We start from the raw sequence: 72,089 nt of genomic DNA on the forward strand, positions 1-72,089 counted from the left end.
TTCATTACACTGAACCAGTCTGGCAACTTTAAATCTGTGCTCAGTGGCAGATCCAGTGCTGATTCAAACTCTGTCTGGTGTTTCCCGTGGTAGGCACGTTGTTTTACACTGTGATGTCGCTGAATATACTGAGTGTGCACATATGAGATGCATCTATAGGTGGTGAAGGCATCTGTTGGTAAGGGTTTGGTGAACAAAAAAAAATGGTGCCCCAACAAAATGTAAGGTTCAATACTGGGAGCCCTACAGGCAAGATGTGCATGGCAGAGCTGGGACTTAAACCTCTGCCCATAGTCAGGCTACAGACAGTTGCTATTATTTTAAAAGTACACACTGTTCTGTGCGAAATCTGGAAGTGACAAATCCTCAATGAAGTCCTTACTGAAAGTAGAATAAGCTTCTCCTTAGTTCTCCAGGAAAATGTATCTGTATTTTTAATCACCTCCACTTCAACTGTCTGCAAAACAACACAGGAGGTATCCTCTGCCTCGAGGGCCAAGAGATGGAATTTCTAGCACACTAAGGATGTGAGATAGTCCCAAAGCTGCTGGAAATATCTAGCCAAGAGTTCATCAGCAAAAGGGCCCAAGGTGCCAAACTGGCACATCTGTGGTAAGGAAGGGCAGCTTGGCACCTCAGCTGGACACTGTCTCAGCCAAATGCTTTAGCTCCTGTCCAGCATCTCTTCATTCCCCTGCCCTTAACAGCTGCAGGGTAATCTGTGCCTAATTCCAGAGTGTTCTGAAGATGCCAAGTGTTGTGTTCAAATGACCTGCATCCATTCTTTATCCTTAAGTCAAGCATTTTCTGTCAGATGGCTCAAGGTTTCAGAAACGCTGACAGGAAATGCTGGAGGAAGGGATGGTTTGGGTTGAACATGCTGAACCTGGTGCTGATGGATTGGTTGGAAGATTACAGCTAGTGCACATCCTGTGTCAGACCTGAGTTTGAATTCAGACCCATATATGACTTTAAAAGTGTAATTTTTTTCTCCCCAGTTCCCATTATTATCTTTCATTTTTTTTTCTAGTTTTGTTCAGTATTTGGAAAAGAGCTTTTCAGGGAAGGCTTCCTTCCAACTCTGCATGCATAATCTGCATTTTTGTTCATTCCATCTATGCTTATACTATATATCATCATAGAAGAGCTGGTAATTAAAAACACAATTAATTTCTTGCTAACTGAATATTTTCTGAGTAATTCACAAACCTGGATGATTACCAACAGCAGGCAAATATTTAGACCTGTTAGCCAGCATCTAAAAGCATCAGAAATAATCATCTGGATTTGCACAACTTCTGATCCATCTGTATAACACAATATACACCACTGACTTCTGTCAGAGAGGGCAAGAAGGCTTGATCCTAAGGAGGGAGGGTCACGTATTTAGGAGATGGTATCTGGTCTTTCCTTTCATTGCTTCTTTTGTGGGGTGGAATTCTGTCTAAACTTGCTTTTGAGGAGCTGCATGTGATACTCAGCAAAGGCCCTCCCTGCACCATTGCCAGGGGGAGGCAAATGAGTAATAACACTTCAGTCTTTCTACTGAGAGGGCATCTTAGGGTAAAAGGGCAGCTGAGAGGGCAGCTGGGTAAAAATGAGGCAAGGTGTGGATGCTCACCACCTGGAGATTAGACTCCAGGCTCGAAGAAGGGCCTGTTTGGGCAGAGCTGAATCAAAGAGAAGCGATGTGAGGAGTGTGGGAAATTTGGAAATGAACTGCTAAGCCTGGAAGAAGCCAGCCAAGAGCTGTCAAAAAGTAGGGAAAGCCTGCCTGGACTGTCTCCAAAGAGATTTGAAACTAAGAGGAGCAAAGCCATCTCAGTACATCGCTGGAATGAACTTGAGGCATGGCAGCATGCCCAGGTTAGAGATGGCATCAGGACTCTGTTACAATCCATCTGCAATAAATTGAATGTTCAGTCTAATGCAAGAACATGATGTGTCCTTCTCCAGAAGGAATCACTGTCCTTCACCCAGAGATCTGCATTGCACAGTGGATGCTGTAAAAAGCTCCAGTGTACCAAAGCAGGGGTTTCCCATGGGGCAGTACAGGCCAATGCCATATGCCTAGTCCCAGTTACACCTTTTCTGAAAGAAAGACATTTCTAGGTGATAGCAGATGTCTTTACTTGTATTATCTCCTGTGAAACTAAAAGAAATATTGTGTCTTGTTTGGTGATTTTTGTAGATAACCTTTTCTATTACCTCTACGTTTCACTTAGCCCACAAGAACGAGGTCTCGTTTCATCTTTTGCCAAGAACAAGATAGGAGAAAATACTTCCCTACCTCTTAGCTTTTCTCTCATCTTGATCACTCAAGCCCTTGTCACCTTGACAAATAATTGTCAGTCTCACAAACTGTAGAGGACAGCATAGCCTCCTGGGGAGGCCAGCAAGTGAAGTTTTTCCCATTGGTTGAATAGAATATCATCCACCTATATGTTGGACTTTGCCAGGGTAAAGTCAATAAAGAAGCAGCTTATTATGAAATCCTATTTCATTTTGCTTATGGTAAACACTTGAACCATTCAAAGAGAATGTGATATTAGAAAATTATACTCTGCTGCATGGCAGCTTCAAATAAGTCTCAAACAGCACTGATAAAATCAGGAAATCTTGTTTGCTTACACTGTTTCAAAATAAGTTACTGAATTTTTCTTTACCCTCTAGGTAACGTGAAATTTCAATCATACTACAGTGCTTGGAATCTAATATTTGGCTCTTTCACATCACTCATTACCTCACTGAGTCCCACATGCCAGTTTTTTAAAAGATTTTCTTTTAAGCCGTCCAAGGACAAATATGTCTTTAGCAACCTTTAATGACTTAAAATATCCCAGAGAGAAAACACTTGCTGTGCTGCTGGCTCTAGTAGCTGCACTGCTTCCCACAAGACATTAAAAACCAGGAACTTATGATGGCTGTGATGACAACAAGCTTTCATAAATTCTCCTTACTGTAACTGTGACTTGCTTTGTCTCTTCCCTTTTGTTTTTTGTTCCTCAAGTGGCTGCAGCCTTTGTTACCCAAGTGTTGTGCAGAGATTTGGGGTTATTTTGAGATTTGGCCAGGAGGTCTGAGTAGATAATTAGCCTGAGGGACTAATGCTAATTGCCCAGCCTCACTGGAAATCACAGAGGTAGATAGGGCCAGCAACCTGTCAGAGTATTTAAGGACAGCCCTCAAAAGCCTGGGAAGGAGAGAGTCCAGTAGGAAGAGGAGGAGTTGTAGGGCAGGCAAAGGCCTGTGTTGGCTGTAGATAGAGAGTGCCTGTGTTCTCTCCTGACATACAGGTGACTTACCTGATAAGGCTGTGTGTTCTTTAAAGACAAGTAATACAGGTACAGTATGTAATGTGGGAAAGTGGGTGGTGGTTGAAGAAATAGCTTCTTGGGGTAGGAACATCTGTTCTCTGCTTCCCATTCACAGAGGTGTGATTCTCCCACACTCTAGCTTTTGCAAGGCAGGGCCAAACCAGAGGATGCAAATCCCTGGTACAGGTGCATCTATTTATTCTTTCCTGCTCATCCTTACTTGCCTAAGTTCTGAGCCCCTTATCCCCCTTCCCATCTTCTCTTTCCCTTAATCTCTATTCCCATAAGAATATTTCAGGTATAATTTTTTAATTGCTTGCACTTATACCAAACTACTGAGAAATTTCAAGTTATGTTTCCCAAAGGGATAAAAATCAACCAATGACTGTACATAATGCAGAATGTGTTGAATACGCACAGTACTTCTGATGGTTGGAGGACTCCAGCCCTGGCAGGCTTGGAGCTGTTACAGGTGTGTTTAATCCACAGGCTGGTACTGCTCTGGCCCAAACTGATCCATGCACACACAGATGAGCAATTTCCTCCTGGAGAAATGTCCATGCATTTCTACAGGAGGATGATGGCAAATGGTAAATGATCAGTGACAAAAAAAAAAATTGGTCAGCTCAGATGTAAACCTGGTTATTAAAAAATCTAGTTCAGTTTTTTTTTTTCTTTAGCCAAGCCTAGGGTTTGATCTGATGATATCTACATATGGTTCAAGTTCAACAACTGAGTTACAGTCAAATGGGCTACCTAGAAAATCTTGAATTGGTCTTTCCTTATAGCAACGTATGTCCAAACGTATCTTTGCTCTTAAGTCATTTGTCCTCCTTACACAATGCCAATTTTCAGATGATCTAAGTCGTATTTAGAAGTAAAAACGCTTAGAAGTTTCATAGTGAGGGTTGGAGGGGGGGATTTGTTATTTTCTTTTTCAACTTTTTTAACTCCAATCCTAGACAAACAACAGCAAACAAAAGTAATCTCTCTTTTCTGTACTGATCAAAATGTTTTTCAGATGTAGGCAAGAATTGTTTGCCTTTCTTCACAGAGCAGTGCAAGCGGAGTCAGCTGAAAACACAGTGTTAGCCAAAATGACCCAGTAAGCAGTAAAATGCAGTACAGAACATAGCTGGCCAGTTTCTCAGTTGACATAGCTGTGAAAGATCTTTGAAATACTTAGTGGCAAAAGAGAAAATTACATTGAAATAGCATGTTCAACAGTATTCAGTTTAAATTTAACTTTCTGAAAGGTGTATTGAAATCACCAGCTTGGAATTTGGCTCACCTAATTTTACATTCTGAAATGCTTGTCCTGCACTCAGTGCTGGGAATAGCTTTACTGCTGAGACCATCGCTGCCACTTCTCCATCCACTTTATTGGCCAATGTTCAAGTTTTATTTCTTTAGTTAAATTTTATGGTTAAACATTATGTATGGGCACACATCATTTGATCAGTTATAGCCATAGAGTTTAGCCAATTTATGGCGGAATAGCCCACTCCTGTCAGGGAAGGCATGGAATTCACTGAATTAATATAAATTCCTTGAGGCAGTAGCTGCATCTGAGCAGCATTAAGGGGAACGAATCCTGTTATACTATGATAGTTCAGAGTCCTACAAGTATTGCCCTTTTTAGCATGGTAAAATCCACATATGATGCATTTTAAGGTAAATGGAATCTCTTTTTTTGGTGGATAGATGATGGGAATTATTGATGTGTCTGTCTAATGTGCTTTCCTCTTGGCAGACAGCCTAGTCTTCAGAGGATAACTGAGAGCTCTCATATGCTGTTAGTGTTTTTTGCAAGGGTTCTCAACTCGCATACAAACAGACCAACTCTTGCTCTGCAAGCTGTAAGTAATGGACTTGATCTCAGTGGATGGTGCTCACATCCAGCCAGGAGAGAACTGGGTCCACTTTCTGTAAACCCACTGCATAGTGAAGTAAGATCCAGTCCAAGGAGCCATATTTCACTGGCACAAACTGCCTGCAGTCTTCCAGGACTGGCTTCTCCATAAGGCACCTTTCCCTCTCAGGTATATAGTTTTCTGTGCCTATTCTTGAAATACAAAATAAGCATTCTTACATCCACGTCAAACAGTGAATCTCTGATGATGATGTTGCACCGATGTGAGGCACTGAGGGCTAAGCAGCCACTGTACTTTCAGAGCCCATAGTATTTTGCCTAGTGCTCTCAAGCCAAGCAAATGCTGTAGACTCCTCTTCTTGCATCTTTTTTTGACGGGTTTTAAGAGGATATATAATGTGTCAATGGTATGCCAACATCTAGCAACTGTTTCATGTAGATGTGGCCATTGAATACACTCTAGATAAGCAAAACTGTATTAAAATAAACTCCTAAAGAACAAAAACTACAAGTAGAAACAAGGACAAACTTCTGGACATCCTTACCAGTATTCAGGTCATCAAAGGATATTCTCACTGCCCACATGCTGTGTATGGGCAGCAGGGACTGCCAGCACTTACTGCCTAGCTTCCCTTCTTCAGATCTTGCAAACATGCAAGGCATTATGAGTGAGGTTGTTCAGTCTGTCAATAACGTGGTGAGTTTGCAAGTTACTTCCTCCGTGTGTGCATTTGTGTTCTGGGATATTTTGGGAGGATGACTGTGTTTTTCATTTTACCTTTTGCCTTCACATGTGTAGATTATGACTGCTGAGTCTTGACTGCATCAGCTCCTGTAGCCACATTTTACTATATCTGCATGCTATACTTGGGTTTGGTTTATTTTGCAATATTAGGGATGTTTCTTCTTCCATGGTCTCTTGCAGCCTATCTATCTCTATACTCATCCTGCTTCTTACTATAACTGTCAGCTGAGTAGGGGCTTACTGTGCCTGTTGCAGTTCCTGCATGATGCAACATATGGCTTTTCTGTGGAAACTCGGTTTGTGTCCTTCCATTTTAACATAAATTCTTTCAGCTCAGTTCTTTCAATTCAGTCAGTGGTCATACACTCATGATTTCCTCAACCAAAAGACGTCCATTTTCACTCTGGCTGATGCACACTTGTGACCAGTTGAGATGGTGGGATTGGCACTTTTCTCTGGCAAACCTTATATTTCTGAAAAATTCCCTGTGCTAGTATCCGTTTCTTCTGTGTCATTAATCACACCGCTCTTCTATTTAATGTGATCAGCCCACAAGGCATTTGGGGATATGTCGGTGCTTTCATTTTTTGCCTTTTACATTGTTGCTATTGCTGTGTGTGCCAATACTCTTCTTGCCCTATCCATCTTCAGATTTTTCCCCTGGGTGTAGATAATGACATGAAGCTCTCTCTTCATGACACATGCAGGTCTACTGCTTGCTCATATCAGACTGGCCATGTGATGGAGGTGGACCACCTGCCATAGAAATGGCATATTTTTGTTATGGAGTAGGGCCAGGTCTGCCACACAGGAATAACCTCATGTTTCTCCATTGTTTCCCTGGTGCTTCTTTCCCCATCTCCTTTTCCAAGCATTTTCTGTGGGGGTTTTTGCTTTTAAGTTACACCTATAATCATACACTGTTCATACACCAAGCCTAATATAGCCTTTCAACTTTAGCAGACTCCTCTATTTTCTCTTTTTCCATTTTCTTTTTTTTAATTATTTTATTTTCCTTTGTTTTGTTTTGGGTTTTCTTTTCCTAGCTGCAGCAGTCCCTGCCTGAGTCACTGCTTTCCAGTGCTGAACCTAAGAAAACTGATGTGGCTAGTGAGTCCTTCCTTCAAGGACAGGATTTCATTAAACACTCCAGTTCTGGCTGAAGCTTCTAAAACCAATACTAGTAAGATTTTTCACCTTTTTGTAAGGACTTAGTTTTTCTAGAAGATAGCACAGTCCTCTTCAAAATGTATTTTTTCCCTACTTAGGCAGCCTTTGAAGGCTCCTTCGAAGGCTTTTACAACATTTTAACTTGGAAACCACATAGAAAAAAATGAAATGCTCAAGGAGTACTAGATTTAGATGAGTTCAAGTGAGCACTTAGAAATAATTCTTGGATGCTGCACTGCATCCCACTGTCACTGATTCTGTACTATAAGTACTCTTGAGGGAGCACAAATTTTGTTTAAAGACCAGATGCAGGTAAGAGAACAAGACAGACAAGGGCTGTGAGAGATTGTTTGATTTGGTTTCTCCCTGGTATAAAACTATGTTTCTTTGACAGATTTTTGCCTTTCAATGCTGTCTTCTTCCTGTAACATCTCATCCCCAGCCACTTTTGCATTTGTGTGGGCTTATTGAGGCTTTGATTCAGCTCACACTGCTGAGAGCAGGTGTTGAGAGTGTGGCCGTGGGTGCTGCCTTCCTCAGTGCTGAGATTTCTGCACATAGTCCTCCACTCTGTCTGTAAGAAAAATGCCAAAGCCTAAAACAGAGGGAGGGCAAAGCACTTAAATTGGTGTGATAAGCAGTTATACGAAGGTGAAACTTCAAAGGGCTTTAACCTTAATCTTGGCCTTAGTTCAGTAATGTTCCAGGAAAGTGGTGCATTATTGGGTGTGGTGTGTTGGTTTTATGTTTTTTTGTCGTCAACAGAAAAGGTGTCATGTAAACTGTCTCAGTCAAATTACACATCTTTTGATACTTGGAAGCTGTATTGCCATTATTTTTTATATGTTTACTTATGCTGTTGTCTCTCTTTTCCTGCTCATCCCATTACAGTAAAAAAAAAAAAAGTACATTTTATGGAGTTTTTCTACTGTGTGTTAATATTCTTCCTTTTATTCTGTTTGGCCTTTCTCCTTCTTCATAGACAGTGAATCCTCCCCCTCAATTCCCAGTTAACTAGTTCATTAACTAGTATAGTATTTTGTTGGTTTAGACTCTCTCCTATCATCTTTCATGGCAGCTAATCTCAGTTCAGAGGCTTAATCTCATGTGTGGGTGTAGTGTGAGATGGTTTGAGAGTTGTTTTGAAGTTGTCTGGGGAATTCACTGACCATTTTCTCTACAGCCTCCAGTACCATTTCTGAGCTCAGCAAGACTATGCTTGCAGAAACAGCAGCACTTCATTTTCTGTGGGGGGAGGGAACTCAGAAACTCCTTATTCTGCAAATTATAGTTAATGGTCTAGTATAAAAGTTAAGTAAAACCATAGTTAATATCTCATGTACACATTAAATTTTAAGGGAAATATTCTCCATTCATTTAATGTGTGATTACTCCTCTTTGACATTAATTGGAATTCTGTGTAAAGGCTGAAGACAGTCCATCAGTGGTAATGTAAATTGAAACAAATCTCTGATACAATACAGCTTTTAAAGAAAGAGTCATTCAAGCAACACTGCTGCAGGATCCAACTATTCTCTGTCATTAACAACTAAAGGGTTCTCTGGACTGTTAATAATTCTGTAGTGGGATGGTATAATCTACGACTGCTACAAGAGGGCATTAAATAAACATTATCAGCTAATAATTTGCTGTAGCAAATATTTCAAAGTGGCTACATAAGATGGACTGAGCTCTGCTGCAGATCCACAGCCCACCACAATGAACTGAGAAGGGTAGCTTCAATGTAGTTCACAGTACCTATAAAAAATGACTGGAAAATTGATAAGAAAGATGTTAGTTTCCTGACTTGTACATCTTAGTCAGCTGAGCTGGAGATAAATTACAAGAACAGCCAGATCTGACTGCTTCCTTATGCAACTGGGAAAAAAAAAAAAATCCCTCTTTCTGTTGACAGACAGCTCGGTGCTCTGTCACTGCAGTTCGGCTGGAAAAGGCAGGAACATGGGATACTGAAGCACAGCTCGCTTTCCCCGCTGCGCTGGGATGGCTCACTGAACCGCTGCTGCTGCACCTCACCCAGCCACACGCCGGGGCCCCGCCGCTCCCCTGATGCGAGTCCTGCCTGTGGGGCTGCGTAGCCGCGGCACAGACAGAAGCTTCTCTCACGGTAAGGCTTTCCAAAATCTATCTTTAGAGAAAAAAGAAACATTTATAACGTATTCTATTCTATCCATCTAAGTCCTTCCTTTACAATGGCACCTAAAGGGGTTATTGCCTTTAAGCAATTTTCCTAAACGGGACCACTGCCCTGATTTCATTCCCTGTGCAGCCACACCAGCTGTGGCGCCAGCACCAGAGAGAAGAAGAGCATGGAGTAAGAAGGGCACAGGGGATGCATAAGTTGGCATTACTGCTGAGAGAAATAGTCATTTATCTCAGTTTTGATAACACTTTCCTCCTTGAAAGTATTCTTTCCAAACTCACTTCCTCTGTAGGACCTCAAGTGCCAGTTGTCCTTTGTTATGCCATATGTTTAAAACAGTGGAAAAACAGCCATATACACACTCAAAAGGAGAAATACAGCAAGTGGCACTTCTGATATGCCTTTTTGTTCTGTTTCAGTTCAGTTCTCTTAATGATAAGTCTTCACTTTCCTTCTACCTGATGAAATGCACTCCTAGAAATTAGCTCCACTTTCTTGAGCACACACGTGCACAGATCAGGATTTATTTAGACTAAACATTTTTTTTCCTTTTTAAATGGAAATAATTGCTAATTAGCTTGATCTAATTAATGGTAATGAATGCAAGTTTACACCTTCCCTAAAAATTTATTCCAGGAAACAAACAGTTGTTTCTAGTCTCTGTTTGTTCTAGGACAAGCCAGGACGAAGAACAAGCATTTATGTCTGGAAAGAAATTATTGCAAGAGGGTTAGATTTGCATTTGTCATCATGTGCTAACTATTTCATGTTAAATAACAGCCAAGTAAATAAACGAAGAAGACAACCAAAGCATCTGGCCTAGGCAGATGCTTTTCGCTGAAAGATGAGAAGCACGTTTGAAACAGAATGTTTCCACATGGTGGAAAGCCTCAGTCAAATAGTATGAGAAGGTGGTGGGATAGGAGGGGGAGTGTGGTATGCTGTACTTTGAAGTGTTTACTGCAATCAGACTGGGACTTATTTTGACTCTTGCAAGGTTTGGTTTACTGTACAGAAATGAGAAATCGAGTATTTTTAGTTTGTTTTAAAAAAGAAAAAAGCAAACCTAGTTCTGCTATTAGAATATAGCATGGTTTGAGGTTTCTACAATACAATTTAATAAGATTGCTGCGGCATTCAGTACCTCAGTTAATAGTAAGGCTGTGGTGCAGAGCTAGATTTTCCAGTCTAGGATAAATAAACTTTTTATTTTTAGTTGTTGTGGAATAGCATTGAGGAGTAGAAGCAGAGGGATCTGAATGCACTTCTGCCACTTACCTGCTATGCAGGTAAGCATAACTGATAAATCCATAAATAGATGAAGAAATTTATTTTTATTTTTAAATACTAATGATATCTGATAGGCCAAGTTAATTCTCTTAACTACATGAAAATGTGGAGAGGAGAAGGGAAGGGGTGCTTTGCAGCAGGACTATGAAGATCAGCCATGGTACTGCTGATGTGAAGATCAGAGGAAATAAATCTGGGGCAAGTAAAGAGAAGCCCTGGTAAAAAAAAAAAAAAAAAGAATCAGGCATTGGAAGGCAAGCATTCTGTATTGCTCTATGGATTCTGAAGATAAGTACAAAGGAGGAAATGGGGGAATATTTTTTGGTTTTGTCTGGGTTTTAAGGAGAGCAGCTACGACTCTACACTTTTTTCTCCACTTTAAATTCTCACATCCCTTTCCTGCTTCCAAAATGGCATCTCATTTCCACTCGAAAGTTTACCCCTTAGCTGTGCTTCAAAGATGCTGTGGTTAGTCTCATATCATAAATTATGTCACTGAATTGATCCAATTTACCAGACTGGTTCCACAATAATATACAAGTTTCTGAGAAAAAGCATGAAAACCTTTGTGAAGGGCAATGTGTGCATGCTATGTGTTAAATTACAAACCCTCAGCACATATAACTTAAGAGTTCTGGGAACTGGTGTGTTTAAGTCCTGGAATGTCCCCTGGAGAGGGAGGGAGAGCATCACTACCTGGATATGTGTCAGAGCCCTCCAAATCCCAGCTCAGGCACTGCAAGCTGGAAGTGAGAGAATGTTAGTGAAAACCAGTTAAGATATAAACCCACATCTTCCCAAAAGATAGAGTTTGGAGAAGTCTCATAGTGAATACAACTGAGTATATGGAAAACAATTCCTGGAGTCACCTAGTTTTTTTCAAAAATGCCCTGAATGATACAAATGCATTGCTGAAGTTTAATATGTTGACATTTTTCATGAAAGCAAATTTATATCCTCTTACATCAATGTGGTAATTATACAGTGCTTAAAAGGCTGTAGGCTAGTGAATAGTACTTTAAATGAAGGGTGAACCTTTACACTTGTTGTACTAGAAATAAATTCTTTCTGAGAATGCTGTCTATTAAAATGTATGTTTATTTTAAGAAAGCTTACACTGAAAAAAAATCCTTTCAACAACTCTGTTTTTCAGCATTCACTGAATAATTCTTAATGTGTCTTTCTGAGGGTTCTTAAGCTTGTGCTTTGTCTTGGAATACTTTGGTATTTTGTCAGTACTTAATATGCATGCAAATCCTTCAGAATGTGAAGTTGCAAGAAAGCAAATTGTGTATTTTCAAATACTTGCTGAAACTCGGGTCCTTGCTTTGGGCTTCCTGCAGCATTATTCTCTTCTGATTACTGTTCCTGCTGCTTTTACATGCTGCCTCTGCATTTTAAGCCTAGTGAAAATGATGCAACATTGTGCATTGTTCCTTTTTTAGCCAGTATAAAGAATCATGTAAGTACAAAAGTACTTGCCGTGATTTTTTTCTGTGTTTTTGTGGCAGTTTGGGAGTGCAAAGTAGCTTGGGTTTGGCAGGCTTTTCAGGTGAAATGTAGCTGTATCTGAATTTGGAATTCCCTGAGCTTGGTAGATCATATTCTCATCACGGGCTTCAGTAAGGATACTCTGGGGTGTGCATGCTCTGAGTGTGCATATTTGTCTTCCTTCACTGCTATTTGTATAGCTTCTTTTAAATTTTTGCCAGGATGACAATGTTTGCATTTGGCCTACTTTGGTTATTATTAGATTCTTTCTGTGCCCCATAATTGACTCTTTTCTGAGATGCCATGTAAGATGCCTGAAGTCTTTTACACGTGTTATTTCAATATTTGATCTCTTCCATTAGTTTATCTCCATGCCCTGTTCCTCTCTTGAGCAACAACCTCAAATGTTTTCAAGCCCTGTAACATTCTGTAAATGTACTGAAAGAGACCAGTAGTATCTAGCAAGTAGGTAACTGGAAAATGTCAACTGGGGATAATGATGCTAAAGTTAAAAGATAGCATCTTGCAAAGGGCTAAGGCCATGTGGTAAGGATGGGAGAAGATCATGCTTTGTAGCTATTTTGCAGCTGGGTCAAATAGTGAGGCATCAATAGTTCGGCCAGTGTTGTCAGCTAAGTATTTTTTTCTTATGCAGTTATGATTTTAATATCAGCCAAAATCTGCTATATCCTTGCTATGTTTTAAGATCTCTTTTGAACATTATTTCTGTACTATTTCATAAATTCCTTCCACAACAACCATCCCAACCTCTGGACCAAAGTAAAATGCAGAAAATTATTTAAGAGTTACAGAAATTCTGGTGTTCAAAAATTGGGATGGGAATCCGAAATCAGCACTATTTGAATGCAGAGATATTTTTGGAATTTGGGAAAAGGTGGGTGGTGGAGAAGAGAGGAAGAATTCAGGTTATTGACTTCCTAATTACAAACAGGTCATGTCAGACACTACAATCAATAAGCTGTTCACTCACATTTCTGCATGAGTGGAGCACACTGTGAGTTATCATGGTGTATATTTTTATTTAAACAGCTGTGTAGATGACCTTACATAAAGGTCAAAGCTGGTGAGCTAAAGTATGTTGCAAGTGGAATTTTGACAGGATATCTGCTAGCTAGTGAAATTATACTTTCACATGACTAAGCAATTTAGGGTAAGTATTGTAGCCAAGAATCAAATTTCTTCACACTGTAAAAATATTTCTCTGTGTTCATTCAAGCATCTAACTATCTGACTGGATCATAGCCAGAAGATAACTGAACAAACTTGTGCTTGTATAGGCTGGAAGCAGTGAAAAAGCTATTGCTGGAATGTGTAGTTTTGAGAAAATACCTAATTCAATTACCCATTAAATATAGATTATTGGAGTCTGTCTCTTTCAATTTTTTAACCAAAGTCACAGGACAGCATTCAACAATGGGAGAAAAAAGCATAAATACCCAACATATATTCTAGAAAGAAAGGAAAAAAGAAAAAAAAAAACAAAACAAACCAAAACAAACAAAAATACTCAAAATGAAGAAAAACCACTTCTTTAGCAGGCTTATATACATTCGTTAGGTTATGAAAAGACTAAAATGTCTATGAAGGTTGTATTCTTCTTTCCTCTGCTGGACACCAAATAGACATTGTATTCATAGGGGGACTGAAGCAGTCCAAACTCCAGTGCATAAGTTACGTGCCAGACATTTTTGTTCTTGACAAGCCAAATTTTCATTTTGGTTTGTATTTTCTTTTTTTTTTTTTTAATTCCTCATTAAAATTTTTGAGAACAAGAATAGGAAGGACACTAACAGGCTGCAAAACAGGAATTGTCATACTGATCTGAAAACCTGAGCACAGCACTACAAATATCTGGGTCACCTTTTTCAAATTTATTAGAGGTCCCCTGCTTGGGAATGGTAGAGCTGGTGATGCATCAGCTCACTCTCAGCCACCAGAATTAAAAACTGCTTCAGGTCAGCTAATGGTGCTAAAATGTTGCTGTAAATGCTAGTAAATGCTGCATCCTTGGGCTCTTCTGATGAGGGGTAACACTTAAGCCTGTTCTTTTTATTAGGACTTCAACATATTGAACATCGGTATTTATCCCAAAACTATGCTCAACAAAAACAACTCTTCAGGTTTTGGTTTAAACAATTTTTTACAGGAGAATTTATTTTGGATCTTTAAGAAAGTGGGGAGAATGCAGGCATATGTATGTCATCTCACAGACCACGCCTGCTTTCTCCAAGTCAACTAGCATGACAACCGTGATTATTGGGGGAATTCAGCTGGCTCCACAATAATTGAAGCTGACAGCCAGTATGGAACTGAAGAACATCTGCCTCATTCAAGGAGGAGAGCTGTTCAGGAAATTAATAATGTTGTGTACTGTATTTTAGGAATTAACTAGCTGTGATAGAGAAAACATGGATATAAGACAACAGTTGCAAAGCAGAGAGGTTGTAAGCTAAATGGAAACAGGCTGTCCAGAACAAGTAGTCTTTATTGTTGCTGTTTGTTCTTTATGGCTTGACTTGCACCATCTAATTTTTATTTTGTTCACTGGTTGTATTGCTTGTGAATTCAGGAAAATAGAATTTAGTTCTTTTAGGCACTGAGAACTATAGCTTAAATAAAGGATTTGCTCCTATGCTTAAAATGAAATAATATGTGCTTAAATACTCTGTTGAATTGGATCCAGAATGTTCCACATCTCATAGGACTCATCTCCTGAGAAATAACTCCTTTGGTGCACATATCTGGAGACTGTTTCTAGCTAGTTAATGTACAAGAACCTTATTACTGCCCATAGTTTTGAAATTACCAAAATCACCACGCTAAGAAGTAAAATCTTGTCTAGTCACAGGGCATAAAATGAAAGTCGTGTTTCCATTTCCTGGATATTTACTTGTGTAGAGATCATGGCAAATTATGTTGCATCACTTTGTGATACACAGAACTTGACAATTGTTTAGCTTGGAGAAGAGAAGGCTCCAGGAATATCTTACAGCACGTTCCAGTACCTAATGGGGCTACAGGAAAGCTGGAGAGGAACTTTTTACAAGGGGTTTTAGTGACAGGACAAGGGTAATGACTTCAAACTAAAAGAGGGTAGGTGTAGATTAGATGTTAGGAATGCATAGTTCACTATGAGAGTGGTGAGGCACTGGAACAGGTTGCCCAGAGAAGCTGTGGATGCCCCATCCCTGGAAATGTTCAAGGCTGGGTGAAATGGGGCTTGGAGCAGCCTGGTCTAGTGGAAGGTTCCCTGCCCATGGCAGGGGGGTTGGAACTAGACAATCTTTAAGGTCCCCTCCAACCCAAATTATTCTATGATTCTATAAAAATATTGCTATTATGTAGTGATTTGGGTGCAGATCTGATTGATTCTGAAAAGTATCAACTAATGTTATGACCTATGACGATCAAAGAATGGCAGTCCTTTCATTTACCAGCCTAGTGTTAATAGCAATATGATTCCTGTTTTAGTAGCTTTTCTTCTGGAAATTTGAGGGAAGTTACTCTCTGATGTTATTGGTTCGAAAGGCATTCAAATGCCTGAAGACGTTGCTTCTGTCTATGATGAAAGTTTGAACAGAGAGGTTTGCTGAGCAAAGCAGATCAAACTGTGGGTCAGTCTTGGTCTTGCTGAAGGTCTGATAGTGCTCATGGCTGGCACTGAAGTGATCACAAACCCACTGTAAAGAAGCCATTAAGAATATGCTGTCTGGATTGAGGCCAGCTCCTCTACTTTGTACAGTCTTCCTTTCTCTCTTCTCCCAAGTTTCTTTATTTCTGGCTAATGGGTTATGGGTGAAAGTTAGACAGGATGGGCCTAGAGCCTGGAGAACTTCCCTATATGCACTACCAAAACCTAGTCTGCAAAATGAGCATTAGGAACCAGTGTTGTGAGTATGAATTGCAGAGGTTTGTCTGTGACCATGCCCAAGGAGAGCAGTAGAAAGGTCTCTTGAGGCTCATCTGGCCTTATGCTGTTCCATCTTGCCCACGTACATCAAAGTTCTTATCAAACAAAGCCTGATGTTGGAGATCATATTGTACTCTTAATTTATTTAGGGTTCATTTCATTAAGTTATATCTTTTTTTGTTAATGACCAAGGAAAAATTAATTATTTTCTTCTCACAAAGTTATCTTTCTCCTATCTTTCCATCTAGGCATAATTGTGATACATATCTGTCCTGCTTCTGAGTTCTAGATGTCTATAGCAAAAATGTTGATCACATTCTTAAGCTAGAATTCCATAAAACCAAAACTCTTTAAATAAATTTCGGAAGGGGGGGGTTGGCTTGGGTTTGGGTTTTTTTCTGGTTGGTTTTGCTTGTTTGTTTCTTTAAAAAAGGCAACAAGCTTCTCCTAAACGGTAAACTAATTGTTTTCTTACTTATTGTCTATTGATTATAGCACTATATTTCAACTAATCTTTCATCTGATTATCTCTAAGCACTATAATTATGGCCAATACCTAAGTTGTGCAATTTCATTATATCCACTGGTAACTCAAAAACCCAAGCTGATATAACTGAAAGCAGAGTCCGAACCATTATATTTTGTTCTACTGCTGTGGAAGTCTGATGTAAGGCAGTCTCCCTGATCTCATGTAAAAGAATATGCACTTTTATAAAACAGCATTTCTCTTATGAGATAATATGAGTTTGATACGATAATATCTCATATGAGATAATAAAGTAGTTAGGGAAAAAAAGCAGACTTGAAAATCCTTGCCATAGTCACAAAAAACCCTAAAGTTTTTGTTACTTGATCATAAAGAATGATATTAGATTACCTGACGCTGATATCTCATCCCTTAATGTAAGCCTTGCAGAAAGCAGTTGAGTAAAGCTTAACTTGGGCTCCTTCAGAAGGGAATTCAGAGTGCCTGCCTCCACTGACAGGAAAAGGGTCTCAGGGGCTTTGCTAACTAGATTTATTAGTGAAATTAGACAACTAAGTTCAGATGGGAATAATGCTCCTTTACTCCTAAGGGTTAAGCAGAGAGGCAAATTTCCTTAGAGCCTTGCAGGATTAAGGAATAATAGTTACTTCAGACGTGGGTATACAATCCTACCACTTTCATGTGCTTTTGCCCTGTGATTTTACCCAAGTAAGGCACTCTGGTTTTATTTGTTGGTGTGCAAGCATGTCATTATACTATTAGGTATCTGGACAAGGTCCATAACTAACCTGTCACTGTCAAGATATACGTATCAGAAGCAAGACATGGACTTCATAGCTCCTTCTCTTACAATTCAGTAGAAAGTGTTTTTCCAGCTACCCAGTGAGTGGTAGGATTAATGACACTACATGCTTTATAGAAACAATTCAGATACCCAAAAAACAGAGAGCCAACACCATTTTAGGTGGCTGACTAGCCTTTGTCTGTTGCCTCAGAGCAACTTGGATGTCTCCTATGTACTGTATACCATTGCCAGTCATTCAGGGATGTAACTGATACTTTAGGATATCTCAAATGTCACTAGACAAACACATTTGAGCAACTGAATCTCACCTTCTCTGTCTAGAATATAAATATTTCATTTTAACAATACAAATTGGTGTGAGATATTGTCATGGAAATGTTCCATCCTTAACGAAAGTAACTTCCAAGCCATTGTCATGTCTGATGGAAATCTATAAGCCAATCTTTTAAACTCTTGTTGTCTCGATTTGGGGTATTTTTGCAATTCAGAACTGAAAAACTGATTCCCTAGCAAATTTGGTCATTGCTTCAGGAAGCAAAATAAAATCGTTACAAAACAATTAAATATCTCAAGCAAAATGTGGCAGTTATTTGGAAACAAGGACAATTTTGGTACCATTATGATGTGTTGTATTGTGCATCACAGAATTCTGATGATATTGCATTAAATTTCAACTGGAGTTTATGGAATGTGACAATTAACACCAAATCAACTTTTGACCTGTAATGTATTATCTCAGTTGGAATGCTTTGCAATCTATAAAGCTGTCATATCCAGAACTTCAATAATAATGTGGAATGTTCACACGAAATATCCTGAACTGGAAAGCAGTGATCTTCAAGTTTAGTTAAAACAAACTTCAGTCATTATTTTTTGTATTGAGTTTTATGCTTCCTTACATGTGAAGCATAACAAAATTGTTGTCAAATACCTGTAGAGGACACTACTTGTGCAATGCAATACCAAGTTTGAAGTCAGTGCAATACAACAGATGTAGAAGCAGGAAAATGAGGTTTCATGGAAAAAAAAATGGGATTTTTTTTCTTTTAAAAAGATAAACTTTTTAAAACCAAAAAGGTTCATAACCTGAAAAGTTTTGAGGAAAAAGATTTTTCTCCATAGAAATAGTTGATTAATCAAAAGTAATTATCCTCTTGGAAAACATTCCAATGGAAAATTTGCAATCACTTCCATCTTGTGATGTTCTGTTAGTGCCTTTGCCATATTGTTCTGCTAACCTTAGCAACACTCAGTTCTGTTTCCTTAAGGTACAATAAATCACATTTGGAAAGGTATCTGCAAAGCAAGTGTTCCTCCCAAGCTAAAAAGTCAAACATCTACAGTTCAGTTGCAGTAGATACATGTTTCTTGTTAGTTACTACATCTCTAATGTAAACTACAGGCTTCTTCCAAAGAAGCTCAGACCTGACCCAGGGAAAGCCCTTTCACCTTTGTACGCTCATCTTTCGGAAATGTGCTCTACAGAGACGTGTTTATAAAAAATAAGAAAGATGTTAGAGCTTTTTGTGATAGCACTTAATCACCAAAAATAAAATACGCCCCTATTTAAGATAATGAGAATATTGCCATTGCAGTCAATGAAGCCAGAACTAGGATGCCAGACTGGACTTTACTGCTTTTTATTAAATGAAGTCTGGAACTTGTTGCAAATTGTTCAGAATCAACTCTAAAGCCAAATCTCTGGTCTGTGGCATGTTAATGACAAGAAAGAAGTGAAAAAATTGAAGGGCTAATGAAAATATTTAATTTTATCTTAAAAAAGAAAAACACCTAATATATCAACATATCCAAAATAATAATTTTCTCTGTGTTCCTTTTTCTTTTCTGAACTTGAATTTCAAAATCATACTTCATATCATTTGGCACAATGTTTCTGTACCAACAATTAAAAGTTCCTGTAACTTAAAATGAATCTACCAAAGTTTTACAATCTACTCTGAAATTTTCTGCCTTTTTCATAATTTTTTAATGGATACATGTCAAATGTTCTTGTAATGGTTATAAATACTCTTGGCCTAATCCAAAGGTTATTTTGTTTCTGTATAAGTCTCCTGCTGATGTCAGGGGCCCTGAACCTGACTCTGTTTCTCCAACCTGACAAAGCACTTAAACTGGTGCTTAAATTCAGTCACAGGAATAGATTACTGGCATCAGAAGGCTAACTTTGTGTGCAGATAATTTCTAGGTTATCTACCAGCTCCTTAGAGGAAAGGAATTAGCTTCAAAATAAGCTTAGGTTTCCAGAGCTTCAGGGGCAAAAGCCACACAAACCAGTAAGACCCAGGACATGGTAGAAAAGAGGCCAAAGATTCAGATAATGAAAATTTCAGTTTCAGAAGACAAAGTTTATTGTAACTGTGATCTTGTAGAATCAGCCAAGCAGATGCTGTTGAAAAATATTTCGCATGTCAGGTGCAATTACAGCCAATAAAATCAGGAGATAGTTGATAGCTTCATTTTGGTTTAGAGGCAGGGTGTTGTTTTTTATTTGACAGCTTAAAGGTTTTTTTCTCAACTACATTATTGACTAGGCTGATGTGGCCAAAGTCAGCCATCAGAGAATTGTTTAAAATTTTTCATGAATAAGAACTGTATAGATTATGGATTTTAGCAAGCAACACGGAGAAAAACAGGTTAAGCAAACCTGATGGAAGTGGGGAAAAAAAAACCAGGAAGACAATAAGGTGTGCAGTGTTGACTCCAGCAAATATAACAGATAAAAGGATCATGTTAATCTTGGGCAGCAAGTAATTGATAAAAGTTGGAATGAGAGCTATTGTTATCTTGCAGAGATAAGTGGAAAAATTGCAGTACAGACAGCCAGGAAGATCTATGCCCAGAAGGCCCTCAAACAAGAGCTGACAATGTTAATGGAAATGGACAGGTCTGATTCTTCTTTAGGTTATCTGTGTCCTCAGCAATTCCAGTCACTTCCACTTTTGTTCACTAGGATTTAGCATCATATTCCAGCTGCCTGAGCTAGCCTTCAGTCCAACATTAGGAGTCTTGCAGAGCTTTAGCTAGATCTGCACATCTACATTCTATTCACTATAGCTCAGAAAAAAGTTTTGAATTTAATTGGTAAGTTCATACAAATTCGTTTGGGGTTTTTTTCCAGATAAGCTAAGTATATTTTCATCACTGAAAAAGTAAATATCTGTTTGATTTTATGTGTTTCTTTGGCATATCTAGCTACCAAACTCGAACTCAATTGTAAAAAAGATGGTGAATTCTTAGTACGATAATAGTTTGCCCAGAAAAATCAATGTTGTAGAATGACAGCAAAGAGTCCTATAAGTTGTATGACTTTGCCATATACTCAAGTATTTTTGGAGCCCAGACAGTACATTAAGAAGTGACAGATTCATGTAGTTTAGCTGGTGATTTATAAAGTTTGCTAGCTGATTTAATAGAGTGCTAGAAAGCGTTGTTGTTCAACCAAGTAAAGAGAATCATAAAATGGTAATGAATGTTATGACAGTTCATGAATATTTCATTTGGGGTGTCTTTCAGATGCCTATTAGTTTATCTCAAGATCTAGGAGTATACTGCACATAAGTCTGATGGAGGGTAGAACTGCACAGTATGCCAAGAGACAGAGAGGAGAGGTTTGGTGAGAGCAGTGTGCGTTTGAACAAGTGTCTCAAAAGCACTATATCTCAGTTAAGTTCTCTACAAAGTGGTCACGAACTGTAAAGTATCTGGGGCATCAAGCAGTTATCTCGTATTTCTTTTTTTTTGCTATTTGAACATTTAGAAACAACAGATAGTGTCTTTCAAACTTGCCATCTTTACCATCGACTTCTGAGAGTACTGGTTTACTGTAACTTTGTAGGAAAGTTTTTGTTGAAAAGGCCAAGTGGTTTCCCATCTCATCAAGTGTTTCTTACATATGCTGGCAAGGACAACATACTGTGTGGGTGGACATTTTTAATAAGGTAAATCTACAACAAAGTTCTTTAACATCCCAAAGTGGAGAATGTATTCTTTATGCTACTTTAAGCCTTGCATTGGTATAGTAAATTATGAATTCCATTGTGAATTTTAAAATAATTCTTGAATACTTAATTATTTCTGTGATCTAACACCAAATATTAATTAAAAAAAAAAAGAAAAAGTTTTTACCATATGAGCTGTATGTCTTTTGATCCACACAAGCAAGATGGACCTGCCTTTTCACAGTAGTGTTGTCTACCATGAGGTGGAAATTCTTCCGTTTCCAATTCCTTTGCTGTTTCTTGGTGATAAACCCCTTTAAAACAATGAAATTATCACTGTATGCAGTCTGAAGGCTTGTACAAAATGAAGCAGTGAAAGAACAACATTTGAGGACAGGTCAGCAATAGCACCATGCCGGAACTTCTGTTTAATGGGAATTACTCACTCAGAAGAGGTGAAAACAAATATGAAGGTCTTGAAGGGGCTTACATGGGGTTTTTAGGATTTCTGTCAGTGTTTGCATATGAAATGAGATTGAATCCCATCCCACAGACTGAAAGTTGTGGGATGAAGGGGTTTTTTTCAGCTAATAAACCCTTTTAGTGTTAGCCTTAGGAACCCAAGATTCAGCTTCAGTTTTGTAGCTGTTGGAAAGATAAGTTTGTACTGAGAATGAAAACGCTCCATTTACAGTGACTTAGAAGGAAGATGTAAGGACAGATTCTCTGCCAGTAACTGTGTTGTGGCACAACTTTGTACCATCTGAAAGACAAGAAGGCAGGAATGGTATTGCATGAAAGATGTGAAGCCTTGCAGTTTATCTAGTTGAATCAACGTTTGTGAAGGGGCTCAATTCGGTATTAAAATCTCTATAGCATAAAATATTATTTACTTTGAGTAAAATATCTAGAAGTTCATAAATGAGTCTGCTTTTATCAATTGAATTTGGTGCTGCAATACAAACAAAAATGCATGACCTCCCCAGTTTATCACATTTCACTATAACCAGCATGGGCAACTGCGGTGCAGTCTTACATGTAAGCCCAAAGAAATATTTGGGGTTTTTTAATATTATCACATCTTGGACAGTAATACACTGAGAAAATATTATTCACAAATTTTTCAATGACCTCTTTTGAGACAGCTTAATCTATATTTTCAAAATGGACAAAGAAGTCTGAAAATATTTCTGAAGAATTGCTTGTTCAGTTCTGGTTTGTTTGAAGGGCTGTTCTTCAAACTGGAGGGAGAGAGATATGCTGTCCTAGCAGATTTGACTTATGTTTACAGTAATTTGTTTGGCCACTGTTTATTACTTAATAATCAATCTTTATTATTACATTAATTCTAATTGGGATATGTGAAACATGCAGTGAATTGACCACATGACATCAGTTTACTTGCTGAATAATTTAAGCTATTTCCTTTTAATACCATAGGCTGCAAAGTCATTACTTTTTGGCTGTCCTAATATTCTACTTATATTGATGTTATTTCACTTGTTATTACCTTCTTGACATGAAATTTTTTTTCAAATATGGAAATCTTGCTCAAATGTTTCTACATGACAGAATCCTGCATTAGTCTATAATGTATCATAATAACAAAACAATGTCACATAAAGCAAATGGTTTGTTTTCTAACCCGTGCCAGCCGTCACAGTAAGGGGACAAAAGATGCCAGAAGGAGAATTTTGGTCTGCAATTTTTTATATATTCTTATCCATTTTTACAGAATGCAGGGAATAATCTTGCTGGTAATAGAGAGGCAGAAAACGCACAGGCTTTAAATGGACAGGGTGATTTATCCCACTTCACACTGCTTTATAAGCAGTATGTATCACTCCTGTGAGTAGTCTTCTATTTAAAGAATTGTAAGAAATATATCTTACTATTACTTTTATTGATAAAACAGACAAACCACCTTAATTCATTCTTTATCCAGAGTCTTTTATCACAGCATGGTTGTGATTAGGATTCTGATCACCCTGTGTGCCACTCTGAGATTGAGAGGCTCTGTCTACTCATCTATTATTCTTCACGAAGCAAAGCTCCAGTGTGCCATCTGTTTTCTTACTGAATCTTGCATGTAACTGCAAAGAGCTGGTCACCAGAGATTGAGTCTGGCAAGCAAGCTCTTGGTTTATTGGAGATAGCTAAGCATTCACTGATATTGGCCTGTTTAAGTTTCAGGTGAAAATAAACTAACGTTCTCTGCTGTATTTCAATTTATGTTTGATCTGTATGTGGTATTTTTTTATATTTGACTTTTATTTAATTTAGATCTTATCATAATTGATTTTGTATTTTTTCTTGCTTTTTTTCCCAACTAAAAATCACTTGGAAAAAGAACCATAAATAACCATGCTATAGAGCTTTAATTGAGGACAGGTCTGTCTTGCATCTTATAACAAAACCTGAAGTAGCAAAGGCTGTTTTATGCTGATGGTAGGAGCTCCTTTTGACACAAGGAACAGAGATGGCTCCTGGTGTCATCATGCTCAGATAAAACATGGTATCAGCAAACCACTAGATATACCTGAATGTCATCATCCCGTGAATGCTCTTCTTCATCAGGTCACAGAATCACCTTTGCTTTATTTTCAGAATACAGAAATGACAGGGACCAACTGAATCATCCAGGCATTGTAAGTTTACATTACGTTGTACACAGTTGAGGGGCAGGGGTCTGAGCACTACTTAGGGTTGGAATGTATTCATCTCCAAGGCCTCTCAACATCCCTGCCCTGTGTACCACTGTCTTCTGCTGTACTGAGGTGTAGCTCTACCAAGCTCAGTGCCACTGAGCTTTCCTCATCTTCCTTGGGGCTTTTTTCCTTTAAACTACACAATTCTATTGGAGCTTCACAACCTGCAGTATTTTATAATAGTCTGTGCTATTCCCTAAAGAGCAATAGAAAGTAGCTTTTGAGGCTCCTCTTTTTGATCCATTATTTAGAGCCTAATTTGTGCTGTCTGCAATCCCCACATCAGTGCCAGTGGTCCTGCAGTTCTACAAATTCCCTTCAGGACTAGACTAAAATCATAAATCTTTTTTAGGAGGTATTTAGATATCTTCATAGAACAATTTTTTACAATCTGTTCCTCTTACCATGGATTTGATTTTCATAGCAGAGAAGGACTGTCTGAGGAAACAACTCTATTTCTTACAGACTCTCAGCTTCCAGATTAAATTTTTACTTGGCAACAAAACTTCCTTTCCCAAGATGATGGTTAGACTCTATTGGTCCTGGGCTCAACTCAAGCAAACATTTGTGTTTGTACAAAACCTGGCTATTTTCCTCATATGCTCAGTAGGGCTCTGGGAACTGAGCCATACAGAGTCAGCAAGACCTGAAGTCATTAGCTCTGGGCAGATTCTGCATCAAGCAATGCAAGTTATTAGACTATGTCAGTAGTAGCAAGGGAGTTTATTTTTTGCTTCCTTCCTGTAAATGACAGCTTTATAATATGTGCATACTTGAGCAACGAATTTTTTTATTTTTTTTTTTAGTTTTCTTCTACAGCAGGAGTAAAATCATTCTTTTCCTTAAATATGCCAAGGCCAAGGCTTTTTTTCACTTCCATTTAATTCATTTTGTGATATACAGTGTTTTGTCTGACACGGCAGGCCGGTGATGCCACATGGTAGTTTGATGCCGCATTATTATGATTCATTCAAACGCCATAACTGCACGCACCAATTGACAAAACTTGTCACTGACACAGTCTTTAGCCCTAGCACCCTGCAGTCTAAGTGCTCATGGTGCTGCATGGTGCAAATCCACAGAGACAAGGGCATGCTGCTGGCAAGACTTGCGCAGAGGTTTTTTGCAGGCTTCATCTTTGCATCACCAAGGAATTTTGTGTGGGCTTTAAAGCAGCATGGAAGGCAAATTTGTGAAGTGAGAGGGCGAGGGTGCATATGAGAGTGTAAGTTACACAAGAGGCAGCATTACTCTCCTTCCTGCTGGGTGAAGGGCTCTTGCAGGGAGGCTCAACAGCAGCACAGAGTTTTGATGCCTACTTCAAAGACTACAGGCCTGTCTTAAAGTAGTCCTTGAAAAGTTCATCCAGAATGCTGCCCAAAGGAACACCCTATGGATATAAGCTATAAAGTTATATTGCCATTTTTCACCACAGTCCCTCTCTGAAATACTTTTTTCTTTTTTTTTTCCTTCTTCCCCTATTTTTTTCTTTTGTTTCATTTTTCTTTTCCATTATTTTTGATGTTGAGTAGCTCCAGGAACACGAAGCACAAGGTTTTTCAAGACACTTAGAAGCAGTTGTCTCTAAGTCTTCAAATAGGAGCTAAGAATCTCATGCTGCATATTATATAAATAGCTGCGAAGAACAAAACCCTTCAAAGAGAGTGAAATCTGAAGACTAAAAATGATATGTCAGAAATTAGTCAACAAAAAGGTGAGATTTATTCAGGTACTTATTCAGCCACTGACCTGGGAACTATATAAATTGGTATCAGTGCTACAAGTACAGATGTAACAAAAGGAACTTTTTTTTTTATCATGATGGCTATCCCATCCAGCTGCCTCCTACACTCATCAGTGCCACTAGGGCCTTGCTGGAGTGAGGACATGTATCAAAGGAAACCAAATGGCATCAGGCCTTTTACTGTCACCTGTGACTCTTGCCCATGGTGCTGTGAACCTCTTATTGACAAAAGCAGCTTCAGTTTAAGACTAGAAGTCGTTTGCTGTATCTAGAGGAATGGATAAGGCAATGGGGGGGCCTTCCTTTTCTAACCTATGGTCTCCAAAGCAGCAACAGTCTCAGAGACATGAGTTTCTGCTTCTGCCAGCACTGTTTGCTCCTCTCTCTTTGCGGGTGTTTCATTTTGTCATCTCTCCAAAAGAACTGTTATCTTCAACACCAGCTGAAAAAAAAACCAACATTTTCTTACGTAACCAGCCTAAACAATCACTAGCAGTGGTGGTTTGCCACAGAAATTGGCAGACTTATATTTCTTTACTTAGAACCTCAAACCTTGTTTAACCACCTCATATCGTGGGATGACAAGGTCATGTTAGAAATTTGACCAAATGAACCCATTTATGCTGCTGAGATCATCCACATCACAGTGTAGTAGTTGGGTAACGCTTCTCCTGTAACTATGGGTGCACTGTGAAAACCCTCAGGCTGGAAGAGGCTGTAGGCAAGGAAGTTTGTCATCTGAATTTCTGCAACCCCCCTCCCCTCCCCGCCCGTGCACACCAGGTCTGGCTTCTCCCTACTGTTTGTTTGTTGGGAGGGGTGTTAATAACCATTCTTCAGTTATCAAAGTTGTTGTTGCTTCTTAGTAAGTTGCAAAATGTATTATCTAACTAGATACATGTCTGCAATAGAAAGGAAAAAATTAATTAAAGGGGATACCTGCTGCTTTCAGTTCTGATATCAAAACCATGTGTGATATAATCCCACTGGTCAGAAGAAGCAGACTGAGCTGCTAATGGATGTGTTATCTGTGAAATACAGCTATTGCCTTTCTACAGATTGCTTGGGGGAAAAGTACAAAACAGTGAATTCTCACATTTCAGACTCCCTCTTGATAAAAATTAAAAAAATTGATTATTCAACTATATGCTGACTGAAAAACAACATTCAAAATAGATATTAAAAAACTAAATGGAAAGATGTCTTCATGTTTAGGACCCAGAGAAGGAAAGGTTCCTATTCATGATCATTGTTGCACTAAAGACTCTGTCTATGCCACATACTCTGTCAAACCAGATGCTCAAATGGCCACACAGCATTGAAATAAACTTGGTGGTCTGAAGATCCTTAAGCAGCTCTTGAGAATGTGAATTTGGTTCGCGTGGATCAGTTCCCTGACTATAAAGCATCAAAAAGTAGGTTTCTGTTTCACAGTATGCTTCATAGATGCATTGTCAGTAAATGCAACACTTTCATGATGGAGACCATAGCAGAACATTGTCATGGATGTAACAATCAAATTTTTAACTTTTCTGTGTTCAACACCTACATCTGAAATTCAGATGATAAGCTATTTCAATTGAAAAGTTAAAGAAAATAAAATTATAGAAATATAGAAAGTATAGATTTTTATTTAATAAAAATTAAAAATAATTGAATTCTAAAAATACTGTGTTAAACTTCATTCCATATGAAGGGATTTGAATTTTGTTATAATTGCTTAAAAGCGCAGGCAGTATAAACACATGGACTTTATGCATGAAACTTGGCTAACTTAAGCAACTGTCACACTCATAGTGACAGCAACTGGAAGTTGTCTCCTCTTGTAGAGAAAGAGTAAGTTAGAAAAGTGAAGTTTTTTGTGGTTGAAACTTCCCTTTCTGTGGTGATGACTTATCAGTGTCTCTTAACTTACAGCTTTTATCATGAAATGTGTATGAGGGGGATGAGCAAGTTTATAGAAATAAGGCAGCGAGTACATACTTCATTTTATTTATTTAATATCTTGAATTATTAAAAAGATAGGTGGTACTTGGAAGATAGTTTCCATTGTTGTATGAATTATCAACCAGCAAAAGGAGCAATGTGTTGACAGATATCTTGACCGTGAATTACAATTTCAGGGATGGAACCATGAAGGATAAAAAAAGAGTGAATCCTGGTGTATTTATACCTAGAGTGAACAGAAGCCTACAGATACATGAGAACAATATAAATGGGCATTAATTATTTTAGGATTAATTCCTTTTTAAACAATCGAATGTAGAAGGTCACAAAGTAGAGACTCTCTTTGCTAAATGACATTTAACACTAGGACAAACTCTCTTGGTAGACTGGTAGCAGGCTATAGTGCTTTTAATTCATAGGTCATTGACTTGAATCCATCTCAAAATGCTAATGATTAGTGGAGGGTCAAGGATCTCTTCACTGATCTAGACATTTATGTTCAGAAAAGGGCAAGAAAATACAAGAATAAAATGAAAGACAAAAGAAAAAATTAAAAAAAAAAGAAAAAAATTGATCTTTTTCTATTACAAAATACCGAAAAAAAGATTTCCTTAAGGAAATTGCCTATCTTTGCTTATAAAGGTACCATTGGAAGAAAAGTGTTATATTTACTTTTCAGATAGTACAGAGTAAAGGAATAGATTAAAAAACAGCATTATATTGAACCATATTCCCTAATTCACAAATGAAAGTAAGTGACTTTAACATCTACCTTGGACTAGGAATTTTGATTCAAATCTTTTCATCTAATGATGTTATTTTTGTGCACTGTATTAGTTTTTTTAATTGCTTTGTTGTGTTGTTTTCTTTTTTTTCCTGGTCGTGGACAAGTGAACCAGAACTAAGATTTGATTAAACCCCCTTTATCTAAGCTGTTTGACTCAGAATAGAATCAAATCTAGAACAATTGCTCTGTGAAGAATTCCACAGCCACAGTCGAAGAAAAGTAAAGCCTTATTTCCTCAAGCCTTGTACTGTGCTCCACTCAAATATTGACTGTGAGGAGATGTCCACGTGGAGATTTAAGTGTACTCTAAATATGCAGCATTCTCACATAAATAATCCAAAGAGTATCAGGCCTTGAAATATATCTACTTGCAGGCTACACTCGCAGCTCCTATGACATCGCCCCGCTGGACAGTTACTCTTTTACTGTCACTGGGTTTTACATTCTTCCAACTCTCAGAAGAGAAATTACACCAGTCACAACTCTGTCTGCAGCTCTAGAGTGTGGGGGTTCCTCGTTTTTTGAGATGAAAATTGTCTGAGAAAATTGAAAATGTTTTTCTTGTGTTTTGATTCAGCCTCTTACTAGCACTGCCCTTGCCCAGGCTGCATGTGGAAGGCCCTACTGTATTCATCAGACCCCATTCAGAGCCACCTCACAGAGTTTTTATTTCTGCCACCTTTGCAGGGAAACTTCATGTGGTCATGCAGAGCCAAGCTCCGATTCAGCAGAGCTGGTCTCCTTTGCACTGCCCACAGTGGGCCAAAAACAGAGCTCCCACGTGGGTATGGGTTCTGCAGAGTATGTGACTGTGTGCCAGCTCTGCCTGGAACCCGGAACATCTCACTCCTGCTGAGGACCTGAGTCAACACCAAGTCTCCCCATCATGCCACCCACTCCTCAGAGGTCCTTCCTCCAGTGCTGCAGTCATTTTTTATGGAAATTATTTGAGGTTAATTTAGGTCAGGTAAAGAGCAAACTTTGAACTAGAATTTCTTAAGCATGCAGCTTGTTGTTGGAACTAGTGAAATTTTAGTAATTAATGACGTCTGTTAATTTAGATACAATTCTATCAAAGACATCAACTTTTTCGGGTGTCTTTCAGAAAAGTTGAAAATGCTGCTGCTCCTACTTTCCCCTTTTGCACTAGCAGCTCCCTATCAGTAAAGACATTTTTCACAGTAGAAAAATAGGGTATTTTTATTTTCATTCTTCTGTCTTTACTACATCCCCTTCCCCAACTCAGACCTCTCTATTTCTGACAAAGTGTTACTGAGAGTCAGTGACTTTCTTTATCTGCAGCTCAGCTCCCCAACAGGTTATTGAACATGTTTCAGCATTCTTAGTTGCCCATCCACTTCTGCAATGAAACAGACTTTGTGATCCACAGTGGGAATGGTAGACATAAAAATAATAACAGACAAACTGGCAACCAGAAGCTGTCTACACTGCCACAATTATGCTGTTATATATACTTCTGGACACTGGATAACCTGCATGGGGCATTATTTTTCAGGTTGTTAATAACATTTAATGAAATTTTGACTCCTGTGCAGCATGGTTAATTTGAGTACTGTCGAGAACTAAATTCACACCATAACTCCTGACTATTTCATAAAAGAAAGTTTTCTTTAACAAGTTAAATAGCAAAATGATAACTGTGGGCAAAGACTTTCATTTAATTAGTATTTATTGATCTGCCTGTGGTCCAGCAAGTGGATCTACCCACATCTAACATACAAAAATCATATCTGCTTCCTTCTGCCAAAGTTTATAAACACTCTTTCTGCTTCTTTGTTGCAACAGCATTGATCTTCAATAGAACCACGAATGACCACGTGAACTCAGAGGTACACTCTTAACTGAATTATCTTAGCTTTCTTAAATAGTTTTAAATGCCTAACTTTTTGTTAATTAAGCTCTGGACAGATGCTTTTATTCAGCAGAAGGTTTTAGGATGCTGTCCTGTGCAGCTTCTGGGGAGCATTGCTGGACCATTCTGCTTTATAGCTTATCATCATTATCTCTCATTAAGAGACTATCCTGTTCAGAGAACAAGGAAGGTTTTCTCATCCTCATTATTTTCCGAACCACTAGTTCCCTGTCAAGAATATTTGTAAATCCAAGTTGTTCATTATGATAGCTAGACAAAAATGTGACCTAAAACTATTGCCATATAAAACAAAAAACAGATTCGGACATAATGGTCATGTTTTTCATAAAATGTGAAAAACATTAGCAATTGTGTATTTATAGCTTAGAAAATACTCTTTAGGTCACAGGTATTTATGTACCTAAATGCAGAAGATACTAACACTTTAATTCAAATGTAATCTGTTATCTCTTTGCTGCTTTGTTAATCCTAAGAAGTTTAGAGACCATTAAATTATAAAACTCTGTTATTAGATGCAGTAAAATGGGGAAAATCATTTGGCAAGCCACACAGAGAAAGTAATATGAATCTACTGAAAACTCTGTACATCTTATCTGAAAAGAGATCAATTATAGGCTAAAAATCTCTTTGGGCTATATTATGTGTTTTTAAAATAGGTGATGTAATTTGAATGTGCTGCTTTCAGACTATTAAAAGGCTAAGTAAGCCATACCTAAATTTTTATTTTGCTATTCTGGTTAATAGTTATATTGAGAAATATCTTGCAGAAACAGGCATGGAATGCTTTACTCTACATAACATAGCACCCTGGTAGTGTGTGCTTGTAAAAGGAAAACTGAACACATGCAACAGACTCAAAATGAGTAATTCACACCTCCTCTCTTAAGCACTTAATACAGCAAATCAGGAGGCTGTCTGGGTCTACATGTCACAACACAAACGTCCAGACTGAGCCTGAAGAGGCTAATCTGCACCCTCTAGTGACCCAAACTAGTGGAAACATTGGCAGCCACAAATTACTAAATGACTTGGAACATTTCTCCCCTAGTCAAGACCTTTATTGCTCTATTACCATTTTAGGGCAAATAGTCAAAAATTTCAATAAAATTGAGGAAAATGAACCACACCAGGATATGTAGAAGCCTCCACAAACCTTAGATGTTGACATCCCCCAGCAGCCAACCCAGCCATGAGCAGCTGTACAAGGTGTAAAACAGGCCCATAACATCCAGGCTGTTTGCTCAGTCCTCCCCGCCACCCATCCCCAAACTCGGCAATCCCAGATCACAGACCAGGGGGGTCTGTGAGCTCCAAGCAATCCCTGCACTGCATTTCCCTGCCAGGGGAGGGTTGTGCTGCTCCCAGCTTCCTGCAGCCATGCAGCAGGGTTGTTGTACAGATTAGCCTGGGGCAGCCTTGAGTGCATCTTCCAAAAATAAAGGCAGTTATAGTAATCTGCTGTGGCAAGCATGCGTGTGTATGATACTCATTTACTGCAAGCCTAGTGATTTAATAGGATTAAATTCTGATCAGCAGAGAGAAGATTGATCATAGTAATGAGAAGATGGGTAGAGTACATCTGGCTCAATGGCAAACTGGCTTGAGGAAGAAAGTGATAGAGTTCAGTGTCCATTATGAAGGAATCATATTGGACCTCAGGCTTATTCACTATATTAAGTGAGCAACACTGTAGGAAAATTGGATCGGCTAGCATTCCCTTTTTTAGGTAAGCATCTAATGCTTAGATGCTTACCTACGATACTTTATTCGTTTTTCAGTACAATGCATGAAATGAAATGTTCAAAATAATATGGCCAAAAAAGCAGATTTACAAACACAGAAGAATTCCCAGCCCAGTAGCCAGTGTAGTACCATATAATGCAGTGTTGGGTGAAGATTATCATGAAGCGATTTTCATGGCTGGATTCAAAATGTATGCTGTCAGTAGTCCTGTTTTTAGTAGCAGTGAACCTGACAGGGAAACCATCTGAGAAAGAATAGACTCCCAGTGTTGTCAAACTGCAAGGCAACTCTCCAAAAGGGACAGCTTGCAGCACACAGATGAAGTAAAGGAAACTACAGGGGATTGGACTACGGTAAAGTATAGTATAGGTGCTCATTACTTAGAGGTAAAGCAAGCAGAGAAAGAAAGTTTAAGCAGTGGACTCCAGGGAATTACTATGGAGAATAATTAAAAATTTGGAGGAATGCTAATGTGCTGAAATAAGAAAAAGGGAAAATTTAAAGATTAGGAGGAAAAAAGTAGGTCAAGGGAGTAGAAAAGGCAGTGAAACCTGACGACTGCAAATGTGCTTTCCCACCCTCCTGGCACCCTTGGAGTTGATAAGGAGAGATTGGCAGAAAGCAGGCAGCACGACCAGCATATCCAAGTGCAAGCAGCAGACACTTTTAATGAAAAACAGTAATTGGAAAATGTCCACTTCAAAACTACTTTTGCCAGAGGTGTTTTGTTGGGGTTTTTTCCCTGTTCTATTTTGTATTCTAGAACTTCATTATTGGGAGGTTTTGCTGGTTTTTTTGTTGGCAGAGGGTTTTGTTTTAATTTGGCCATTCTGTCACCTTTGCATTGCTGCATTTCAGTTTTGATTTACTGCTTTGAAAGTGTAATAGGAATTTAGTTAAACCCGAAAGTTTATCATACAGTGAATGTGCAATTTTTAAACTTAGGGATAATCTTATCAAGAAATCAATACATGACTTCAGGAAGTGTGAAAAGTCATTTAACAAAAGGAAAATCAAGATTTTTTTCAAAAGCTGCAAACATCTTTTTTATGCCATTATATTTTAATTTTACCACATTTAATAATAGGTCTCTCCAAAGGGTCCATCTTTTTTTAGTTCAAGTCATGAAGCAGAAGCAGTAAATAACAACTTCCCTAATGTTCATTATCTGATTAAAGAAATTGAGGCATGTAACACTGCAGAGGTTAAAAGACAGGGAGGATTAAAGGATGAGTGTAGCTAATTAAGGAACCAGCCCTGCAAACAATTACATACATGGTTAACTTTAAGCACTTCAGCATTAATAGCACTACTCACATGCTTAAGTTAAGCACACGTGCTTGTGAACTGGAGCTTGAAGACCACATCCTATGAGATGTTGAGAACATGTTAAACATTGAAGGCAACAGGATTGCCCTGATTCCAGTGGGAGCTGGATATTGTGCACTTTCCAGTACCAGGCTTCAGGATAGGGTAACACAGGCTAATTGGGAAGAGGTTGTTGACAGAGGTTTCACAATAAGTCTTCCTAGGTAAATACTGGATTGCATTTTTTTCAGAAGCATTCTGAATCCAGCCTTCACTGATGAGCATTTATTTTTAATAATCTTCCCAAGATCGATACTGAAACTAAGAACATTTTTTACTCTATCAGTCAGCAGTATAGGGTAAAAAAGACAAGCTGAAAAGGATCTGTTCCACTGGGGTGGGTTGGTACAACATATGCTGGCTGCAAGAAGTGGGTTTCAACAAGGTTCAATTTTACTTCTCGAGCTCCATTTTATGCAGTAGCATAAAGTGAGCTACCTCCTTCACACATTTGGGGTCATGTCAAGATCACAGTAACAACCCTATATAGCCAAAACCTTATGCCCAAAGGACATATAGCAAGTCTATATTTGATCCAGACATCCATTGTTCCCCAGGAGATTAAAGTCAGTACCCATTGTCTCTCCTGTAGTGATGATCTTTCTTAATTCAGAAAAAGCACAGAATAATTGATCCAGTCGGATTTCTTCACTTTGCCAGTTTAAATTTTAGAAGCACGAGTATCTGTAAATTAAACAAGCAAAGGAATCAAATGTAGTTTAGTCACATCTTCTGACAGTCTTAACTGCCTACTCTAGCTGGGAAAATATTTCTTGCACTGAATTTTGTTTGCTTTTTCCTAGGAAGAAGGAATGGCTATGTATACATTCTCTCGAGTTTGTTGTTTTGTTTTTTTTCTTCTCCTAGTGTGCCAAAAGGAGAGAGTTTGTTTGGCATCATGCTCTATGTCGTTTATGGTCTTTCTGTATCATTTCCAGAGAAAGAAATAGTTGTTGACACTGATTCTGAAATTAGGATTAAACTGTCAGCATTATAACTGCCAACCAGTTGAGCAGACAGTAAAATGATGAAAAGTGAGAAGACAGCCTTGTCTTAGGCTGACTATATCTCGGTGTCGTATGGTTTCCTCAGCTGGAATCCATTAAAATGATTTAATTTTATTTATTTATTTGTTTTTCAATTCAAAGGAGATGACCTTTTTTAAACTAAGCTCTGTAAAAACTTCAGGTGTTTTCTCAGCTGTTGTCTTCACCAGTGAGACTCCAGTAGTAGTGGCAACTGGGAAAATTCAAAGGCTGGGAGGGGAAGGCATGGAGGAGAGGAGGAATCGACTTGATTGATTGGGCTATTAGAGAAAATGTCCTTTGACACAGAAACTCTTCATTATTGTTGACTGTCTGAGGCAGTCTCTGAAGAGACAGTGGGATTTACAGGGTTGCACTGGTTGTTGTTCCCCTTTGTGGTGCAAAGTCTGGAGCAGACCAACTGGGAGGTTTTAGATGCCAGGAGTAATATGTGGCTACTCAGCATTAAATTCCTACTCACTACAAAGATCTGTCATTTCACAGAGACATCATGCTCCTCACTTTCAGTAAGTTTTCCATACCCTGGATGAGAAAACAGCCTCAGTCTAAGAACTCCTCCAGAAGAAGGTGAGATTTGCCTGTCTTCCTCCTCAGCTCTCACATTAGGCAGGTAATGCTGGAAATTATTTCTTTTCTGCCTTTATAAGAGAGTGTCCACTGGGAAGTCACAGATTGTCCCCATTGTGTTTATTTGCCCTACTCGCACACTCCCAAATCACATTTTGAAAAAAAAAAAAAAAGTTTTCATAAAAGATAGAATTCACAAATAACATTTTCAGCAGTACCATTTGTGCAGTCATAACCCTTATGTTGCCACTGTGGATGCCTCTGTTAGTATAAGAAGGGCTAGATGACAGCCTGACATCCTCCTTTTCTGCAGTCATCTTGTCATGGTATCTTACTTCTCATAGCAAGATACTGGTGTTTTGGCAAATTTTAGTTAAATTTTAAAGACTACTGCCACAACTCTAGTGCCCCTGAAAACAGGAAAGGATAGTTTCCATAGCCTATCCAGAGGGTTGGCAGCCTACCTATCATTCCTGTATTTGTACCTGCACATCATTCCCATGCCACTCAGAGTATTCTCTGAGAGCCTCCACCTGACACGCAGGCTTTGTGCAAGACTCAGCAGGAATATCTCAAAGCTGGTTCCTGTGCACCTGAGAGGCCATTGCTGGTTCCTTCACCTTTGTTGTTCACTTCATTGAGACACCTCAGGGTGGACGCCTCCTAGAAGCTGTGAGCATCTGCACAGTGATGTGTGCCAGGCTCACCTGGCCCAGCCTCTACCAGAGCGACCTGCCAGCTGCAGCTTTGGGCTGTGGAGCATAGAGGAAAACTTGGCCTTTGCTCTGCCCTGGAGTCACTCCTTAGAATTTCCAATGACAGTATCTTCCAAAGGCCCTAATTCTTCTTAAACCTTGTGTAATTCAACATCAAAGATCATATCCAGCTGTGCTCACTATTGCTTTTTTCCCTCTTCAGATCCAAATCTGTCGCTAACTGCATTTTCAACTTTTTCAAGTTCCTGTGTCTTTTGAAGTGTCACTATGCCTGTGTTCCCCACAGCCTATTCCCCAACCTGCTTTGCACTGTTATCAAGGACTGAGTGATCCTTTGTCCCAAATCCTCAAAGGAATATTTCAGTTCTTTCTTTATACATTTCTGAGACAGTTCTGTCCCTTGGCCTGTGCACTTCTTAATTTACTCTTAACATTCGATGAATTTTGCTATGGGCACTTAAAATTCACTCTTAACTTTCCTCATTTCAATCAACATTCACACAGGGACGCTTATATGTGTCTTGAATTGTCATTTTATTAAAACCCTTTGCTCTTTTACCATTTAAATTGCCATTCTGTATATCATTTGCATTTGCATGGTACCTTCCCCCATAAAAGGCAAAAGTTTTTATTCTCTCTTAACAGATGAGTAAAATGGAATCAGCGAGATTAGAAAGATGTCTTTGCAGCTCAATACAACTATATGGTCTCCAGTTCATGAGCTTAATTGCATTGGAGCAAAATATTGTAAGCACTATAGATTGACATGTAAATCAAAGTGATATAAATCACAGATCTGAATCATGGAACCTTTATTTGAATAACTGCTTTTAATCTTGGTTTTCATTTGACTTATCCTTGTTTTTCTAAAAATGCTTGCTCTTAAAGTTGTGCATAATCATTCAAAAGTGGAACTGCACATAGCCTTTATTCCAGGTGGATATTTCTTACTACATACTGTTCGTATATGTGTTTACTCAAGCAGAAATTTTAACATATATTTATTCAAACTCTATTTTATAAACCTTAATTTACATCAGAAAATATTTCAATTTTATGAGACAAGGTATTTTTCAATTCGTATCAAGTTGAATGTACAATTACAGCATAAAAGATGTACAAATTGAGATTTAGAAAATATGTTATTAGTAACCCAATTTTTTCTTAATTACCCAATAGCATCATTTATTAAAACATATATTAGCATTACATTTGTATTAACTACACTTAGTGAATGGGAAGGTTGCTTCTTGTCACTCTAATCCACATTTTAGGACTCCAAATCTGCAGTAGAGGCATAATGAGATTTTTCAAAACTGCACTGACAATCAGGTGCCTGCTTCCAAAGAAATCGATGGATACAAGGTGACCTGTAGGTAGTCTTGAAAATTCCCAGAGGCTTCTGTTTGCAAATGTTCTCAAAAAGCTGTGCTGGGGACCTTCAGATTTCTGAAATTAGTTGAGTTCATCCTCACTTGCTGTGTCTATTCATGGATTTTGAAATAACAAAATAGGCTGTTCTTTTCAACTTAAAATTGATATCATTACTATGTGTGACTTATTTGGAAAAGAAGCACATATTCTCTCTGCTCCTGCTAAACTGCAGCACAAAGTCATTTGGCCAAAAGCTTTTCTGCAGTCCTGAAAATACTTACACCTACAAAAGTAAACAGAACCCATCATCTGTGCTGTTACAAAGATAGATGTAGAAGATATATTTAATCAGTAATACATTATATATGTTGTTAATAAAAAAGTTGAGATAGAGTAAAACTAAATTAATATTTAAATTCATATTTAGGTGATAATTTGAAAAGTAACATTTTTAACTCATTCTTAATTAGGATACTTATTAATTAAACATGGTTTTGTTTAGCAGTAAATTATACTAAGTCCAAGTCTTAACACATGCTTGGTCCACACATAATTTCACATTAAATTTTAAATAATTTTAAAATTAATCTGTTTTTTTAATATATTTTGCATGACTTCCCTGAAAAAAAAAATATTTTCATAAGCTGTTCTTCCCTTGAGCTAGCAGTGAACTTCAGGAAACTTCTCAGATTTTCTCAGCCCTGAACCCTGGTTTCTATCCATGGTTGTCAAAACCCTCTCAAACTCCCTGATAGCTGCACTCTCACTATGTGATTCCTCAGCCCTTTCCCATGCAGGTTATTCTACTGTTGCTTATCCTTTAAGTAGACTTTTATTAGAAAGTGATGAGCAAGCTTTTCAGAGTCCTAGATCTTTCCCCAACTAACACAACAAGAAGAAACAATCAGAAAAAAAAATAGAGTAATTTTCTGTGGGGTCTGTGTGCACAAAGTGTGTAGCAAGAGATGTGAGAGGAACCAGAAATGGCAGATGGGGGAGAAGGATGGGGCCAACCTGGCCACGAGGGGCAGATGGGCCCATGGCATCCAGGAGTCAGACTCCTTGTGGCCTCTGTGGCTGTTGACCTGGGGGGCAGGTGGTCTCAGTGCTGCAAAATTAGCGTGTGCTCAGATTGACTGTGCCCTGAGCGGGGCATCCCTGGCACAGGCCATGCCATGAGTGGGGCATCTCTGGAACAGGCTGTGCCCTAAGGGGCCATCTCTGGAGCAGGCTGTGCCCTAACAGGTCATCCCTGTGTCTTGTCTTCCCGCTGTTCTCCAGTATTTGGGCAGGAGCTGTTCAAGGCCTGACTCCTAACATGCTCCTGGCTAGCCCGAATGGCAGCTCTCCTGCAGGCTCCTGATGGACACAGAGATGCCATCACTAGAGCTGTCCGTGGGTGGAAGGTGCTGCACCATGGCCCCCCATGAGGCCACCGCAAAGGGCCACATGGGACAGGAAAGAGGGGTGCAGCCACCCTCTGAAAACCCTCCGACCTGTGGGAGCGCTCCCATCAACAGCCATGTACCAAAAGCTCCACTTAACCTCCCCTAACAGAGACCAGAAAACATTCCCTACCAAAGGGTGTTTTTTACAATGTGACAATTGTCATGCTGTGTACAAAGAAAAGTAGACATTTCAGTTTGACATACTAAGAATTACTATTTCAATTCTAACCAGTAATTTTGAATAATTTCCATTTTATTCTAAAGAATGACATTTTAAGAGCTTTAAGAAAGAAATGTTTCATAATTTAATCAAAGGAAATGTTTCATCATGTTAATTTTTTTCTTTCTTTCTGCTTTCCTTTTCCTTGCAGCTGGCTGCAAATGTGAGTGTTCTTTTGTTTTGTTTCAGTTTAATCCAATACAATTTTCATTTTGACAGATCTTCAGGCAAATCACAGTATCTGTTATTTATACTGTTCTATCTGTTAAAGCAGTGATATTCACTGCTCACCACTTTAAGGACAAATTGAGGCCCTAATCCTGTAAAGACCTACCTATTTTTATGGGTAGAACTGCTTACTGAGCATAAAGTTAATCACATTAAGCTTGTAAAGAACTAAATATCCTAGAATGGAAAACATTAGAGATGTGCAAAGTAGTATTTTGACTTTCAAACACTTCTCCCTTTCTCTGCTTTCTCCTCAGAAGGATGAGGGACTCATTCAAATGGAATAAAAAAAAAAAATTAGTTAGAATCTCGGTTCTACATATTTTCTTTCATTGTTTGCAGAGAACATATTCTTGTTATTAGTTGTAGGTCAGTTTAAAATAATGTCTGCCTGCTCAATTCAGCTTCAAATATTTTATTCCAATCCTTTAAAATACCATATAAATAGAGTGGGTAAGAGCTGGGCAGACACGTAGAAAATTATTGCTCACCTTAGTTCAGAAGGTGCTCTGAGTAAATCTTTTTTTTACAGCTGGGATAATGCCCTATTTGCTCTCCTTTCTCTCCTCTCCTCTTCAGGCCACAGATCCCAGAGTTTCTGACCAAAACAAAAGACACTGTGCTCTTTGCTAAACCTTCTTTGCCCTCTCTTCTACCCGAAGTACCTGGGAGCATACCTCTGCTGGAGATTTCACTCAGTGTTACAGGTTGTGGGGGTTTCGAGCTGGCTCACTTTCATTTTTTTTTTTATGTGGAAAGCAAAAATCATACACAACTTCAGAATGCTTTACATTCAAACAAGTGAGACAGAGTGAGGAATAAGATTAATCTCAGTTTTTTGCCTCAACCAGAATTTGAAATAGGCTTTTGTCAAAATACATTCTAAAAGAGCAAGGGAGATGTTAATTTTGGCATCCCCAGTTCCACCTGTGTCATACTCCTCCTAATTTCTTCCTTTTGCTCTAATTTTCAACCTCTTTGCTGTAATCTGGCTGCACTTTCTCATCAAGTAGTTCTCATCACTCAAACAGTGGCAGCCTCAGAGACCTACATGCACAATACCTCACAGATACAGACTGGAAACAAAAGGTATTGTTCCCACACTGGGAAAGACAGAAATAGAAGTTAAGAGAAAAAGATTTCCTAGGACTGGGAAGTCTGAGAGTCATTGAAAGCTCTAAGGCAGCCAGGTGTAAATCCATACCTTTATGCTGCAAAAACAGCTGGACTTTTGTGTCGATAGTGTCAGGCAGGTTCTGCAGTGCCAGAGCGTCACTTGTGTACAGCTGATATTGTGACATACCTCAGGACAAAACGCAGATTTTATTCTTGGGGTAAGAGTTCAGGTTTAAACATACACTGGAGTTGCTGGCCATGGTTTGTCATTTAGGGTGCTCCAAAGGTTAGATTGGGCTCTGCCAGTGCAGATGCTCAGCCAGAGTGGCTCTGAAGGCTTGTCTTCATTGCCTTTGCAGTGATGTCAGACCAGCCTGGCTGCCAGAGGCCCTAGTTCAGAGTCAAGACATGCTGATAGAGGGAATTTTTTGGCTGGTATAACTGCACCACATTCCTGACTGACATAAGTGAAGACAGCATTTTTCTGCCGACACAGCTGAGCACACAGAAGAGGTCTGCCAGTGTAGCTAAGAGAACCAGAAGTGTGGATTAATTTTTAAATCTAAAAAATAATTATCTGTCATGATTGTTTCAGAAATCTTGAATATAACGCCAAAAGGCTCTAGAACTATAAAACAAATTTTAAAGTAAAGTTTAAAATTAAAAGTTCTCATTATTTTCAGTAGTGGGGAAGCATAGGTCATGATTTATTTTTTCTTGCAACTAGAAACATTGTTTGAATCATGAGAGCCCTTCCCTTGTGCTCTGAAACCATTGCAGCCAGTGGAGTCATATGTTGACACAAGTCTCCATTACTTGGGCAGAATCAGGGTGTAAATAGCATATAATGTCTGCTTAAAGGTTCAAACTTCTTTTTTTTTTTAGTCTTCCTGTTACTTTTCAGGAAATAAAGGAGTATTGGTACCTCATTTCTCTAAGTACCCTAAGTATTGGTTTATCAGACAACAAGGATTTTTTTTCATTAAAAATTGATGGTATAGAAAATAGTTAGCATGTAATTGACAGAAAAACACAGAAAAAAAATCTTCTTATAAATCCTCATAACATGTCACTAGTGACAATCCTAATAAAAGTTATCTCAAGCCAGAAGATTAAGGGATTTTTTAACAAGTAAATACAGAAGCAAAGAAGAAATTTAGACATTCAGGTCAGGCTTTCATATAAGTAAATATATTCCTTAATTTATTAATGAAGTTCAGAATCCTGATAAATTGTTTATTAAACAGAACTTCAGTATCTTTTGTGTCTGTAGCTGAATGTATTTTAAAGAGTAAGAAAGTCAATACATGAAAGATTAAAATACTGTGAATCACTAGTCTGTCACAGCAGGGTGGCCAAGTCTGCTCCCATTAAAGCTGTCATCGCCATGTTACCTAGAATACTTACATTCAGAGACTGAGATAAATGTATACATGAAATATTTTAATATAATCAACCAAAAAAATCAAAGTAACCATTAAAAATCTTGCACATCAATGTTCTGCTGCAAATGTCCATCTTCTAATTTAGTACACATTTCAAACTTACCATTCATGAATTTGAAAGAATTTATATCAGTCAGGCTTGCCACTGATGCAAATACAAGGCATCTTCAAACAAGTTATGACTGTAATTGTGTTTTGTGCTCACTTGACTTGGATCTGAAAGTTTTTCCACACAGCTTGAACAACACACTAAGTTGCTGATAAGACACTCAGAAGCAACTATATGTCAGGATACATAAAACATCTTTAAGCCCAGCACCATTTGCTCAGAAAAGTAGCCTTTCTGGTTGAAATTTTGCTAGAGATGTTTATTTTTTCTTCTGCATATTGTGTTTTGGCAATAAGAATTTCAACCATTTTAAATGAGAAAGATTGAAATGTCTTTTTTTTTTTTTTTGGACTAGATAATACAAAATGTAAACAGTTAACAGAATTGAGGTGTAATTATACACAACTGGCACTGTAAACAGCTCAAGTTCTCCAATCGAGAAGTAGTTTCATATCTTAGTCTCACATCTTTTATAAAGAAATAGCACACATGGAAGACACTTTACACAGAATGCATTATTATGACAGTAATTCCTTTATGCTACCTTATTTTATGTAAAGATGTCTGTGAGGTGTCAGGTGAACACACGGTTATTTAATAGCATTTATCAGTTTATTCCAGCTTATGAATCGGTATGAGTGTACATGCTTGTATATAATATATGTATATAATACATGCTGCATTTTAATACCCAGCTAGCTATTCAAATTACTACACCTTACTGGAGTGGAGTGCAGTAAATTTTGGCATTTAACCACATTATGGTAAGTTCCAAGAAAGAAAAAAAAAAAATTTAAAAAAGGCTTTTAGCATGTCTGTTGTACCACAAGTGACCAAAACCATTTAATATTGAAGTTAAATAATGTGCTATAGCCACAGACATACCGGGAGAAATATCTAGCCAAACTCTGGAATAGAATTGAATTTTTCATAGGCCAGTGTAGCTCCATATTATCAATCTTTATGAGCACATAAGAGCAGTAAATTAATGAACACGTAATGTGCTTAAGCAATTCACACATATATTAATGAACATGCTGGAGTGTGTTTTTGTACTTAGAGCGTCATCTAGTGGGAAATCGGGATTATCGAACATCCTTTCCCTGTTCCTTCAGCTCCAAGTAGACTGTTTTCTAAAAAGGAAAATATAGAATCACAGAATCTTCTGAGTTGGAAGGGACCTACAAGGATTATGGAATCCAACTCTTAAATGAATGGCCCATGTGGGGATTAAACCCACAACCTTGCCATTATTGGCACCATGCTCTAATCAACTGAGGTAATCTCAGGGTCAAATACTGCAGCAGGGATAGCTATTAAGTGATAAACAGAGCTTTCTTCACAATTAAGTTTTACACTGTTATCAAACAGAAAAGGAAACCAGAGTATTGGAGTGAAATTAAATTTTTGTAGACTTATAAAAACTTATTATCCACAAATATTAAATAATAACATACCATTAAATAATGCAAACTTGCATATCTCATAACAAATCTTTACACATACAGTTTTAAAATATTTTATTAATATTAAGGTGGCCATACATTGGAGGAACTGTTGCTCTCCAAACCAAAAGCAAAGCTTTATTCTTGACTGACCTTTTTAAATATATGGTGAAATAATAACTCAAGGTTATGATGTAACAAATGTATTTTTAAGACTTGGAGCTAGAAGCAGTTTTGTGTAAGGAAATCTTCAGAAAAATAATTCAGTGCAAGTCAGAAGATGGAAAAATTCAGCAAACTTGCAATAAAAAACTTTACAATATACATGTACTTCACAAAGAATAGTTATAAGGAGTTTATCTGCTAGTTAGTTTGCTGTCTGTATCCCCTTTTTTTGGTTGCAATTTTTTAAATTATTTCTTATTCCTATCCTACCACATTTCCTATAAGATTGTGCCTGGGCATTATTCTCTGACATAGGGGCTCATGCAGGTCAGCTTCTCTAAAGTCTGCTTTTATGGTTAAGTGACTTGCTTTAAAACTTCAAAATTAAATGGCTTCCTTAAAGGAGTAATGTTCTGTTTAAACAGTTACAGTACAGCAGAGTATCAGAAACTTAGCTGCTAGTTTGTGTTTCTGCTGCTGATTTCAGCTGTGATACTATGTCAGACATCTTGAAGCATAGTTCATTATATCATTAATTTATAAAGGATACAACGCTGAATTGCTAAGTAAAAACAGTGTGGGTTGCTACTTTATTATTTCTTCTTCCTAAAAAGAAAATTGGAAGTTCTTTTTTGAGTAAATTGGATGAATTGATTCAGGTAAAGGAAGCCACCTGAATCACTGACAAAACTTTAAAAGAATTAAATTACCTTCTGGAAATATTGGAATAGCCCAAGGTTTTCTTTTGGTGGATTGGATTTGTGTGTGTGTGTGTGTGTGTGTTTACAAATTTTTTTTATTGGTTCTTTGAGAGAGAATTATCTAAGCGTTACAGAAAGGCAATCTTTGAGGAAGTTTTGACCAGACAGAAATGGATTGGGGCAGGGGGAGGGGGTGTGTGCATGTATGTGTGTGTGTGTCAGATACCTGATCTGGAAATACGTTCTCACAAGATTACACGTTGTTTGCAGATTCAAGTTCTAGGGAAATGTCTTTTTTTCTTATCTTTACCAGAGATCTTCAGATTTTTTAAGACTGGGGATGGACTTTTTAGTAGCAGGGCCTGTAGCAGGCCAAGGGCAAGGGATAATTGTTTTAGACTGAAAGAGTCTAGACTTAGACTAGATATAAGGAAGAAATTTTTTATGAGGAAGGTGACAAAACACTGGAACAGGCTGCCCAGAGGGCTGGTAGATACTCCATCCCTGGAAACATTCAAGGCCGGGTTGGATGGAGCTCTGAGCAACCTGCTCTAGTTGAAGACCTGTGGGGGTTGGACTAGAGGACCTGTAAAGGTCCCTTCCAAACCAAACCATTCCATGACTCTATGATTCTGTGATTTCTCACCATTTTCTTAATGGGGATGGGAGATGATTCAGCTGAATTTGAGGCTGGACTGAAAGATTCAGGACTGCCTGTACAGCTTGGGACACAATAATCAATGGTTCCTCTCTCTGGAGGACCATCTCAAAGGAAAGCTGTCTTACTATAATGAAGAAGAAGAGTTATAGAAAGACTTCAGCAAGGGAAGAGTTAGCAAGAGATACGGAAACATAAAGGAAAAGTCTGATAAATAGAAAATGTCATGAAAATTAATAGATCGACAGTAGGAGAGAAAAAGGAGACTGTACAATGGGAAAAGACAGAGACTGAGAAAAGTTCAAAGAACATACTAGCTTAACCTCAGTAACCCTTTCCCACTGGAAGGGCAAAGAATCTCATTTAACATTTCTTAGGTTTCAGAATTCATTGTACTTCGAAAGAATATTTGATAAATTATTTAGACAGTTTCAACTGAGATTGGAAAAATCCCAGCCTGTCAGAAGCTAGGTTTAAAAAGGTTGGTGCTGTATAAATAATTTACTTCTTTGGGGAGGAAAAAAACATACGACTGCTATGTCTGGAGTAGCGAAGTGCTAAACCTGCTGAAGCTCACTAGCCACACAGTGAATTTAAGCCAGCACTACAAACTGAGTGCTCTCATTTAAAAGCAGAGGCTATGCCAAAGCTCAGTTATCAAAAGAAAGTTAACATAAAGATTCTACAATTCAGTTATTTCATATATTCATTCTTTTAACACCACGAGCAGAGTCCAGTTTAAAAAAAAATTAGAAAAGGCTCTCTTTTCAGTGATTTCTCATAGCAACTAATTTGAATAATGTGAGCTTATCATATCAGTGTTGGGTTTTTCTTAATTCATTAGTTCTATTTCTATAAAGCAGACACCCTCACCCTCCAGCTTCACCATAACAATCCACCATTCATAGTGGATAGTTCCCATTCCAGTTAGAATTGCTTGACATTTCAGGGGAACCAGAGCAAGGGGTTTGTTTGGTTTTACATGGAATAATTAATACTTGTGTTTATTACAGTATCTTTAAGACATATCACCATAGTGATTTTTATATATGTATATATATGTGTTCTATTATGGTTTTTATTTCAGTAAGTAGAAGTGCAGAATTTGGGAAAGCAATGACCTTCTATTGCGATCAGCATTATGTGATACTCCCAGTAATGTCTTTTGAGTAGTATCAGCTGTATAGTGAGCACAGAAACTGTCCCCACTGCCAGCATAGCTTTGCTGGCTGTCAGGAGACAACACTCCTTCCCAAAGACACCATTCCAAAGGAAGCTTTTGTCCCCTATTCCTCACTGTTTTCCTACAGAAACTGAGGTGACTCAGCAGCATAGGAAGGATAAGGCCCTAAATGCTATCCTTACTTCTTACTTCTGGCCACTACAAGAGCCCTTTGATAAATAACAGTCAGCCTGTCACTTAACTCTGTGTATGGCCAATGCACTCAGTGTATTGAATTATATCAAAAACCGAAAATATTGTTCTGGCTGACCGTATCAGGATCATCTCAGATTTGTGGCCAGCAAGAGAAAATAAATACTATAGATCTGGTAGGCGACTGATGGGTTAAAGCTCTGCAGAGAGCAGGTTAGCTAGATCACAACACCTCAAAACTATTTGGTGTGTGCCCATATATAAAACTGGAATTCCACTTGTATGCTCCTGCACAGTCCGACTGGCTCACCAGGCACAGGATATTTGCATCTCAAAGTTGCTGTGCAGAGTCTGTCTGGATACTTGTTGGTAGAGTTATTATGTATTCCCTATGCAAAGAAGATGTATTTAGATTTTCAAAGTATCCCCATTCTGCAAGAACATGCCAGGGCAGCACACCCCACAATTTGGCTGACCTGTGGGGGAGGCTGGGGAAGCAGAGTTACGACTTTATTAATTCCTGAGAAATTTAACAGTATATGGCCCCCAGCACGACAACATCTACTGCAGGTATGACCATGACCCAACCATGTGCACCCCATAACTAGAAACATAACATTTTCTGTCTATCTTCAGTGCCCTCAGAATGCTTTTTTAACTAACTCATGTAATTTCCTTCTGTAACAGTGATGTGAAGAAGACTCCTTTGTTTTGATCTATTAGCCCCAATCACCTTTCAGCTCTGAGAGGCTCTAATGTAAAATGCCTTCTTACACCTGGGGCTTTAGCCAAGGAGAGTGGCAAGTCCCCACCCTCCTCAGCCTTTGCCCAGGGACCCCTCTGGATGTTTTATGAACTCTGGGCTGGAGTAGAGGCTCCAGCCTCTTGTTATCCTTATTCTTGTCAGCTCTGAGGCCTGTGTTCAGCCAAGATAATTCTCACCGAAACAGGAGGTGCGTGAAACACCAGCTTTAATTTGGTATCTTTATATTCCATATTAAGTCTTTTAAACTGCAAGAGCTTAATGAAGAGGTGATAATAAAAGAGTTGGCAGCTTTCTCCTTTGCACTTAAAATGTGTATGTTTACACAATTAGCAGTGAAAGCGTAGATAGATGTTCCAGGTTGTCTAAAAGCACTATAGATGAAGAAAATGACCACTCTCAGTTTTAGTAGCAGTGTATTTCTATGGTAGGTATGACAAGTAAAGTCATATGGCTTGTAAAGTCATATGGCCTTTGCAGAATGGAGTAAAGTGAGGAACAAGAGAGTTTCCCTGTTAGGGCTGGTTTTCAAAATAAAGTGCCAAATCCACTGTCTACAATGGAATTCCCCCATTTTCAAAAAATAAGGTAAACTAGTTCAAACTTACTGCAAAATGGAGTTAATATTTTGTATTCTTGAATTTAAAAAAAACAACAACCAAGCTTCAGAAAAATCAAGCAATTCCTTAGTATTTATTGTTGAACCCTTCCAAATGAGGCTTTATTCTTTGCCTGTCTAGATCAAGGGGTTTATTAAGGTTTTTATGTATTTATTTACTATTTTCCAAAATTTGTCATTTGGAGCTTAACAAATGGAGAAAGGTAAATGGCAGTAACTAATTCTAACAAAAACTGAACAAGAAGAAATGGAGGATTAATTTCACCGTTAAATTTGATGTCATACTTTGCTTTCAGAATTAGCTGCCTAATCAGCATTTCTTTTCTTCACATTTACTTATGTGTGCTACCAGAGGGGAAAAATCACTAATGGATAAATATGACAAAGGATAAAAAAAAATCTATTTCAGTGTTATTTTGTCTTATATAGATTACTAGTCACTATATAGGAAAATACTGATATGGCAAAAGAAACAAAACTCTTAAGCCCCTCTGCCTTTTATTAAAGCTAATGCAAGCTGGAGAGTAGGCTGCCTGGTGAAGGGGTTTCAAGAGTGTCTGCCGATCCCTACCCCCCAGAGAATCCACTGGGGGTACTTCTGTGAAAACAACTGAGACTCAGCCACTAATATGAGATATGTGCCACTTTGGGTTAAATTCTCTGTGTAAAAAATTATGTAATGGCACACATCAGGTGGGAAGTGTAATTTTTAAGCTGGTACAATGTGCTACTTCATGTTCTTATTTGCTTGGTTGTTGGCAGTAGGAGGTAAGACACAGGAAGGAAATGGAAAGGGACTTCGTGGTACGTGTGTTTTCAGCCTGTTCCTACAAGGTGGCTGACACAGGGAGGGTGTCAGGAAGCATCATTTTATCTAAACTGATGTAGCCCATCACTAGCCTGGCACAGCACTGCCTTCCAGGCATCCAACTGGGGTCTGCTTCAGTGCCAGTGCCCACAGATGCCAGGGACTGAAATGGAAACATGGGCACCACAGCTACCACTGTGGTTATTGGTAGCATAATCACGGGGGCTGGCTTGGGGGAGGAGTATTTAAGCTGCATTTTGTTTCTATTCTTGCATGGCTGCATAACAATTACCCACTTCCATTGAATCTCTCCCCGCTTGCTTCTTGGCCGTGTAGCTACACGGGATGCACCACCCAGGCACGCCTCGGCATTGTTTCTCGCCTGTTCTGCATGGGTGGTGCCAGGAGCCCTGCGTGGCCCAGCTGCCTCTGGGATGCCTGGGCAATGCTCTCCTGTTCCCCCTGGTTTCTATTTGCATCTCAATGCCAGAACTGGGCCGATGACCTGGGCTCCATGCATTCACACCACAGCAATAATTGATTTCAGGCCTGAGTAAGTCCATTGAGATCAGCTGAGTTTCTCCAGATTTACACTGCTGTAACCAAGATCAGTCTGTGACATCTGTGTGAACATTATTACTAAGTATTTGTCCCTTTGCAGTCATGAAGAGCCAAGGACGCACTACTGTGTCATATGCTAAAAGATAAAACACCAATGAAGGAAGGAAGAACTAGTTTTAAGTTCAAATCTTTTATGATTCTAAGGCAAAGCTGAATGGTGTTTAGGTAGAGATGGATCTCACAAACATACTGTATATAGATCTAAACTTTCATTCTCATGATTTCAAGATATATTTTCCATTAAGTCCAAAAAAATGAGTCATCCAAATATTCACTTTTCTCTTTCTCTCACTGAACTTTATGCTTTCACAGTAATGCTTTGCTAATTATTCATTGATCTGTAGTTCTATTTCCTGTTGCAAAAAAAAAATAAATCTGAATTTCTTGAAATCTGAGATAAAACCAAAATTTTAGAGTTCCTCCATGAAAGTAAGATGCAGTCCCTGCCTGCTGACTCAGGCTTATCCTTTTTATGGCAGTAGGTAAGTCTATCCTGTCCATAATTGTTCCTTTGTTGCATTGCCTTCAACCACCTTCAACCACCACTGTACAGAAGGGATCCCCAGGTCTTCCTGAGAAAGGTACACCACATCCACCTGAAACTCCAGACTTTGTTATGTTTGTTATGTTATTACTTGCCAATGTGGAAAGCAGCAAGGAGAATATCAGAAAACCTAAATCTGTTACTCACTTTGGAAAGACTGTAGTAAGCCCAGTTTACCACCAATGACATAGTAAGATGCAGCACCTTTAGCCTTCCACCAGGGAAAAGAGGCAAAGTCTTGCGTCAGATCAGTCTAGTCCCAGCTGTTGAGAATACCTGAAACAGAAGACGGCCGGATGAACCACACCAAATTGCTTGTCTGCTGGCCAACACACAGGCTGCTTCCCTTTTGCAGTTTGTCACCTTTTCAGATTTCTGTTCTCTGTCATTATTCACTTCTGTGACGACCTCTTCTATAGATGCTAGCAAATGACAAACATGGCTAGGAAAAACAATGTGAAACATTTTTAGATTATATATGCATAGCTGCATAATGACTAAGAGGAAAACAAATTTCTTGGCAGAGTGGATTTAAACAAAGTCCTAAAAAGTTAAAGCCAGTTCTACAAAGTTCTGTCTTTCTGCTGCTTTTCACTTGCTTTCCTCCTGTATTAATTCTTTTATTTTTTTTTCTTTCCCATAGAGCAGCAAGGTCAAGACAGTGAGCCCAGCTCTCTATGTACTGGCTACTAGCTGAGGCCGAGCCTTTGATGTTGGGAGTGGGAAGACTTCCCAAGGTACCAAGTTTTTTTTCAGCTAGTAAATAAAAAGAGATGATCCATGCTTTTCAAAGAATGGACATTTTCCACACTGTCAATGGTTCTTCCTAGTTGACCGAAATATAATTCAGGCAGCACTTGAGAAGAATTAACTTCCTAAAATCCTCATTGTCCCTGCAGAGGTGCTTTGGTCCAAATAGACATTTAGTTTCCTGGCTTTGTTCAGTTTTAAGATGCTACTCATTTTAGTGCAACTTCTTTTGCAAATCCCAGAATAAAAGGAAATGTTGCAACTGCACAAGTCAAAGCTGCTTGAAGAGAATGTATTGTAAAATTATCTCTGCATCCTTTTTATACTATAAAAGTGCTGACAGCACTTTGATGTGGAAAGGATGAGATACAGTAATCTGAGGGGCTGCTATGAAAGGAACGACATGCTTTAAGCTGGAAATATACAGAGAAACACACAGAGTAATGACAGCTTCACACAACAACTAATTTGATTCAATCTCTGCACCATGGTGAGTCATTAAACCACAGACACCTGCTAATGAGGAGGGAGGCTTCTGAGCAGAGGTCACCTTTCTCCCACATTTTGCCCAAATCACTCGACCCCAGTTATAAAACTAGCAATTATCACCTTTTCTTCCACAGCATTTTGTCTTTGGTGAGTTTACTGCCACATAGAAATCAAATCAAGAAAGCAAAAAAATTAGTGTGTGCTTTTGCAATTGAAATTATTTCTAATTTTTAAGTAGAAATTACTTCTATAGATGGGGAAATCAGTGACAAATATTCTTTAAAAAAAAAAAAAGATACCTCCTCCTCCCTTCTCCCCACTCCAACTCCAATTAAATAACAAATGCAAAACTGGAGTACTGAAGTTTCAAGCAGGAGTAATACTTTCATACATGCTTGCATATGATTGCTCCACCAGCAAGTGACTTGCTGTGTGGTATCATATTTTGGTATTGCCAATTCAAGTTGGGAAATGGTGACTACAGTTGGTAAGGGCAAGAAATTTCAAAAGCATCAGAACTACTTTCTATACAGGGAAACATCATGCTCATCCATACACCTATTCAAGTTTCATATTTGAGAGGGTTAAGGCTTAAAAGAACAGACTTCCAGATTAAGACAAATGCTGAATTTTAAATGCTAAAAGAGAAATGTATCAAATTATTTTTATATCTATGGATGTTGGATAGTGAAATATTTCCTAAAGCTCAGAAATTTTTCAGATTATTGATCAGAACAAAATAAATCCACTGAGCTGCAAATAATGCCCTGAATGCCTAGTGAAAAGCCATGCTGATCAGCTGTACCACAACTTCCCTGTGCTTATATTAAGCATAAAACTCAAGCGACTCACCTCAAAGTATCTGTAACTATCATAAGGCACCTAAAAACCAAGAGCATTTGCTTAATTTTCCCAGACTACAGTTTATTCTTCCACCCCTAAGGTATGTGCTGTGATGCAAACAGACTGGAAAAACTAGATACATGTTGTCAAAACTATAAAGATTTATAAAACAGTGATTAACAGAGTAGGTCTTTATTTACATTTATTTGAGAGGCCACTATAGCCTTTAAAATATTTTTACATGGATGCATTTGACAGATAAATTACAGCACATTTCTCCTATTATTCGTAGGGAATCTAATTAGTTGTAATTCTAATACAAGAAGGAATAATTAAGTTTTTAAACTTAGATAAAAAATGGACACACCCTGTGACCTAAAATGAGTTTAGAATTTCCATGTAAAAATATTTAGTGAATATGTAATGAAGTTGTGGGAAGCTGCAGGACCTAAACATCTCTTATGCTGAGAACAAAGCTACATGCCACAGAGTTAAGCTTAATTCTTCTGCTACTGAAAGCATAGTTTTATTCTTTGGGACTTGGGAATGCCTAAGAATGCTATGATTTATTTCTTCTGCGTGTGCTTTATAATACTTCCTCTTTCTCATAGTTATCTCCATTCAGATAGATCTGTACAACTCGGAAATAACCACGTGTTTGATCTGAACAACGTCATCTAGTTTACTGATTCCTGCTCTGGCACAGATCTTATCACATCACAAGCCTTTTACACTTATTTACCAGTCAGAAAAGATCTGCCCATTGTCCAGGTAGAGTTCAAAGTGCTGGGTTCCACTTCCATATCTCTGAGGGGCCTAGGACCTGGCTGGAAACGGTCTGTTGAGATACACCTGAGAAAACTAGATCACTGCTAAAGAGAGATATTAACAGGCTATTTGGGGAGACCATGCCTACTATTTAAACTTCCTGCTTCTGTGGTAGATGAAGTCCTGAGCTGTTCCTGGGACCAGTTATTGAAAATTATTTAAAGCAATTATTTGCTTATTTATGTTTTTTAATTTCATTTATGAATGTCAACTTTTGCCAAGCCATGCAATGGGATGGAGAGAAAAACAACAACCTATCTAAAGTTCTGTTTCCAGTAGATGTTTTTCAGGGTCAGACAATCTTAGGGCACCAGGATGGTGTAAGAAGTGTTGGAAAGGAACAAATTTTGTTTGTGGAGGAGGCAGTTCTCTTGAACCACAAGAGAGTAAGAGAGTAAGCAAAGCTGGGGGGTTACCAGCTCAGCAGGTGGCAGAGGGCCCTGCTGAAGCCAGAAGGTGCCTCAGCTGGGCGGTTGAAAACCAGCTGAAGTGTGTGAATGTGTGACTTTGATAGCCTTGTGTGTACACACTCCCAGCTCCTCCGGGTTGGTGTGAAATAGCCTGTGTTGCTAAACATCACAGCACACTGCAAAGCTCATCTGGCACAGACCGGTATCTGGGACTGCTGGGGAGGTTGTCTGTCAGGACAGGGAGGTCTTCCTTTCTGTTTCATGAATTTGTCATTGCTGTGTGTGGTAACTGCTGTGTAAGGCAGAGCTCTTAACTTTCATTTTAAACTCTTCTGAAAAAGTTTTCATCAGCATGGAGCTCATTGATAGCAATTTTTTTACTGCTTTCCTTTCCAGGTAGGTCTGTTACCCCAGGAGAAGACCCAGCACTATGGAGTAAATGAAGGGCCATGCCCAGTTCTCCTGGCTGTTCCTGCCACAAACTCAACTTCAGCCCGTCAGTCACCATCCTCAGTCCCTTCTTCTTTCTGTGACACTACCAGCAATAAGCTAATCAGAGCTGAATGTTCAGTGCCTATGCACCAACTGGTAGCACCACTCTGATATACACCCTTTTACTTAACCATAAAAACTGATACTTTTCTGTAGATATAGCTATATCAGTATATTATCAAGCAGTCAAATTAGACTGAGTATCATATTTTCCAGGAAGATCTGCAGTTCAAATTGTCCTATCTGTGGACAGGATAGTGGATAATCTGCAGGCATCTTTGGATTATAATTAAATACACTTACAAAACCAGTTTGCAGACTGAAGCCAGTGACTGATTCTTTGCAAAACTCAACCTCTCTTTGCTTTCTTTTATGACTCTTCTTCTGCTCTGTGGTGTTAATAATATATTAAATTCAATTCTACACTGAATGCAAAGATTAATGAAGGGATTTTCTTTTCCTCCCAAGTGGTATCCTTTCCTATTTTCAAGCCCTCTTCTCTCTTACCCTCCCCTTCATGTTCTCTCTGAATGTAAAGGCTAATTGACAGAGAAACTGTCATTTTTTACTTTCCAAATTTTACTTTAATAAATTCCTCCTTTGAGGATGATGAATTCACTAGGTGCTGTGATGATGAGTCCTCAGATTTCCAGTAGTCATGATGCTGTCAATCAACTGCTGTGTTTAACGTGGAAAACGTAGTGATGACTCTTAACACTTAAAAAATTTTATTTGCTAAAAAATTTTATTACTTCAGGTTATCATAAAAATCTGCCTTTCTAAGATTTAGAGGCTGTTCATGATTATTTTTGTGTGTATTTCACGTATTTTAGGAAAATGCCTAATAGGTTTGGTATTTGCGTTTTTACGACTGATGTAACTAAAGCTGTTCCTTGTTTACTCTCTCTTTGTTCTTCTTCACTTCATGCCATCTTTCTTCTCTGTTTATCTACACACGCAAACAAACAAACAAATAGTTGGTTCCTGGACCACTGCCAGCTGTCCTGGTGTCAACCAGCAAAGGACAAAACCAGCCCTGCCCTTCTCACTGAGGAGCAACGCTTGCTCTGCACGGTGCATCCTCCCTCTCTTCAGAGGGCCAGAAGGATGTCCTCTGCAGGCAGAGGTCTCCAAACTGGAACCATTGGAAGAATTCAGTCATTTAGTTAACTTTCTATCATTTGGCATAAAATAAGAAAACCAAAACACAAACCAAAACCAGTCTTACAACTGTCCCTCAAAGTAACACCTCTGGTTGCAATGCTTGGCAGGATTTTTATGTCCAGAGATTAATATTGTCAAGAATAGCTGACTTAATTTTCTTAAACTGCCCCTTCCTGAGAAAGAGCTCTTGGGGGCACTGTTTCATTACAAAGGGAGAAAAGCTGACAAGAACAAGATGCTTCTGTTCTCAGAATTTAATTTCCCACAATGATCCACAGTGATACTATAGAGAATGGCACTTTAGTGATGGAACTACTATTAGCAAATTTTGGAGCTATGAAAACTTCTCAGTGTCAAAAATTAATAAATATATTCAAGGTAATTCACCACTGGACCTGAGAAGCAATGTAACAGTACATTAGGGAACTTACAGAAGGATTTCCAGAAGTAATAATTCATTATAGCTATAGGTAGGATGTGGGGAAAAAATCCATATTGTAGCTAACAACTTGTACGGTAGAAAATAACAAAAGCTATTGGATTAGGTAGGGGAAAAAACAGGAAAAACATCTTACTTCCTAGAGAATCTTTGTCTGAAAGATGAAATTCTAAAAATAATTGATTAACAAGGCACTATTTTTCCAAATAATTCTTATACAAGCAAATTACCTATGATTCAATGCTTGGAAAAAAAACACAACAAAATCCCTCTAATCCTTACTGAAGTACACTGGCAGGAATACACATCAGAAAAAAAATCAGGTTTTCAGGAAGCATTTGTATAAAAATTCATATGTAAAGAAAAAAAACAGACTACCCTCAAATATTAAGATTATATTAGATGAGATTTTTTAATTTACTTCTATAAAGTAAACCCAGTTTAAAGGTAAGTCATCCAAATAACAGTTAAGGAACATGCTTTTGTAAATCTTAGTTACTTTATATTCTTTTGACCTGTGGTCTAGGACTACTGCATCTTAAAGGTTCTGAATCAGGCGAGTATTGGTGCTTATTTTCATCTCTGTTAATTGAGGAGGCTGCCTGTCCTTGCTTTAACCTACTTTCCCTGCTAAAGCCATTTTGCCTCATAAGCCCCATGGAGATTTGAGAGGCAAAGCCAGTTTATTTCTACAGTGATCCTGCTTTGTTCAGAAATATTGCCAAAGACTTATTTGGAAACACTTCTCATAGGAAATAGGAACATTTGGTTCTTTGCAAAGACCATGATGACTCAACTCAGAAGGTACAGTTAGCAACCGTAAGACAAGTGTACTGCCTCCCTTCAAATATAACATCTGAGGAGAAAGCCCATTGAAAAAAACAAAAAATATTAATATTCATCGGGTATTAAAACATGGTGTGAGACTGTAAGCATTGATTTAACCACTGGTTAATTGCTTGATAGTTACTATATATGACATTTTCTGATGTGGACTTTACCATACAATCTGTAGTGAAACATTAAAGAAAATTACTATTTTTGAATGTACTTTCATGCTGCATTTAATGCTTTACAATATAGAAGTCTTTTCACCATAATCAAAAAGGACGGGACAGTCACAATTACATACTTTGAAAAAAAACCTCAATCTTTTTCAAATTTGTAAAAAAAATCTAATTTTCTACCTCCCGTGCAGCAGGATGCAGATAGAGGGTGCCACCTGTATCCAGACAGGTTTTCTTATGCACTCTTCATGATTACTTTGTGCCTTCACAGAGAACAGTGTAATTATTTTATGTGATCCTCCCCTCAGCGAGGATCAAATCTATCTGTCCAGAAGCCCTCCTGGGAAGAAGACCATTTTTGACAGCGTTCAACTTCATTCATGGTGTCCCCAGAAGCTTTGTGAAATAAATCCTTTACCAGTAATAGGACAACAAAGATATATAACCATTCCAGTAGCTGAGCAGCTGAATTTCCTACCCTGGGTAGTTGAGCAGAACCGTTCAGGGCCATGATGGTGCAGGGATGAGACAGTGCTTGGGACTAAAATTTAACCTTGCAGGGAAAAATAAGAAATCTCTTCCTTGAGTGCAGTGGAATTCTGCTCTTCAGATCACCCATGTCATCATACAGTCTGTTTCTATTTAGACCATACAGCAAGTCTGTTCTACTATTCTTAGTAATAGTTTTTTATTTATCTATTACTTACAGGAGGTCTTCATCAACACAATAGTGCAATTAGTTTGGCATTACTCCACTAGCTGTACCCTGGTGTTTGCACATCTTCTGATCTGCAGACCATAATGATAACTAAATCATCAAATAACAATAATCTTGCTCCTAAAGTTGCAATATCACAGCCCTTGGGAGAAATACAGCCATATGCCATAGGAAAAACAGTGCCCATTTTTAGCACAAGCAACACCAAGATACAAATCACATCACACAGAGTCAGAGTTAATTAAGTCAGGCACCTACTGTTTGCCTATAGTTTGCAATAGCTATTAATTTGAAGCTCTGCTGTAGAGCTAAGAAGAGAAAATTAACTAATGTCACACTTTGTGACATGATGAACACGCTGCTGAAGGGGCTTGTTATGATGACTTCTTCTGGATAACACTGCTCTCAGTAAAATTTTAGACAATACACCATAGTAATTTATGGGGGAAAAATGTCAACAGGTCTTACATCTGTCTCTGGGTAAAGTGAAAGAGGTCAAGAGCTCTTACCATTGATTATACAGTATGCAAAACCACACGACAACTGGTAAACTATCAAAGCAGTGCCAACATTTTGGCATCTGTTTTCACTATTTTGAACCAGTAATTTTACCAATTTTTATGATTTTTTTAAATATATTCATCTTTAAACATGATAGAAACTCTGTATTTTGTTTAAAATCATAATTAATTACATCCATGCTGTCACTGTCACTCCAAAGTAATTGCTTTTATCTATTTAGTACTTGTCTATTATTGACTGCAATACTTTCTTTTCCAGATTGAAGGGCTAACTTCCTCCATTACACACCACAAAGATTCTTCAATCTAAGAAAAAAAAGGAGTCTTCTGGGTAGAGCTAAGAAACAACTTCTATTATATGAAAAAGGATTGAAAATATTAAAATGAGGGACAGGAGAGAGCATCCAGGCTCTGTGAGGATTTAGACCAGCTACATTCACAAGTCAGGTAGGATCCTTGGATCATTTTCACCCTGAAGACAGATGTTGATCTCGCATAGTGAAGAGATGCTCTTTAACAGAACTAAAATGTGTCACTTCCAAGAGAAGAATATTGGCATCACATTTTGTACAAAATCTAATAGTTACAGTAACACTAGTTGGATGTTATAGAGGAATTATATATTTTAATACAAATACGCCCAAGTTTAGAACTCAGTTCTTACTTTTATTGTTACAATATTCTTCTGCCTTTATTGTTACAAGTATGTTACTGTTTTATATATTAAAGCTCTTAGAGAAATACTTCAGGAGGTCTTCCCAGTGTTGTTACTGTGTTTAAACTCTGAAAAAAATGTTTTCAACCAACCTTCTGAATTTTTAAATCTGTTGGGGTTAACTCACACAGCTGTATATGCTACAAGATACAGGAGCTCCAAGAGGTGCTCAACGTCCTCCCAAGATCTAGATGTCCTGTCACGACATCAGGACCATAGGAATTATCAAGAAACTGAAGAAACTCAGAAGTTAACAATACACAGATTTTTTAACTAAAATAAGGCAACCTATACACAGTCAGGTTTTCTCCAGCACATTATGATATACCATCTACCCATTGTGTATTTATGCTTTAATCTCACATGAGATTCATTGGAAGCAGTCAATAGCTCTGGTCAGACAGCACCTCTCTCTGTGCATTGCTGAAGAGATGAAAGATGAACACAACATCCAAATGTCCATTCAGTAGCTGAGAAGCAGTCACTCTAACTTGTACTTTAGTTAAAGGCTACAGTGGCTGCTTCTGCTCAATGACGTATTCATAAAAATGCAGTATGGACAGAATATTCCTGTTTCTGATATCTTTACAGTCATGTTCCTTTATCTATTTAAAGAGTAAAATATTTGTAAAATTATATACCAAGATTTCAGTAAGACAAGGGTTACATCACATAAGCTTTGCATGCTTAGCAAAGGATGTGGACACAACCCCCAAACCACTAACCCATGCATTATGCGATGCAATCACTGAGTTAGTGCAGGTAGGCCAAAAGAAATGTGCATTCATTGCCCTGGACTTTGGTTTCTGGGCACAAACACACCTTATAGCACTGAACGTCATGACCCCACAACAGGGCTCTACTGTCCCAGCTCTGGAAAAGAGTAGAGATATTTTTTTCTTTAAAGGTCAGGAGATATAAAAATACTTCATAGAGGCTAAAAAAAATCAGTGCAAAGGAACAAAAACGTAATTGAAAGGGTTTTGGTTGCTAAAAAGGGATTTTAATTGCTAAACAAGCTAAAGATGCCAAATGATTACACAACTCAATTCATGGTAAAGCCTTGAAATTTTAGACATGTATTCTGACTTCAGGGGGCTGGCTGTAAAGTGACACCTTGATTTGATGAACTCAGCTCTGAATTGACATTCTTCTGCACTGTGTACGGACAAAGTGACACTAAGGACATGAAAACACCAGTTCACACAGACCAGAGTGACCTGCACCTGCAGTGCTACCTCTGGCTTCAGTCCACATCACTAAGCAGGAACAGCTTCAGGCTTCAAACAAACAACCAAAACAACATTAAGAATATCAATGAGCAGAACCTCATAGTAAAAAAATATTACTCCTTTATGCCAATCTGGATTCACTGTGCCTTCTTTTTCTGAATAATATGCTTAGTCTGTATATTACTTTAAGGGTAGAAGGTGCCTGAAGGGATGGGAATTGTTTCCAGTCCCAGAAGCTGGTCAGAGAACAGCATTGCCACTAAATTGAAAGAAGAGAGATGTTAGCACACAGACTAGGAACCTGCTTTAAACAGTAGCTGAGCAGATTTTTTTACTATTATGAGAAGCAGCTGAGAGACTGTCATTAAAAATAATAGAAAACATATGTTATGTGTTCTCACACAGTGGAAATTGTGTGGAAGTTCCACATATGATCATCCCTTCCCACTGAGCTCAGGGTCACAGCTTTGCTTTGACGAGGTTTCCAAACAGACTAAGAGTCTGCTGGTGCTTCCTTGAGAAAAACAAAATTTGTGATGGAGTGTCATGAATGTCACCCATTTGAGGAACCAATAAGAGAGATTTCTCAGTACTGTAAGACCATGATCTTCTAGCATTTATTAAAATGTAACGGTGAGGGGACTTCACAGCACAGATATTAGATCCCTCCGAAACAGTGGTGTTTATATGTGATGTAAGAGCATTCTTTCTCTTTCCCTCATGTTGCTTCTTAACATGCTGTATCAGAGATTACTCTTGCCACAACAAAGGGTAGCAGAAGGGATTGCATGGCAACATCCCACTCTGCTACCAAACAAGTTTACCTTTGTTGGCTAAGCTCAGCTCACTCATCTGACCTTAAACTAAAACCACAGAGAATGCAATTTCTTGTCTCAGCTGAGGTGTGGAGTAATATCCCACAGCTGGCACGTGGCAACAGCTATCTGGAAACACAGTTTGAGCCTTGCACAAAATTTTAAGTCTACAGTATGCTAAATGTCACACTGATTAACTTGGATGGGAGTTGGCAGCGTCCTTTCTCCTAATAAAGCAGGCAGGGAAACCAGTCTCCAATCCATCATTCTACAATTAATTAATAAAGCAATATTAACTACAAAGACTCAGCTACAAGAATAAGGTAATGATTGCTTTTTCCAGCAGTATTAGGTACTTTCAGTGAGCTTCTACATACGAACCTTTTTTGCTCACTTTTGGAAGACTGGGAGTTGATGAAGCTACAGATGCTTATGCCAGGAGAGGTGCCAGTCCAGGGAGTGCAGCATGTGGATGATTTTTAAGTTGTATAATTTCAAGCACAATGACAAAAACTGCCATGGGAAAACAATATGACTAAAACTATGTTTCCTGTGGCTTACTAATGGAGTATTCATGCACAACATTAAGCTGATGAATATGAATTTGTTGGACACATTATCCTTTCTCCCTTTGTGCAGGTTTCAAATATTATAATTATGTCTGGTTTAATTACTATTAGTCTCAGTTGAATTGTCACTGCTTTCAGGATTTTCAGTGTGCAGAAATTTATATTTAAAATTTGCCTTATCTGAAAGCAAACTTCTCATGTTGATTTAATTTTGTATGAACTGGGTGTAATTGTATTTTAAGGTCTGATCTATCACCATGCTTACTTAAGAAGAGGAGAAGCATTCTCTGTTGACTATTGCTGTCTTAAATACATATAAAGCCACTTGACATGAGTTAATTCTTATGTGGCTTTGTCTTTGGATTGTTTTTCCGGACTCCATAATCACACTCCATTCCGATTGTAAGAATTTACTTCAGACTGAGGTAGAGATAAGAGATCCGAACCATCTCTTACACTAACAGAGTAGCTGCATGGCTCCTGTGGGGTTATTAGGATTGCTACAGTTAGATGCTTCATCCACCACAGACAGAGATCCGAGTGCTTTCCAGGCAATTAAGGAGGCCCACATGCTGAGCAAGAAGCTGTGGAAGACACATCAAGCAAAAGGATGCACCTGAATTCTTCCTACTCTCTAGAAGTCTGAAACCATACTCACAGCTCTACTTCAGACTCTGTACATTTGAGATCTTGAGTGCAGTAGATTCAAAAAGGCTCATCTGGAGTACTCAACCTGCACTGCAACCTACTCCCTTAACGCGTTTATTTGGGAACTGAAGGCATTGTCTTTTCACCCATACAGAATTAAAACTTGCATTTCTTAAAGCATTTCACCAAACCACAAGATTAGACTCACAATAAAACTGAAGGTATTCTCCCTTCACCCTGATGAGGAATAAAATCTAAGTGTGACCCACTGCAGAAAAGAACTGGAAGATGAGCAGAACAGAGAAGAAAGGAACAGAAGGGAGCTTCGCTCCATAATCCAATAGTAAAAGCATTAACTTCGGAAAGAAGAAAAGGGAAACCTCACTTCACTGCTCCTATTCAGTATTAGACTGCCCTTTTCCTTTCTTGTTCAATAAATCCCACTTTTCCAGCTGCTCCTCTGTTTTCCACATTTAAGAAGAGATCTGAAGAGTGTAATTTATGTCACCCCATGTTATTCAGCAGCTTTCAAAACATAATCATGTTTCTCAGAGGTTCTCAGTTATCTTCTGGTGAAGGCACCTTGAAACAGACCTTTTTATTTCCCATCCCTGCCCTCAGACTCCCTCTGAGGGGAAAGCTCAGCTGTCCATGTTCTCTCTCTCCCAGGGCATTTGGAGGGACAGCCTGAGTGATGGTACGTGCGCCATCAGCCACAGGATGTCTTTCTCAGAAAATGCCGCTGCCACATTGGTGCCATATGCCTTTTTATTTCATGACACCTGTTTACACAGTATGAGTCAGGAAAAAGATTACTTCCACAGCAGAATAGGAAATCATAGGGCATTCACAGACAGTCAGTAGGTTCAGGGAATATCTAGTGAAAGCATTTAACAATTCATATTGTCAGAATCTGTACAACTGTCCTGATACATGCTGGTTTCAGTCTCCTGTGTAAGTGCCACAATTGCAAATAATTTTGAAAGCCAAAGAAATCAAATTCTGTAGCTAAAAATTAGTTATAAGCAGAAAAACAAGTACGTACTTTTTCTGATTATTATTACTTAACATATCCTATCCATGTGTTGATTTTGAGTAGGGATTTCTTGCTTTATTGATTATATTTCTTAGTATTGCAAAGTAAATAAGAGAGTTGACTTTTATGACTTTGTAAGTAAAAATATTATCTCTCAAGTGCAGAATATTTATATCTGTTATGATACACAATGTCAAGACAGTGTTGCTGGCCTTTGGAAAAGTCTGAGAAAAGGTTTGTACTCATTTTGTTAATGCTTCAAGCTGAAAAGACTGGTAGATTAGTTTAAACTGAAGTGGTTCTGAGTTAAAGTGCTGCATAGCATGTGCAGTGATCTCAGTCATGGGCAGCTGCTCCCTTTCTCTCACTCTTTTGTGAGTTTGTAGTCGAGGACAGAAGTCTTCTATGGCTGCAGCAGATAAACCAGATCTGTCCAATCATCAATGTCCCCTCCTACATTGTGATTTGAGCATGTAAAAATTGTTGCAATGAAAGCAGCGCTACAGGTGTGTTACATGATATGACAAAACAGAAGTACCATAGTGTTGAGTAGAGAACAAATAAGTTGATTTAAAAACCTACAGAAAGAAAGAAAAAATTGGTAGCATTTTCCAACCTTGAGAAAAGTTTCACTAAATTATGTTTGAAAAGGAAAATTGCGAGTAGCATTTTCCTAGAATTGCTCCTACCTCCTTGCCATCTTCTACCTCTCAACATATGGAGGCACTTCTGTGTCCCACTACATATGGAGGCACAGGAATTGCACACAGACACAGGTGGGTGCAGCACAGCAGCACTGCCGCACTGCACTATTACAGATATCCCTGAAGGAACCATCTGGCTCTCCGCTGAGTTAATGCCTTCCTGACCCTGATCTGCTGTGTCCTATAAAAGTTTATTTTCATTTTCATTTCCATTTATCTCACAAGAACCGAAAATGAACCAAAAGCACTTTTAGACCTTACATAGCATTTTCCTTTTTTTCCCCCCCCTCCCAATGCATTTAATTACTTTCCACAATCCAAACAAGTTTGTGTTTATAATAAGCCACAGGCCCTCTGTTCTTGTGGATTTGTGGTGCTGAATTACTTTGAACTTTCAGAGGCCAACCCCCCCTCTAATACACAGGTGCCCTAAGAGCATTGTAACATTCAACATGGTATATAGCGCACTATGTGTCTCCTGGAACGTATTTCAAGCAGTTTAACCCACAGTACATGTGTAAGTGACAGAAGTGTGTGCTACAGTACCCAATTCACTCAGTGAATGCGCTACATTTTACAGAGATGCTTTGGGCAGGTTTCCATCCTTAAGGGACGGGAGCTGACTGCTTGTTTGCTGTTATGTGTATGTCGGACAGGAACCGTGTACATTTGGTAACAACGGGGTGTTTTTCCCCAGACCCTTCACCCGAGCAGCGGTTGGCACCAGGGAAATGCAGGGCAAACCAAAGGGCACACAGCCCATGCTATAGAGCCACTCACTGCGGTGAGTCACTCGGAATCACAGACCATGCCGCGTTGGAAGGGACCCACATGGATCACCGAGTCCAGCTCTTAGCCCTGCATGGGACCATCCCCAAGAGTCACACCATGTGCCTGAGAGCACTGTCCAAACGCTCCTTGAACTCTTGTCAGGCTTGGGGGGCCGTGACCACTTCTCTAAGGAGCCATTCTGCCGGCTTAGCTCCTGCCTTATTTATTTATTTATTTATTAACAACTCCCACTATCACGTTCATTTCAAACACCAGACCGAGGGCTGCCCGCGCGCTCCCGCGCCCGCAAGATGGCGGCGAAGGCGGGGGGGGGGCGGAGACCGGCCGCGTGCACGCGGGGGCGGTGCTGGGCGGGGCCGGGTCCGTGCGCTCACTGCGCGCCGCCGGAAGTGACGCGGTTCGTGGCCGTGCGGGCCCGGAGGTGCGGGAGAGGGGCCGCGGGCGGTGCGGGGGCTGCCGGTGTGCGGAATCAGCGGGTGTGCGCGGGTCGGCCCTCACCGCCTTCCCCGTGGGACTAGGGAGAGCCACCGAGCGCCGCCCGGCCAGGTGTATCCGCGGGTTGGGTGGTCGCGGCCTCCCCTGCCGTGCGGGCGCTCCGCGGCGGGCGGAGGCCGCGGGCCGGGCGGTTCCGTGGCCCCGCGAAGAGCGCGATGGGCGGGGGGACCCGGGCCGGAAGCCGGGCCGTGGGGTCGGTGGCAGGGCCTCGGCAGCCTCACCGTGGCCTGGCAAGAGGGTCGCGGACCCGGCTGTGCCCGTGAGCTCACGGTGCTGCTCCACAGCCGCTCTCCTGCCACAGGGGCTGTGTGACCGCCAGAAAGCGGAATAGGCCAGGGTCGGGGGGCTGCTTGTTTTTGTTTAAGGATCTATGTAACCATAGCTTTAAAGAGCAAAATAAAAAGTGCAGGTTCCGGCACCGTGTGCAGTCGAAAGATGTTTGATTATCTCATATGTGTTACAGGTGAAATGTTTTTCACATGCTGAATTCCAGCTTGGGTTGTCTGGCTGCTGCACGTTCAGAACTTCATAAAAAAGCAAGAGGTCGAGATGAAGAGCAGGGTGACACAAGTAAATGTAAGTGTTCTTCAACCTGAACTGTAGGGTTTTATTATTCCCATGTTACTGGTAATTAGTTGATGTTATGTTACATCAAGCTTCCCGAATGCGAAGCAAGCAATAGCAGTAATTGACAGTAGCTGTTTCTGAGATAAATACTACTAGTAAGTAGTAACAACTACTGTAAGAGTCAGTAAATTACAGCTATTTCTAACACCTGTTGTCCTAACACTGAAAGTCCTGAATATTATTGGGATATAATGATAAAGTAGTTCATCAAAACTGACTGAATGATGGTGGCTCAACAGAGAACATAGGCATGTGGAGGAATGGAGAAAGATTAACAGTGATCTTAAAATGAAAAGATAAAGTGACAGTAAGTAGCAGTTAATTTGGCAACTTTATGTCATACTGTGAATGTTGAAGCTTTTCATTTTAAAAGCTGTGTGGTCCATCTCTGAATGGATGGGAGTGATTTTTTTAGGAATGTAGGAAGAAAAAATTTAAAGTTAATTTTTTAAAATTATAATTTAGAAATACTGTGTTTTTACAGTACACTACATTTGGGACAGGTTAGCAGAGCAATGCTGTTCTGATACCCTGCCTCAAATCTGTGGTATTTCTCTACCTGTGTTCTAAAGTTTGACCCTGCATAGGCTTCCTTTTGGATCCAACTTTTCTGACTGAAGTGACTTTTAATAGGGACGCTTCTACTATTTTCCCAGTTTGGTGGTTGTGGTAGTGCTTCCTCATCTGTTAACATAAGCCAGTTAGCAAGAGTTTTGGACTGTTTGGACACTTTCAGTTAATCATTGTGATCAAAATGGACGAGGAAGAAGGCTAACTTGTGGCAGAAAGGCTGGTCATGAAGAGCTGAGGGGAAAAAGTTCTTCTGCAAAGAGGTGCTTTTGCAAGGAGATGTGATAAGGCCAAACACAGAGACAGACATTACATTGTTTTACTTCTGTGAACACTTGTGGTTTTGATTCTACTTGGGCAAAGACGGGTGATGTAGAACCCATGAAAATGGATCATCCTAAAAAGACCCACTGCTTCCTTCCCATCTGCTAAATAGGATTTAAATACAGTAAATGTTCCATGTTTCTCGAAGATATTTATTACCGCTTCCTTGGAAGCTTAAGATATAGACTTGCATTATATTATTGGGCAGGGAAAAAAAGCAATTTAAGGGCTTTTCTTAACCTTGAATTCAGTCATCTGCTCTATGGTATAATCCCAGAAATGACTATTGAAAGGGGAAGAAAACCTTGTAGAAAGTATGTGAATTTCTTGTACTAGCTTTGCCATCAAAGGTAACATTGCCCTAAAATTAAGTTGTTAGATGGACTTACTTTTATAGGGATGCCTGCTCCCAATAATGCAATGCATTGGGTTTGTATCACTGTCTTGATGCAGGCAAGATAATACTGGGTATAATTTTAATACAGTGTTAGAAATGTACCCTCAGAAAGGCAATATTCTATAAGTTATGGCAACCTCAAAAATGCAATTATTTATTTGCATATATACACACACTCCCCAGTTAAGTTTTGGAGGTCAGTGGTATAACAGTCCACCCTGGTCTGTGGTGACCTCCACCACCTGGTTTATGGAGGAGGTGTCATTGTATTCTAGTAACCAGTAGTTTTAACTGGTTCTCTGGTGGGTCAAAAACTAGTGTGCCAGCATGTTGGTGGAGAGGGTGCCACTTCAACAAATGAGGTGAGAATTCCTGCAGGAAGTTCAGTCAAGGTGCACAAGCAAGCCTTTTTTTTGACTTTCTGCATCAGGTGAGGTGTTGCCTATTTCACAGTTAATCACTGTCTGACAACATGGTTTTGAAAAATGATAAATAATGTTCTGAGTGAAGAGAGGACCTTTGGAATAAAAGTACTGAGATTACAAAAGCTGCTTCTTAACTCTGCCAGAGTAGTTTTAAAACATCTTGAGAAATGTCTTGTGTATGTTGTAGATGCTGTCGTGCTCTGGTTTTTGAGTATGACTCCATATTTCCATGTCATATTCAGCCCATGGAACTTGGTGTGAACTGTTTAAGTGCGTATGACTTAAACAATCTCACAAATCTGCCAGATAGAACAGTGTCACTTAGGTGTTTATGTATGAAGCTAAGAATGACTCATGAGAAAATAAATCATGGTTAATAAAAAGCAAGAAGATAGGGAGAAATTACTCAATAAAGGGGGTTTTTAGGAGAGAGGAAAGACACTTTTCAAACAAGAAGTGGTAGAATTTTGTTTATGGTTTTGCACATGATGCAACAGAGTAAAATGGCATTTGGAAGGAGGAAGCAGGGAAGTGGTCCGTATACTCTAGCCCCCAGCAGCAGATGCCTTGAAAAATTTAGAAACAGGGCAACTATAAAAGTACTTGCCCACATACACTCCCACTCTACCTGTTTGCAGCTTCCTGAGCCAGATAAGTTTTTTTGGTAACCTATGTGGATTTTTCCAGTGTTTATCCAGTGTCTTGAACCCATATAAACATTTGGCATCTGCAGCGTCCTGTAGCAGAGAGTCCAGTACTTAATTACGTGTTACTAAGAGAACCAGCTCCTCTCGTCATAACTGACTGCCTTTAGCTTTATCTTCTTGTGAAGGAGTAGGGAACTGAAGATGTGGTATGCTTTGTTCTGAAAGTATGTGCTCACAGTCATGCTGGGGCTTGATTTTTTTTTTCCTTTGTTTTCTTAAAGCATGGTTCCAGCCATGAAAGGAAGGAAAACTACAGTTCCCGACAAGGAAGTTTGTCTCCAGAGGACAGGTACAGTGAGTTTTATACCTTTCAGTTCTATATATATAAATATATATATATATACCTCAAACAGTGATTTAGAGAAGTTAAAAAAATCATCAGGTTGTGTTTCTTTTTTTGTATTACCGTAACTGAGCGGTGAAAAGTAAGTGTAGGTTTAATAAAATATTTACATGTCAATATAACAGTAATTAAATAGATTTATTACTAGAACTAAATCTTTAAAAATCCTTAGCATTTAGTTGAATTGTCATGGGACTTGAAAATGGAAATTAGATGCTGGCTTTTTGCTTGAACTCACATGTTGCTGATACCACAATTTAGAGCAAGACTTTTGTGCTGCACAGGCAAAAGTGTGCATGGTGCTGAATTTACCTTTGGTATTTAACGTTATTAATGTTTAATATTTAATTTTAAATTCTGGGAGGAGCTTCCTTTTACAGAGCTTTGATTTATGATAATTTTTTCCTGACAAGAAAGTATTGTAAAAGTGGACTGTTTTATTTGAATGGTGCGTATCTTGAAACTCAGGTTACAGAATTGGAACAGTTGTGCATTGTAACATTGTATTGTAAGTAGATATTATATTAATACCATTGCTTTTCTCAGCCTTTTACTAAGAATTTTTGTGTCTTGGGTTGCGAGCAGGGATATGGAGCATGATGGGTCTCCATCTCCCAGAAAGAGAAGACACTCCGATGACAGCAGATATGATCAGGAGTATTCAAGAAGGGAATACTATGATGACAGAAATTCAGATGGAAGGTATCAAACCCTTTCTTAATCGGTAATAAAATACTTATTTTAAAGAATAAAATGTGAAAACTTTTCACGAACCCTTGGGTGTTTGGTGTTTTTTATTTTTTCTTTTTAGAAGAATGGAAAGGGGGAGAGATAGACACTATGACAGATGGGAGGAGAGAGAATATGATCGGAGGAAGCAGAGGAGATATTCATCACCCGATCGCAGGAGTCCAGAGAGGTCAACAGTTCAGAGCTCGCTTGCTCATGATGAGGCCACTTCAAAGAAGAAAAAAGAAGAAGTGGATCCAATCCTTACTCGCACAGGTGGTGCATATATTCCACCTGCCAAGCTCCGGATGATGCAAGAGCAAATCACTGATAAAAATAGGTGAGTTGGAAGTGACATATTAGTTTTTTTGCTGAAAGCAAAACATTTAAGGGTTTTAGAGAATGTTGGGAAAATGAGATCCGTTTAGAGGGCTGTGATCATTGTTTTGAAGATATATTTTTGTCAGAAGAGAGATGAGAGAATCACATTAAAACTGTACTTGCTTCTGCTGCAAAATATAAATGGAAAAGTGGGATACAGAATGTAGCTAGGGATTTTTTGGAACAGCGTAGAAAGCTGAACGTACTGAGTTGGTATTACATTTTGGTATATCAGTGATTTTCTAGTGGTTAAATGTAGAGGTGTGAACTAATCCTCACATTTATGCAGTGAATGTTTCTTACCTGTTTTACTGATTAAATGAAAATGTAAGTTTTATATATGTATATAAAAATTTTGTCAGTGCTACTTAAAATTTATACTTTAATAATTTGTGATGCCTTTGTAATAGCTTGGCATATCAGAGGATGAGTTGGGAAGCCTTGAAGAAGTCAATCAACGGTCTTGTCAATAAAGTGAACGTTTCTAATATAGAAAACATCATTCATGAGCTGCTTCAGGAAAATATTGTTAGGGGAAGGTAAGTCTTTGTATTTTAAAATATTTCTTTTGCTTTTCTGGTACTATGTGTACTGTTCACATGTACCTCACGGTGTGTGCTATGTGTAGTGTATGGGGTCTGGTCAGATTTTAAAATTACCCTTAGGCTATATTGTCCTATGCAGAATAGTCCCTTACTTGGGAAAGGGATTGAATGCTTGGTGGAATAAAACAGTGCAGCAACCTTTTCTTAAAGGTTTTCCCTGTGTATTTTACTTGGCTTACAATTTACAGTTGTCACTGGCTGTTTATTTTTTTAGTGCTGGATTTTTTTTTCTCTGGGACAAATAATATTTGTAGTCAGTATTTAGCAATACAAGTTTTACTACAGTTACCTGCCTATGTTGTTTATTGTTGTAATGTAGAGAAAAGATGATTATGCTACCTGAGCTCGGTACAAGGTCATGGTGATCATGCAACTATTGTGTGATGACTTTCCTTGCATTAATTTTGATGTCATTGGGGGTTAAATCTGCAAGTCTAAAGGAGCATGGGTTTCTTAGGTTGGCTACCATTTAAACAAACAAAACCAAACTACCAACACAAGAATTAAGTAAAATCTAGAGTGTGAGCAAGTAGTTCTTGAATGTCATTCCTTTGAAAAATAATAATGAATCTCCGGGATTTGTAGGACTGTTTTTTACTTGCCCACATTTCATGTCCCCAAAACATAATTTTCATACAAGCAATAGTATTTTCATTTAGAAATAAGCTTATTGAATGTTTGTAGAATATACTTACCTGTGGAAGTTTTTGTGTGTGGTTTATAAATATCAAAGTAACGTAGATGGGAAACGGCACCACTTCCCTCCTTCTTACACTGAAGTCTGACTTCCAGATTTGCACAAAGGTGCATATAAAAGTAATGACATGAAGTTTTGCCTAGCTGTCAAGTAGTTTTCTGAGTTTTTAAGTTGAGGATAAATAAGAACTGAAACAGACCAGTTTCAGTTTGTAAGAAAGACGTAACTACTCATTTCAAAGTGGAAATATTCTGCTTCTGTGCACTAGTATGAGTCCTATTCCCTTTGTCAATTCCAAAGTAAGTAGGAATGAGGTCCCTAGGCTGTTTGTATTTAGTACCATGTAGGAGGTTTTTATGAGGATTTCAGTAGACCACAGAGAAGATAAGATAGCTGGATTCCAGTGTGTACTTTGAACATTCACATTTGGAGGGCTCTTTACCTCCCCCTCACCTATTTGTAATGGAGTAATACAGCAAAAGTCAAATTGTGTGTGCTCCTAAGCATTACAAGAAGCAAAATTGAGAGGGGGGGAAAAATAAGTCGCAGATTCTTTTCAGACTTCAGTCTTGATAATAAATGTAAGAGAGATCATTAGAATAATAAAAGAACTATTCTCATGAGCCCTGTGTTTACATTTATTTAGGCTCTAAATAGTAGTCTTTTATAATCAGCCTAAGTTGCAGGATACAAGCTGGCTGTTTGCATGCTTAGCGTTTTCAAATGTATTTCTAAATTAACAATATTTAAGGGAAGATAAGGTACCATTTTAAGAATTTTTGAGTTCGGGCACATTTGGACAATGTGTTTTGCCAAACTCCATTTATGGCATGATAAACAACATTTTGAAAATGACCATTTGGTATCTTCCAACTATTCCAACTGCACAGTACTATTTTATGTGATAAGTACTTGTTATTCTTTACTTTGGCTGAACACCATTTGAATAAAAAAGCTACATGTCTTATTACCAGAAAAATCTTAAAACTTACCTATTTTTACAGGGGATTGCTGTCTAGATCCATTTTGCAAGCTCAGAGTGCCTCTCCGATATTTACTCATGTTTACGCAGCTCTTGTGGCAATTATCAATTCAAAGTTTCCAAATATTGGTGAATTGATTCTCAAGAGGTTGATACTAAATTTTCGCAAAGGATATCGCAGAAATGACAAGGTATGTAAAACGTGAAGAAGCAACATGCTGTGAAACTTGTCCTTCTGCTGTGTTAACTGTCTGTCAAGTGTGGTCAAATTACATAATTGAACACAACTAAGACCAGTTGAGACCAGTCTTTAGTACATTTAGTAGTATTAGAGTATCTTGAAGCTTTGACAACCTATTCTGGGTTGATACTGTGATAGTTTTGGGGTTTTTTTTTCTTTTTGAAAGTCTACACTCCTGATTGCAAACAACTCAGGACTTAATTTTATTGTGAGATGCACAAATCTATAGTATGTCTGAGTTAAGTGTCTTTTTTTCTGTATGTTAAAATTTCCTGGTTTATTTCTTTTGCAGCAACTCTGTCTAACATCTTCAAAATTTGTCGCACATTTGATGAATCAGAATGTGGTATGTTACTTTATGTTTCTCTTCAATCCCAACCATATATGGCTAATTCTTAATTTTAAGGCAGCAATAGCCTAAGTGAAGATGCAATCCCTGAAATCCTGAAAACCTGTGTGGTGCCTACGTTAAGTTGTTAGGACCTCTTTAGAAAAGACATTGGTCATTGTTTGTGCAGTTATCATCACTTATCATTACACTTACGCTCCACAGCTTCCCTAGATTTCATATATACGTTTGGGCTACTATTCAGACAAGTCTTGATGCAAAGTAAGGGTCGTCTGAGGCTCTATCCCACAGATCTTAAACAGAATTTTCTTGCAACAATTTGTGTAAGCAGAACTGGACTCCGGTTACATCTAAACCAAATTTATGTCCAGCTCTATGCACCTTGTTTATGTGTGATAAATCAGGATACTCCATTTTAAATAATGGCAAGAAGCAGTGTTTCAGGAATGCTTTGGGAATGTACAGCATTTTGGTAAAGAGGAAGCTAATCCAAGATGTGCCGTTTGCTTATATGCCTAATCCTGGAAGAACTGATTTATTTATAGACAAAATGCACTTGGAACTAGTTTCCATAATGCAAGTGCTGGTTTATTTGCTTCTTGGAAATGCATTCTATTATTTTCTTAATGGCAAAATGTTTTTCATTACTTGCTT

The 72,089-nt window shown here is 38.6% G+C and overlaps 1 protein-coding gene and 1 long non-coding RNA gene across 3 annotated transcripts in view; both read left to right on the plus strand.

Moving 5' to 3' along the window:
* Positions 1-9,024: 9,024 nt before the first annotated feature.
* Positions 9,025-57,736, plus strand: LOC108507339. 2 transcript variants are annotated; one of them, XR_001878091.1, is made up of 3 exons: positions 9,025-9,233; positions 50,035-50,128; positions 57,312-57,736. It is a non-coding gene; the product is annotated as an uncharacterized LOC108507339 (long non-coding RNA). The 2 variants fall into 2 exon arrangements; XR_001878092.1 differs by lacking the exon at positions 9,025-9,233 and adding an exon at positions 34,959-35,036.
* A 6,254-nt stretch (positions 57,737-63,990) lies between these two features.
* The window catches only part of CWC22 (CWC22 spliceosome associated protein homolog), a 30,042-nt gene continuing 21,943 nt past the window's right edge, over positions 63,991-72,089 (plus strand). Inside the window, exons 1-8 of the mRNA XM_017838699.1 lie at positions 63,991-64,109; positions 64,522-64,634; positions 67,330-67,397; positions 68,037-68,153; positions 68,263-68,520; positions 68,972-69,100; positions 70,868-71,036; positions 71,379-71,432. Of these exons, the coding sequence (XP_017694188.1) occupies positions 64,608-64,634; positions 67,330-67,397; positions 68,037-68,153; positions 68,263-68,520; positions 68,972-69,100; positions 70,868-71,036; positions 71,379-71,432 (822 nt within the window). The 5' untranslated portion in view covers positions 63,991-64,109; positions 64,522-64,607. The remainder of the gene's footprint in view (positions 64,110-64,521; positions 64,635-67,329; positions 67,398-68,036; positions 68,154-68,262; positions 68,521-68,971; positions 69,101-70,867; positions 71,037-71,378; positions 71,433-72,089) is intronic.

This window comes from Lepidothrix coronata, unplaced genomic scaffold, assembly GCF_001604755.1.
Source record: "Lepidothrix coronata isolate B3197 unplaced genomic scaffold, Lepidothrix_coronata-1.0 Scaffold7, whole genome shotgun sequence".
In the NCBI taxonomy this organism is placed as follows: Eukaryota; Metazoa; Chordata; class Aves; order Passeriformes; family Pipridae; genus Lepidothrix; species Lepidothrix coronata.